This window comes from Suricata suricatta, chromosome 12 (assembly GCF_006229205.1).
Source record: "Suricata suricatta isolate VVHF042 chromosome 12, meerkat_22Aug2017_6uvM2_HiC, whole genome shotgun sequence".
Classification (NCBI taxonomy): Eukaryota; Metazoa; Chordata; class Mammalia; order Carnivora; family Herpestidae; genus Suricata; species Suricata suricatta.
In genome coordinates this window covers 75,633,952-75,696,995 of record NC_043711.1, presented here as the reverse complement: position 1 = coordinate 75,696,995, position 63,044 = coordinate 75,633,952, and the positions used below count along the sequence as shown (strand labels likewise).

The window sequence follows — 63,044 nt, the reverse complement described above, 5'->3', positions numbered from 1 at the left end:
GGAAGCCTGGGACAGGAAATCATCTCTCATCTCTGATTTTCTTACCCATCCTCTGTCTCTCTGTCTCTCTCTTTCTGTCTCTCTCTCTCATGTTCTTACTCCCACTCAACAGACTGGCTTTCTTTGCTTCTAACTTGTGATCCACTCTGTCCCCACAAAGCTCCCGAGTTCACATGTAAAAGCCCCAGCCTCCTGCACATACTCACCAATATCCTCTCAGTTCCAATATGAAAAATCCTGTAGAGAGAATCCAATTGGCACAGTCAGAAGCACACTCAGCTTGGGTCCAGCCTGCCGCAGCCAGGTACCAAGAATGAATTGTATGAGGATTGCTGCCAGGCTTCCCTTAGAAGCAGAGCAAAACATGAGGATATGCATGCAAGTAATTTTTTGGTGGGAGAGAAGATCCCAGGAAGCACCTGTAGGGGAGTAAGAAAGCAGCATGAGAAAGAAATGGGAAGCTAGCCCTCAATCCCACTGGGACTTCTGGAAGAGTAGGAAGAACACACCTCAGTTGTCCTGCCTGAGGAGTGAGAAAGCTCCCACCAACTCCCATCTGTCACTAGTTGAGGGCTGCTTTCAGAGGTGTTAATTCTGTTCCCTCCCTGGAGTTTGTCCAGGTGGAAATTCCAAGCACTTGCATCAAAAAGCACTTGGTGTGAATTATCAGATTACAATAGGATCAAGGCATGGATAGCATGTGCTGTAGATACCATTCAGGAATGGAGAAGGAGATTTAAAAGAGCATTTTTGAAAATTTGATTGGAGAGAATATAATTTTCAGTACCCCTGTGCTGAGGCTTCCCCATGAATTGACAATATCCATGAATTAAACCATTGGATGGCTTAATAGCCAGAGAGAGATCACAGATCACGTAGACAGAAACGAACACATGTGTGTTGTCATTGAAGTGCTTCCCACACACCAATGAAATTCACCAGCAGAGAATTTGTCCTGTACTATGAGTGATTTTAGGCGAGAAGAAGGAAATTAAATTGTGCTTTTAAACATACTGCTTTTGCTGGAAGGCATAAAAAAATGTGAAAACAGGTGGTAATGGAGCAATGAATGTTTTCTTTCCTTTATTTTGTTATAATGATGTTTGTGCATTGATTGGACTTGAGAGAAAAACAATCCTTCTAAACACATTTTCTCCCTGAAAAATGCTCCCCATCTCTTAGTGTTTTAAAGTCATATATTTTTCTTACAGCCTCAGGAGCTCAGTTAGTGCAGGTCTCTTCTGAAAACAATGGAAACTGTTCTCAGCCTCTTTAGTGCCTAGAGCAAGACAGCAAATGAGACTCATGAGAATTTGGGGCTCAGACAGTTCCAGATGACATATGCGGCATAAGTGCCCATAGATGCGGCCTGTGGGGAGAGAGTGTTGGAGCCCCGAATCCTTGGTTACCTATTTACAACACAAGGGGCTAACCAGAGGTGTTTGGGGATAGAGGGTCCTAATGGAGGCAAAGGCATTTTCCCAACAAATGGGGCTGCCTGTGCTCCTCTGGGCATCTTCCTCTCACCTTGAAATAAAAGAGGTAAATCTTACCAACCACTTTGAAATGTCCCCTTTACATTTCTCCAGTTCATAGTGCTTTCCTTGGCATGTAATGATTACCCTATAGTTTTGAGTGTCTTAAAATATTTACCAAGTATTAAAAGATAGTAACACCAGAAACTTTTTATTTAAAAAAATCAATCAGAACCTTTTTATTAAAAAAATACAAATCAAAACCACACTGAGATACCATCTCATGCCAGTCAGAGTGGCTAAAATGAACAAATCAAGAGATTATAGATGCTGGTGAGGATCTGGAGAGATGGGCACCCTCCTACACTGTTGGTGGCAATGTAAACTGGTACAGCCACTCTGGAAGACAGTGTGGAGATTTCTCAAAAAATTATCAAGAGAACTCCCATATGACCCAGCAATAGCTCTGCCAGAGATTTACCCAAGGGATACAGAAGTGCTGATGCATAGGGGCACAGGTACCCCGATGTTCATAGCAGCACTTTCAACAATAGCCAAATCATGGAAAGAGCCTAAATGTCCATCAACTGATGAGTGGATCAAGAAGATGTGGTTTATATATATAGTGGAATACTACATGGCAATGAGAAAGAATGAAATATGGCCATTCTAGCAATGTGGATGGACCTCGAGGGTGTCATGATAAGCGAAATAAGTCAGGGGGAGAAGGACAGATACCATATGTTTGCACTCATAGGTCTAACAAGAGAAACCTAATAGAGGACCATGGGGAGGGGAAGGGGGAAAAGGAGTTAGGGAGAAGGAGGGAGGCAAATCATGAGAGACTCTTGAATGCTAAAAACAAACAGTGGGCTGAAGGCGGAGGGAGAAAAGGGAAGGGGGGTGATGGTCATGGAGGAGGGCACTTGTGGGGATGAGCACTGGGTATCATATGGAAATCAACTTGACAATAAACTAAAAAAAAGCCCAGTTTTTCTTTTTAAAAAAAAGTTTATAATGTCTAAGTATTTTATATAAAAGGATTTAATTAAGAAAATTTAAAGTTTATTTATTTATTTTGAGAGCACACCGGTGCACATATGCACAGGGAGGGGCAGAGACAGAGAGAATCCCAAGCAGGTTCTTCCCATCAGCACAGAGCCCTATGTGGGGCTCAAACTCACGAACTGTGATATTATAACCTGAGCCAAAATCAAGAATCAGATGCTTAATGTATTGAGTCACCCAGGTACCTCTAAAATACTTAATTTAAAATATTAATAAGAAATACCAAAAACACTAACATTTTTTGGTTTGTATATGGAAGATAGGATTATATTTGACTTTTGCTTTTATTTTTTGTTTATCTATAGTGCAGTGAACATGTATTACTGTGTATTTCTCTTTCTTTTAAGAGCAGGGGGTGAGAAATACAACCTCAGAAATCAACAAGAAGACTGGTGAACTTGTATTTAAAAATATTAAATACTTCTTGAGTCAAAAGACACCAGAAATAAATGTAAAAGACAAGGGATACACTGGGAACGAAGACTGCAATATATATAGCAGAACAAGAGTTTCAATTATTTCTAATAATTAAATCAACAAGAAAGAGAAAAAAAACAATAAAAAATTGGACAAAAAAATCACAGTAATTCATGGGAAGTCAAAGTTAAATGTCCAATAAACATATAAAGAGATCTTAACCTCACTAAAAACCAAGGAAATAGAAGCTGAGACCACCAATGAAATATCATTTTTGCCTATAAGTTTAGGACATCTTGAAAATTGGTAATATCCAGAGCTAGTGAGGACATGAATTCTCTTAAAAATTTTTAAAGGCTAATAGTACCCAATGTTTATGAGGATAGTACTTTTAAAATTGTCAGAGTGCTTTATTCAAAAAATGGTGCTGGGAAACCTGGACAGCTTTATGCAAAAGAATGAAACTGGATATCTTTCTTTCTTCCTTCCTTCCTTCCTTCCTTCTCTTTCTTTCTCTCATCTCTTTCTTTTTTCTTTCTTTTCTTCCTTCCTTCCTTTCTTTTCTTTTCTTTTCTTTTCTTCTCTTTTCTTTTCTTTTCTTTTCTTTTCTTTTCTTTGAGAAAGGAATAGCAAGGGTATATACACCAGGAGAAGAGACAGAGTGGAAGAGAGAGGGAATCTTAAGTAAGCTCCACGCTCAGCATGGAGCCTGACTCAGGGCTCAATCCCAGGACTCTGTGATCATGATGTGAGCTGAAATCAAGAGTTAGACCCTCAACTGAGTGAGCCACCCAGGCACCCCTACACTGGACCACTTTCTTACACTATACACAAAAATAAACTCAAAATGGATTACAGACTTTAATGTGAGACCTAGAACCATAAAAATCCTAGAAGAGAGAACAGGCAGTAATTTCTCTAACATCTTCCATAGAAACGTTTTTCTAGATATGTCTCCTGAGGCAAGGGAAATAAAAGCAAAAATAAATCTTTGGGACTAGAGCAAAATAAAATCTTATGCACAGCAAAGGAAATAGTCAATAAAACTAAAAGACAACCTACTAAATGGGAGAAGATATTTACAAATGACATATCTAATAAAGTGTTAATATCCAAGATATATAAATGGCTTGTACAACTCAACACCCAAAAAACAAATCCATTTAGGGGCACCGGGGTGGCTCAGTCAGTTAAACATCTGACTTCAGCTCAGTTCATAATCTCACAGTTCATGAGTTTGAGTCCTGCACTGGACTTTGTGCTGACAGCTCAGAGGCTAGAGTCTACTTCTGGTTCTGTGTCTCCCTCTCTCTCTGCCCTTCCCCTGCTTGCACTCTGTCTCTCTCTCTTTTTATCAAAAATAAGTACAATAAACATTAAAAATTAAAAAAAAAACAAATCCAGTTAAAAAATGGACAGAGGATATGAACAGACATTTCTCCAAAGAAGACATATAGAAGGCCAAAAGACACATGAAAAGATGTTCAACATCACTCATCATCAGAGAAATGCAAATCAAAAACTACAGTGGGATACTACCTCCCACCTGTCAGACGGCTAAAATAAAAAACATGACAAACAATAAGTGTTGGTGAGGATGTGGAGAAAAAGGAATTTTTGTGCACAGTTGGTAGGAATGCAAACAGGTGCAGCCACTTTGGAAAAACAGTATAGAGTTTCCTTAGAAAGCGAAAAATAGAACTACCATATGATCCAGCAATGACACTATGGGGTATTTACCGAAAGAACACAAAAACACTAATTTGAAAGGACATATGCACCCGTGTGTTTATTGCAGCATTATTTACAAGAGACAGTCTATGGAAGCAGCCCAGTGTCCACTGGTAGACGGATAGATACAGATGTGCCATGTATATTATTATATATAATAGATCTATGAATACTATTCAGCCAAAAAAAGAATAGAGTCTTGCCAGTTGCAACAACATGGATGGAAGAAGAGAGTATAATGCTAAGCAAAATAAGTCAGTCAGAGAAAGACAAATACCATATGATTTCACTCATATGTGGAATTTAAGAAACAAAACAAACAAAGGGAAGAAAGAGAAAGAGAAACCAGGAAATAGACTCTTAACTAGAGAGAACTGATGTTCCCCAGAGGGGAGGTGGTGGCGGGTTGTGTGAAATGGGCGGTGGGGATTAAAGAGTGCTCTTATCGTGATAAAAACACACACACACATAAAAGAAAGAAGGAAAATTGGCAGAGCACTTCCTGAAGAGAATCGGTGGTATATGTCCAACATTCAGTGCGCATTCCCCGTACTCCAATTTTAGCCCAAAGAAATGATTACCCACGTACATACGAGAAGAGGCCTGAGTCACAAAACATTGGAAACAATGCAAACGTTCAGCACCAGAGAGTGGTTACATAAAGAATCGTTAATCCTTTCTATTGAAAACCACGCAGCACCCAAAAAGATTTAGGAAGACATATATGGGCAAACGTGACAAGATCTTAAACATGAAGGCAGTATAAAACAGAGGTACCCACTGAGGGCTTTAACACTGCCTGCCTGGACTCAAATCCTGGTGCTGTTTCCTGGTTGTCTGAGCTGAGGTAAGCCTTCTATGCTTCCATTTCCTTGTTTATAAAATGAGGGAAATGACAGTACGCTCCTCGGAGGTGTTTTCTTTTTTCTTTTCTTTTTTTTTTTTTTAATGAGAGTTAAGTAAGGGATTTGAATCATACCTGTCTCATGTATCAACAAGTGCTACTAGGTCTCATAGATTAAATGAGAAAATTACATTGTAACACACCAAGAATGGTATCAAAGCTTTAATATTAGAGATAGTATTTCTATATGCACATGCCTACACACACATGGAAAATGATCCAGGAGAAAACACACCACATTACTATTTATTTTATAAATAAAATTTATTTCTGAGGAAGGGAGAGGCTTGGGTGGGTCTGGAACAGCCCATCAACTTTTTACCTTGTGTTGTTTACTTTTTCACAGCAGTAAATGTAACTTGTGTAAGCACCATAGAAAGCAATACAAATATTTAAAAACCTTAAAACATACAACAAGCTGTATCTAAGGGAAGTCAGCACAGGTTTTGACTGTAAGCTCTAAGTTTTAGAGAGTTGCAAATGTTTCACTCAAGGAAGTTGAACAGTTGTGCAACTTTCAATACTGTTTTCTATCTGTTTTGGCTATACAAGCAACTTCCTTAGCAACGTGAGTTCAGGCCTTGGTTAACGATGCTTTGCAGAGAACAGATATCAATGATCCGTCTTGTGAACTGGCCGGTGATCACCAATGATGATGCCTTCCAGAGTTGAATAGGGGTCAAGTTTAACTTGTCTTCATCATGTGTGTTAGTTAAAAAAAATTTTTTTTTAATTCATTTTTGAGAGACAGAGCACGGGCAGGGGAGGGGCAGAGAGAGAGAGAGACACACACACAGAATCTGAAGCAGGCTCCAGGCTCTGAGCTGTCAGCACAGAGCCTGATGCAGGGCTCGAACCCACGAAACGTGAAATCATGACCTGAGCCGAAGTTGGATGCTTAATCGACCGAGCCACGTAGGTACCCTTGTGTCGTAGTTTTAATTGCACTTCTCCTCTATCTTACACCTCTAAGCAAAGAGGATGGGACGTCCAACTGTGCAGGATTTATACTGAGTTTTTTTTTAATGTTTTATTTATTTTTGATACAGAGAGAGACAGAGCATGAGAGGGGGAGGGGCAGAGAGAGAAGGAGACACAGAACCGGAAGCAGGCTCCAGGCTCTGAGCTGAGCTGAAGTCGGAGGCTTAGCCGACTGAGCCACCCAGGTGCCCTTATACTGAGTTTTTGGAAGAAATGCTGGTAAAGAGAGATCCCAGGGTGAAAGAGAAACTTCCCATTAGGTGCAGTGTGCCTTGGGCCTCCTGATACACTCTTGGGTCAATCTGGATAAAGAAGCATTTCACTTTCTAAAATTCATTATTAAAAGAAAAAACTATGTTTTTGTAAATTTTATTTTATTTATTTAAAAATTTTTTTTCTGTTTTTTATTTATTTTTGAGAGACAGAGAGAGACACCACAAGCAGGGGAGGATAAAGAAGCATTTCACTTTCTAAAATTCATTATTAAAAGAAAAAAACTATGTTTTTGTAAATTTTATTTTATTTATTTAAAAATTATTTTTTCTGTTTTTTATTTATTTTTGAGAGACAGAGAGAGACACCACAAGCAGGGGAGGGGCAGAGAGAGAGGGAGACACAGAATCTGAAACAGGCTCCAGGCTCTGAGCTGTCAGCACAGACCTCCACGTGGGGCCTGAACCCACGAATGGTGAGATCATGACTGGAGCCGAAGCTGGACGCTTAACCAACTGGCGCCCCATGTAAATTTTATTTTTTATTTCAGAAAGAGAGAGAACATGTGATTGAGGGGAAGGGGCAAAGGGAGAGAGAAAGAGAATCTTGAGCAGGCTCCATGTTGTCAGGGCCAGACTTGGGGCTCGATCCCACCAACCTGGGATCATGACCTGAGCTGAAATCAAGAGTTAGATGCGTGACTGACTGAGCCATGCAGGTGCCCCTAAAAGACGATATTTTTAGAAATATTTAAATAGAAATATCATACAAGACTCATGTGTAAGCCACCCAGATTTAACTGATTTAAGTACTTTCACATAAATTTTCATTTAAAAAATTTTGGTGAATACTGCACAGCTACAGTTCTCTCTGCTCCCCCCTCTTTAATTTCACTCCCTTTCACAGAGGTGCCAGTCTCCTGAACTGAGTGTCTAACAGGCATGCTTTTTTTTTTCTTTTATAGTTTATTGTCAAGTTGGTTTCCATATAACACCCAGTGCTCTTCCCCACAACTAGCCTCCTTCGTGCCCATCGCCCCCCTTCCCCTCTCCCCCATCAACCCTCAGTTTGTTCTCAATATTCAAGAGTCTCTCATGGTTTGCCTCCCTCCCTCTTCCTAACTCTCTTTCCCCCTTCCCTTCCCCCATGGTCCTCTGTTAAGTTTCTCCTGTTGTACTTATAAATGAAAACATATGGTATCTGTCCTTCTCTGCCTGACTTATTTCACTTAGCATGACACCCTCGAGGTCCATCCACTTTGCTAGAATGGCCAGATTTCATTCACTGTCATGTAGTATTCCATTGTACATATAAACCACATCTTCCCACAGAAATATGTGCTTCATTTGGGACTTTGGCAGGTACATGCGAGTGAGCTACCTGAGGTAGTTGACTAAGAGTTCCATTTGCAAATGTGTAGACGGTGATGAGGAAGCTCAGAAAGAGCTGGTGAATCACCCTGGAGAGTCATCATCACGTCTAGGCTTGGAGGGACATGTTGGAAGTACCTGCCTTAGACCGAGATAGACCTGCCGCCAGAGGGGCCGGCTGCCTGACTGCAGCTGTGGCACAAAGGCCGCTGACAAGGAGCCAGTGGGCGGGCAGCCTCCGTCTCCTCCTCCCTTTAGACTCCTTCTGGTGCCTCCAATTGGACAAACCCAACAAAAGCCACAGGAAGAAGCGCTCCCTCACAAAGTCCATAAAGCCTCCCAGGGCCAGAACATGGCGGAGAAGGCTAGCAGGGGGATCTGACAGCGGAAAATATGTATCCAAAACAAAACAAAGCACTGGTATGGTTGGCGGATGTACTTGAAGAGTATCTGATTTTTATATGCGCTTTTGCTACTTGATTTTTTTCATTTGCCATTAGGGTTTTGATATTTTATCTATGCTGAAGAAACATACCTCCAATTCATATATTCATTTTAACTGTTCTAGAGTTTCCCATCGTTTCGCCATGGCAAGCTGTGCTGTAACGAACAGGCTTATGTACAGATGGCCAACCCACATATGCAAAAACCTGGCTTGTAACATACACATGAGAGTGTGTTTGTTGAGTTTAGATTATGTACACATCAGCATTACTAAGTATTGCAAAACGGCCCGTATGTAATTATACCAGCTTTCACTCCCACAGGCCAACTATGAGAGCCCCCATATCTGATCCTCCACTCTTACCACAGTCAATTAGACTTGAAAACCTTGCCAACCTCAGGGCTCTGAAATCATAGCTCATTGTGATTTTACTTTGCATTTCCCCGTTCAAGATCGCAGTTTACTTTGTTATGCTTATAATCCCCAACAGTGACACGAAAGGCATGACTAAGCAATTATTACCATGAAGCACGTGTTAGTGCTACTGATGTTCCCCGTCAGTGGCCATTATAAAATATGCCTTCAGCTGATTCCTCACGTCTTGCATTCCTTGGGTTTTCTAACATGCAGCCCACGAATACTGGAGCACCTGTGGGTGCTTTTGTGAACGAACACTTGCTGACCTATTTACTCATAAGAAAACAACTCAGAACAGTCTTGGTTTTCCATGTTTTCTTGTCATTTCCCAAGGATAGTGTTAAAGTGCAAGTCACTTGGAAAATGAGTCCCAAGATTTTTTTTTCACATGAGAAAGAGTGGATATTTTTAAGAAGAAGGAAGAAAGAAAATATTTGGGAAAAAGGTGCTATGACACAACTGGTGTTGGACAGTGCGTTTGTTTAAAATTTTTAAAGCTATAATGTGCATATGTGCGCATGGAATATTTTAGGGACAATATTCTAGAAACAAGAAATGGTTGCCTCTGGGAAGGAGACTGAGAATTTCAGGCTTAAGATGAGAAATAAATTCAGTTTCCATTATGTAACTCTTGACATTTTTGGGGCGCCGGGCTGGCTAAGTGAGTGGAGTGTGCAACTCTTGATCTTGAGGTTATGGGTTTGAGCTCCATGTTGGGTGCAGAGATTACTTAAAATAATAAAGGGTTTTTTAAAACAATGTTTATTTATTTTTTCGGAGAGCACAAGCGGATGGAGGGGCAGAGAGAGGGGGACAGAGGATCTGAGGCAGGCTCTGTGCTGACTGGCTGACAGCAGCGAGGCCCAGTTTGGGGCTTGAACTCATGAACCATGACCTGAGCTGAAGTCAGATGCTCAACTGACTGAGCCACCCAGGTGCCCCCCCTGCCTTTTATAATGTTTATTTATTTTTGAGAGAAGGAGAGAGAGAGGAGGCAGAAACAGAGGGAGACACAGAATCTGAAGCAGTCTCTAGGCCCTGAGCTGTCAGACAGAGCCTGATGCAGGGCTCGAACTCACAAATGGTGAGATCATGACCTGAGCCAAAGTCAGACACTTACCTGACTGAGCCACCCAGGTGCCCCCAAAAATAAAATCTTAAAAAAAATTATAGAACTCTTGGCATTCTTGGCTTTTGTTTTACCACCTCCAAACCAACCAGAGAATATGATCTGACTAAAACACAGATTTGTGACTTTTTCATCCCAAATAATTTAGTTCTAACTTGCCATCAAATTAATTATTAAAAACAGAGCTATGTGAAAGGGAAATTAACTCCCTAAAATTATAAAACAGGAATGTCAACACTTTGACGTTATGTTTTTGCCTCCACAGATTTCCCTTTAACAAATAATCCGCGTTATGCTTCCAGTTTAAAAGTCAATAATGGACAGAGGCCAGTTTCACATCCTGGAAAAGAAGGGCAAACAGCTATCAACGTATTGCAAAACTATTTAGAAAACTTCAGGCCAGCTTCATGTTTTTATTTCAGGAAAGCGTGATCTTTACTTTTCCATCTATAAAACAGATAACAATGTGACTGCACTAGGTTGAAATTTACTTTTTTCTTGTTTTATTTAAGAAAAGATGTTGCTGTATATTCCTCTCTTATCTCTGACACACTTACCCAGGTAGACAGCAAGCTGATGGTCATCCTGTGTCTCCTCACATGTGACTACTTTATCTTCTGCTGACTCAAGGTAATGGCTTTGTGATGCTTTAGTTCTCTGCCCTGGTGGAGCCCTGACCCCCAGAGAAGGGACACGCACTTTCTGGATGAGTGACATCTTCCTCAGAGCAAGGCAACTATCCAGATCGACCAAGTCCCTTTTCCCATAGGCTCAAATAAAGAATTCCCACCTAGTGAATATTAAAAAAAATTTTTTTGGACCAATCAATACCTGAAAATGCTGTTTTGATTTGGGGGTTAGTTGTATGTTGACTGACTGGTTTTTTCGGGAAGTGATGTGAAAAGTGTTCTTATAATAGTCGTTATACTAGTTATGATTATTATTTTATACACTGATTATTATTTTATACACTGATGTCTACTTGTAGACATAATTATATAATCATTTACAGAGTGTTTAAAATTTGGAAGAAGTTTTATAAACTTTCTCCCCTTCTCCCTATATAACAAATTCTTTTAGACCTTTAAGGAAAATTTTAAAATCAAAATCCACGTAGAAAAATCCATTCAGGAGCGCCTGGCTGGCTCAGTCAGTCAATAGGGTATGTGACTCTTGATAAGTTTGAGCCCTATGTTGGGTGTAGAGATTACTTAAAAATAAAATCTTTGAAAAAAATTTTAATGCTTATTTATTTCGGAGAGAGAGGCAGAGAGAGATAGAGACATAGAATCTGAAGCAAGGTCCAGGCTCTGAGCTGTCAGCCCAGAGCCTGATATGGGGCTTGAACCCGCAAACCATGGGATCATGACCTGAGCTGAAGTTGGACGCCTAACTGACTGAGCTACCCAGGTGCCCCCAAAATAAAATCTTTAAAAAAAAGTCCATCCATTTATTCATTCTTTCATCTCTTCATTTACTCAACAAGTTTAAACTGAGTGTACACTATGTGCCAGGTACAGATGAGTATCTGAGAAAAAAAAAGAAAAGAAGAAAACCCACAGTACCTACAAAATGGGATATGATAGTACATTATAAGAGGTATGACATGTAGATGACTAAGCTCAATAAAGAACAATATGGGCTGTAATGTTGGCTGAATCCAACATTAGCTATTGTCAGTTAGCTATTGCTCTCACATCCTTATGTCATACAGCACTAATTATTTCTTTGCTCAGGAGTCTGGAAAGTTGTCTGGCTCAGCCCGGGTGACTTGACTCAGCTCCATGTATTTTTCATCTTTCTCCTGGGACCAGTGGAGAATAATGGGTTAGTGTGCACATGTTTGTTTCATTCTGATGGCAGAGGACAAGCAGAAACACATATGGCTTAAGGCCTAGACACTGAACTGACACACTGTCACGTCTTTCCATATACTATTATCCAAAGTAAGTCACATGGCCAAACCGAAAGTCAAAGAGTTAGGAAATGGTATGATACCATTCCTCTCAGTAACGTCTGTGGCCTTTTGTAATCACAGTAGTCAAAACCACTATCTCTACCACATGGTGATGAAGCTGGGGCCTTGTGACCACCAGTGCAGGCTTATGGTTTTGGTAGTTATGGATCCAGATGCACCTCCAAGTTCACAATTTGATATTCTTCATATTATACCTGTAGCGGCTGCTGTCACAGCCCACCCATGCTCCTTGTTGACATCGACCTTCAGTGTGTAGGCCCCGCATCCAGCTACCAGGGCCTCCCGCTCCAGAGCCGAATCTGCCCACCCACAAGACAGACCAGAGTGCCCAGGAATTGGCATTGGCCCTGATTGGCCCTGGATGACTGACTGATGGGCAGTGGCAGTGGGACACCCTAAGGTGCATTCTGCTCTGGCTCCCAGAGATCTTCGACAGATGCAGCTCAGGCTCTCCAAGTGGTCACTCCCTTGGTAATTCACCTTGATTGGGTGCTTTCCTATATTATCCCACTCATCCTCCCCTCCGGGCTTCCTGAAACTGCTTCCCACATAAACCAGTACTCTGAGTCTTTGCCTCAGAGTCAGCCTCTGGGGTTTCTGCATTAAGGATGATCAATGCCTTGGGTCATCTCAGGAATTAATGGCCCCAGTCAGCCACTAAATGACCAGATGGCCTCAGGTGAAACACTTTTGAAAGTGGTCAGTCTAAGGTAGGATTTTTGTTTTCAGATAAGGTACTAAACAGACTGGTTGGATAGTTAATTTTCTTTTCAAGAAATCTTGTTTTCCCTGGGGTACTTGGGTGGTTCAGTTGGTTAAGTAGTCAACTTTGGCTCAAGTCATAATCTCACAGTTCATGGGTTTGAGGCTGCAGTGAGCTCTGTGCTGACAGCTCAGAGCCTGGAGCCTGCTTCAGATTCTGTGCTCCCTCTCTCTCTCTACCCTACCCCCACTCATGCTCTGTCTCTCTCAAAAATAAATAAAAACATTTTTAAAAAATCTCCTTGTTTTTTCTCTGACTATAAAAATGAAACATGATCATTGTAAAATTTTGAGGTAATAAATAATAATTTAATTAATAATTATTATATATAATTAATTTAATTTGAAATAATAAATGAAAGTAAAGTGAAAATAATTTAATTATCACTTGGTGATTGTTTTTAATGTTTATTTATTTTTGACACTTAGAGAGACAGAGTGCGAACAAGGGAGGGGCAGAGAGAGAGGGAGACACAGAACCCGAAGCAGGCTTCAGGTTTTGAGCTGCCAGCACAGAGTCTGAAGTGGGACTCGAACCCATGAACCGTGAGATCATGACCTGAGCCAAAGTTGGCCACTTAACCGACTGAGCCACTCAGGCACCCTCACTTGGTGATTTTTAAATTATAGTAAGTTTTCAGGATTTTATTTATTTATTTATATTTTAAATTAAATTTAATTTTTTTTAGAGAGAGAAAGTGCGCGAGAGTGGGGGGAGTTGGTCAGGGGAAGAGAGGGAGAGAGAGAATCTCAAGATGGAGCCCAACACAGGATTCAATCTCACAACCCTGGGATCATGACCTGAGCTGAAATCAAGAGTTGGAGGCTCAACTGACGGAGCCACTCAAGCACCCCTATTTATTTATTTAAAGATTTTCATTACAGTATAGTTAACATAGAGTGTTATATTAGTTTCAGTTGTACAATATAGTGATTCAACACTTCCATATACCACCCGGTGCTCATCATGGCAAGTTCACTCCTTTATATGCATCACTTCTTTTCACCCATCTGCCCTTAAGGATTTTAAATTATGGCTCTTTCAATCCCAACAATCTGTGTTCTTTTGTTTGTTTATCTCCCCCTGGTTTTATAGAGATACGATTAACAGACAACACTGTATAAGTTTAAGGTGTACAACATAATAATTTGACTTACATATATTGTGAAGTAATTACCAAAAAACTTTAGCTAACATCTGTCAATTCATATAGATACAAAAAAATTATATTTTTTGCTCTTGATGAGAATTCTTAGGATTTAGTCTCTCACTGCCTTTATGTGTCATATAGCAGCAGTGTTAACTACTGTCACCATGTTGCACATTACATTCCCACTACTTCCTTATCTTTTAAATAAAAATTTGTGCCTCTTGTCCACCTTCCTCCTATTTCCCAACTCCACCATCCCTGCCTCTAGGGATCACAAATCTGGTCTCTTTTTCTATAAGTTTGGGTTTTACTTTGTTCTGCTTTTTGGACTCCACATAGACATGAGAACACTGCTTGGGCTCTGGCTGTCCTCAGGGACTGTGATCCTCCGATTTCTGCCCTTGTTCTGTTGTATACAGACACAGCCTGAGGTAAACTGCTGGCACAGCGTCAGGAAGAAATGGCTGCTGGGCCCTTATGTGACAGAAGAGGAAACTCTGACTGCAAACAGGATTTTCTTGGTCAAGGAACAGAAACTACCAACCAGTCTTTTCAAGCTCAGACCAGGAGTTTAGGGGAAACAAAGTAAGTTACAGAACGTAGTAGAGAAATTTAGGAAATGAAAGTCTATAGCCTCAGCAGGAAGTTCACTTGGGCGATTGGACTATTTTTCTCAAACTGCAAAGAATCAAAGGGCCGGAACAGGACAGCTAGAGTTAGAAAGACTGACTTTGATCATAAGAAGACCCGCGGTGTGGGCTATCAAGTAAGGTAGAAGTGGGCCTAGTTGTATTTTTAAAAATAGGAAACATTTTGCAAGATGACATACAGCTAGATTGAGACCAGGGAGAAGCACTGTGAGAAGACAACCCCAGGAAGTAACGAATAGTAAGGAAAGCATTAAATCTATGGTAGTCACAGCCCTAAGACAAAGACTTGAGTTCAAGCCATTTATGGGGCGGACATCACAGAAAGTCCAAGTGAGGAAGTGGAGAAGATGAGGTAGGGAGGGAGGAGAGGAAGGCTTTTCAGCATGGCTGCCTACTTTCGGAAACTGAGGCTCAGTCTCACTGGCACCACAGCAGAAGAAATACCCAGCTCAGCCTTCCCCAGCTATGGAATCATGAGCACATGAAATGGTTATTGGTTTAAACCACTGAATTTTCTTTACGAAGAAATAGGTAACTGAAAGAAGGGGGGGGGAGACTAGACTGATGGGTTAAGCAGAATGACCCCCAAAGATGTCCACTTCCTAATCCCTGGAACTTGTAAGTATGTTACATTACATGACAAAAGGGACTTTGCAGATGGCATTAAGGTTAAGGATCTTAAAATAGGAAGATTGTCTCGGATCATCTGGGCATAACCTAATCACAGAAAGCCTTGTAAGCAAAGAACTTTCTCCAGCTGGAATCAGAGAGACATGGTATAAGGAAAAGTAGAAGATGTTAAATCTATAAGGAAGATTTGACCTACTTTGCTGGGCTGGGGGTGGAGGCGAGGAGGGGAACGTGCAAAGCATAAGTAACACAGGAAGTCTCTCAAAGAAGCAGAGACTGGCTCTTGGCTGACAACCAGAAAGGAAACGGAGACCCCAGTTCTACAACCAAGGAAAACTGAACTTGGCCAACAACCTGAATGGGCTTGGATGCCAACTGATCCCCAGGCTCTCCAGCAGGGAACAAAGCCCCACCAGCACTGTGACTATAGCTTTGTGAAACTTTACGCAGGGAACCCAGCTGAACCACGCCTGGACTTCTGACCTGCAGAACTGTAAGATAAGAAATGGGTGTTGTTTTAAGCCTCTAGGTGGTAATTCATTACAGTAGCAATAGAATACCTATACCCGGGGTGTAAACTGACCACTGCAAGGCAATTTGAGCCACATGGACTTCAAGGAGTGTGCCCCAGGCCACAGGCAGAGGGAACAATAGCCGACTATGGAAGATGGCGGAGAAGGCTCTCTGAAGAAGGAGGAGTTTGTTTCAGCAGGACTTTGAAGGAACACTGTGTTAGGTCAGACTCCTCCCAGAAGCTTGCCCCGAAACAAGGATTTTAGGGCAAGTGGTTGTTTTAGGTGATAATCCCAGGACATACCAGCAGAGGAATGAGAAGGTGAGACAGAGAAAAGAAAGAAGTCAATAAAAATGAATTATCAAGCAAGTGAACAGTTGTAGGCAAAGCGCTCAGTTCTCAGTCAGAAGGTATAGGGAAGCCATATAGACTATATATGAGATGGGCCATATTTGAGGGACAATAGGACGGGATGATCAGCTCCTATGGTCATTGGCTGAAAGTTTCCTGGGGACACTGATGTGCTGGCACTTCTGGCCCCTCGTGTGTGTGCAGAGCAGCCACCAGCAGCAGCAGAAAGCGCTCAGGCAGAAAGTTGCAGGTGCTGGCAGTTGGCAGTCTGGGTGGTATGAACTGAACCGGTGGGGGTCCAGGGGTACGGGTGAAACACCAACAGTATCTGCTGCAAGGGGTGAGGGTTTACCAGGCACAGACCAGAGAAGGTGTTCCAGATGGAGGGAGATACGTATGCACACCGTGGCATGAAAAACACACAAAGGGGTGTTGTAAAGTGGTTAGTGGAGTTGGGTCTGGAGTCAGATGAGCAGGACTGAGTTCTTATTCCATCTCCTCACTCACTGTGCCTCCTTGGGCAAGTGACTTCACTGACCTTTGTGATATCTATACAATGGGAATTGTCTATGTACCTACCTTACTGGGTTGTCACAAGGACTAAATTAAATGTTTTAAAAGGGTATCATAGACTCTTACTTAATACCATATACAAAAATTAACTCAAAATGGATCGATGATCTGAATGTAAGAGCTAAAGCGATAAAAACCCTTCAAAGAAAACATAGGACAAAACCTTCATGACATTGGATTTGTCAATGAATTTTTGGATAGGACATCAAAGACACAGGCAGCAAAAACAAAATAGACAATTTGACTCCATAAAAATTAAAAGCTTTTGTGCATCAAAGGATATATCAAAAAAGTGAAAAGACAACCTATAGAAAGGGAGAAAATATTGCAAATCATCTATCTGATAGATTAATATCTGGAAAATATAAAGAGTTCCTATAATTCAAAAACAAAAAACTAAACAACCTAAATAAAAATTAACAAAGGGCTTGAACAGACATTTCTTGAAGAAACATGAATGGCCATAAGCACATAAAAAGGTGCTCATTGGGGTGCCTGGTTGGCTTGGTCAGTTAAGTGTCCAATTCTTGATTTTGGCTCAAGTCATCATCCCATGGTTTGTGGGTTTGAGCCCTGCATTGGGCTCTCCTCTGACAGTGTGGGTCCTGCTGGGGTTCTGTCTCTCCCTCTCTGCCTCTCCCTCACTTGCTCTTTTTCTCTCTCAAAAATAAATAAATAACCTTAAAAAAAAGATGCTCTTTATCGCTAATCATTAATGAAATGTATATCAAAACTAGAATGAGATCTTACCTCATACCCATTTATGATGGCTACTATAAAAAACAAAAACCACCATCACCACCAGAAACAACAAAAAACCCAGAAAATAGCAAGGTGTGGAAAGGGCATGACAGAATTGGAATCATTATGCACTGATGTTGGTAATGTAAAATAGTACAGCCACTGTGGAAAAAGTATATCAGTTCCTCAAAAAATTAGACACAGAATTTACCATATAATCCAGCAATTCCACTTCTAGGTATACACCCCAAAGAATCGAAAGCAGGATTTGAAAGAGATATTTGTATATCTATATTCATAACAGTATTATTCACAATAGCCAAAAGGTAGAAGCAATTCAAATGTCCATTGATAGATGAATGGATAAATAAATTGTGATATATACATACAATGGAATATTATTCAGCCTGAAAAAGGAAGGACATTCTGACACCTTCTACAATATGAATGAGTCTTGAGGACATTATGAAAAATGAAATAAGCAGGTCAATAAAGACAAATACGGGAGCTCCTGGGTGGGTCAGTTGGTGAAGTGTCTGACTCTTGATTTAGGATTAGGTCATGATCTCATGGTGGTGAGATTGAGCCCCATGTCGGGCTCCACGCTGATCATGGAGCTGGCTTGGGATTCTCTCTCTTCTCTCTCTGCCCTTTCCCCACTTGCATGTGTGTGCTCTCTCTCAAAATAAGTAAACATTAAAAAAAAAAAGGAAGACAAGCACTGTATGATTCCACTTATATGAGTTATCTAGAGTAGTCAAAGTCATAAAGAAAGTAGCAAAAAAAAAAAAAAAAAAAAAGGAAAGTAGCAGGGTGGTTGCCAGGATGAGGGAGGGGATAATGGGAAGTTATTGTATAATGGGTACATAGTTTCCATTTTGCAAGATGAAAAAAGGTGTGGGGATTCATGGTGGTGATGGCTGCGTAACAATATGAATATACTTAATACCCCTGAACGGTACATTTAAAAATAGCTAAGATGGTACCTTTTTGTTATGTATATTTTACTGCAATTTAAAAAATTGAAAGAAAAAATAATTTTTAGAAAAGGAGTTTGATGCCTGGTCAGCCCTCAATAATGATAAATGCTCGTTTTGTTGTGCTGAGTGAGGGTGAATGTTGATTAGCTGGCTGTGCTCATGGATAGAGGACCTGGGGATATGGAGGCCCTAGGAAAATAGAGGACGTGGGGAAAATGGGTCCAGTGTGGGCATCAGGCCAAAAAGGTGGGCACCAGGTATGAATAAGAGACCTCTGTAGTCTGTGTTTAAAAGAACCATAATCCAGGACTTCTGAATCTAGGGATCATGGTTCCTAAGGAGTCTATGAATGAGATTCAGAAGGTCCATAAACTTGGATAGGAAAAAGGTTATCTCTATTTTCATGACTTTTAAACTAAAATTTATCTTTTCATTCGATGATGAGTATGGGAAACAAATCACAGTGCTATTGGCAGGAATTATCACTTTATCCCTAGTAAAAGACACAGAGATTTTCAGATTGCAAACTCATCACTACTCCAAAACATTGGTTTCTAGATCTGCAGTTAGATTTTGATATTTTGTGCATTAATAAAGAAACATATATAACAAATGCTTGTTTATTTTTAAATTTTGGTAAGTGCATTTCAGCATAACTGGTTTCCTTTGTATCCTTATGTATTTTGTTTTACAAATTTCAAGACATTCTTCTTTTTTTTTTAAATTTATTTATTTTGAGAGAGAGTGAGCAGGGGAAGGGAAGAGAGAGAGAGAGAGAGAGAGAGAGAGAGAGGAAGGGAGAGAACATCCTAAACGGGGTCCAGGCTGTCAGAATGGCGCCGGATGCAGGGCTCAATATTACAAACGGTGAGATCATGACCCGAGCAAAAATCAAGACTTGGATGCTTAACTGACTGAGCCACCCAGGTGCCCCTCAAAACATTATTCTAAGAAGGAGGTCCCCACACTTCACGAGGCCTGCAATGGATCCATGCAAAAACAAAAAAGAGAGTGTAAAAATCATAATCTCACACGCATTTAGTTGCAGTTATAGCTGGCTTTATTGAACATAGCTGTGTTCAAAGGGTCATGACCTGACTTGTGGCATTATACAAAATTATCTGATCATAAATTCATACGAGTAAAAGTGCTGACCACGTTTGCATGCCCGAGTGATAAATGCACATCGCTGGTTCTCAGTCCCTCTTCCCCATCAACGGCTGTGGCTGACCCTGGCTCTGAGCTTCACTGAGTCAGAGCCAGGTTTCTTTGGGAACAGATACGCTATCTGTGGGGGAATGCATGTGTGGGTGGAAAATACGCCTTTTGGGTTTTCTGACAGCACTCTCTTACCCTCACCAGCTGCCCTTCTCTCCTCCTTGATAGCCCTGTAAGAACAAAAATACTGACACCCAGTACTCTAGGTCTAGGAGCTGAGAGAGGGCAGTCACCATGGGCTCTTTCGGGAAAAGTAGAATTTGAGCACACATATTCAAATAAGTAATTATGTTCATGCTGAATATAGGGATGAATATAATTTCAGTTAGCTTAGTAATGGAGGGATTTAGGGCAAGTTTATGAGGCAGAAATGCCTAGCTGTTCTTGAAATTCTTTTCTTCTTCTTCCTTGGTCCTACAGACCACTTTTCCCAGCCTCCTTTGCAGTGGGGCAGAGCCACAGGACTGTGCTCCAGTTAATGGAAGGTTAGTGGATGTGAGGAGCATTGCTTCTAGACCTAGGCTCTAGAAACCTTCCCACAGGCAGACATCCTCCAGGCTTTTACCCCTTTTGCCACTATTTTTATGGTCCGTGTATAATCACAGAAGTCTTTATTAGCGGAAGGACAAAGGAGGCCATAGCATATCCCAGTTAAGGATGTATCTTTCCCATTAGCACTGGGAGAGGCCTGGTCTTGCCTAGATCATGGGCTTGTCCTTGAGTGAATCACGGTGGCCCGGGAGATGGATGACTGGGTCATGATCCCATCCCTGGGGTGAGATATTGGCCCTGTCAGCCTCATCAAGGCAGATGGAGTGCACTGGCTTCTCATTGCTGCTGTAACAATTTATCACAAACTTAGTTCCTTGAAATAATATAAATTTACTGTCTCACAGTTCTGGAGGTCAGAAGTCTAAAATGGGAACCCGTAGGCTAACATCAGGGTGCTGGCCAGGCTGCCTTCTGTTCTGAGGCTTTCGAGGAGAACGCATTGCCTTTTCAACTTTATAGACACCTCCTGTGTGTCATGGCTTGTCCCTAATCTCTCCACTTTCAAAGCCAATAACATCCATGTGATGCAGTCATCTTTCTGGTTCAAGTTCTATCTCCCTCTTCCACTTATAAGGACCCTTGTGATTAAAAAAAAAAAAAAAAAGAGGGGTGCCTGGGTGGCTCAGTCAGTGACTCTTGATTTCAGCTCAGGTTCATGAGACTGACACCTGTGTTGGGCTCTGCGCTGACAGTGTGAACCCTGCTTGGAATTCTCTCTCTGCCCCTCCTCTGCTCTCTCTCTCTCTCTCAAAATAAATAAACAAACATAAAAAAGACCCTTGTTATTACATTGGGCTCACTGGATAATCTAGGGTAATCTTCCACATTAAAGTCAGCTGATCAGTGATCTTAATTCCTTCTACAACCTTAGTTTTCCCTTGCCACATAATCTAACATAAGTATGGGTTCCAGAGATTATGACCTGGATATCTCTGGGGTCCATTACTCTGCATACCACATAGAACAAACACAATCACAATGAGATGAAGAGAAAGGTGGCTCCCCAAAGGAGGAAATGCTGGGAAGACAAGAAGCACATGTTCTTTCCCATAATTTAAGAGTTAAAGGGGTATGGGCACCCATCTTGGTGCACTTCATTTGTACCTTTTTAAAATTATATATATATATATTTTTTTTTTCAGAGAGAGCGAGAAAGAGCAAGCAGGGGAGGGGCAGAGAGAGAGAAGGAGACAGAGAACCTGAAGCAGGCTCCAGTCTCTGAGCTGTCAGCACAGAGCTCAATGCAGGACTTGAACTCACAAACCATGAGATCATGACCTGAGCCCAAGTTGGTTGCTTAACTGACTGAGCCACCCAGGTGCCCCTTGTACCTTTATTGAGCATTTGTAGCAGATGTTTGTGATGTCCTATGTCACATCTCAACTCACCTGATGTTAGCACATCTTTGATAGTTTGCATTATTTGCCAGAGTCATTTATAAAGTTTCCATGGAAACAGCTCTCTGCTTTCTCTAAGACAGTGGAAGATGGCTTAGGCAAATTCAGGTAACTTGAAAGTGCAAGAGAATTAATACTCAGGGAGGAAGCAATGTTTATCTAATGGGAGATGAAATCAAGAGTTAAACACCACAGCCTCTGGAGGATAAAATCAAGAGTTAAACGCCAAGGCCTCCATCCTCTGGTGGAACATTTCTGATGTGCTTTGTTCAAGGTTCTTCAGAAGATTCCAGTGGTTTGGGGGGTCTGGGTAGCTCAGGTAGTTAAGCATCAAACTCAGTCTTGATTTTTGGCTCGTCATGATCTCATGGTCATGGGATCCAGTCCCACATTGGGCTCTGAGCTGAATGTGGAGCCTGCTTAAGATTCTCTTTTGTCCTCTCTCTCTCCTTCTCTCATCTCCCCTGCTCATGCTCTCTTCTCTCAAAATAGATAAATACACTTTTTAAAAAAAGGAGAAGAAGATCCCAGTCCAGTAGTATTGAGCCTCGGTTGCCCACAATGGTAACCAGCTCCTTAGTGCACTTGTGTTGGCTTTTCCCCCTTCTCTGTCTTGTTCTTCCCAACCCTCACTCCTGCTTCCTTGGATCATCTCCTAAACAGATTACCTGTACCCGCAGCCTTCTCTCAGACTGCGCTTTTTTGGAGGAACCCAGCTAAGACTGCACTTATCACCGATGTTTTACAGAGGAGAGTCAGCAATGCAGGGCTCCACAGGGTAGAACCTGCCCGCACAGTCCAGTGCGGCTTGTTCATAGGCACCTGTTCTGCCTGGCTGGCATCTGGTCGGTTGGCTGGTGCCCATGTCATACAGGCCATCTCCCACTTACGAGCTCTGTCAACACCACAACATAAATCACCGTCCCTGACATGTCCTTCTCGGCTGGTTATGAGGTTCTATTTCAAGACTTGTGAGTAGGGAATATAAATATCTTAAGACACAGTCCTATTGGGCCATGTGCTAAAAAGGTCTGTGTTCCAAAAACGAGGAGAAAAGGTTATCCGAGGTTATTTTTTTTTTTTTCTTTTAGTTCAGGCTGAGGTCAGGGTTGTTTATTTGAATTCTGGCAATAACCCTGGGAATTTACTTAGGTGCCAAGGGAAACACGAGGACCGTGGACTCCAGAAAGAGTGTGCTCCCAGGCACAAAAGATAGCAGGTGTGAACCCGGAGGAAGGCACCAGGGCCTTGCCCCAGACACAACAAATGCCTGGTGACTTTTGTGGGGGAGGGTGGGGAGTCACACATTCTTTGTTGGCTAATGCAGACATCATTTAACCTATGTACCAGAGGGAGGTGAGGTAGAAGGCAGAGACTCGGACTTCAAGAAGACTTTTCTCATCTCACCCCGTCTCCCTGAGAGGCAGTATGTAGCCGCCATTCTCTTATGAAAACTTGCCGCTCCCCCAGGTGTGGGCAGAGCTACAAGTAGGGTCCTGGCACACTAAGCACCCTTGGCAGCCTCCTTTCCAGTTTCGGGGGAAGCTGACTCTGAGATGAAGAGCTGCATGGAGGAAGTCCAGTGAGGAGTGCTTTTGGGAAACATAAGACCTTTGAGGGAGAGGGGCACCTGGGTGGTTCAGTTGGTTCAGCTCAGGTCATGATCTCACAGTTCATGGGTTCGAGCCCCGTGTCAGGCTCCGTACTGACAACTAGCTTGGAGCCCAGAGCCTGCTTCGGATTCTGTGTCTCTTTGTCTTTCTGCCTCTCTCCTGTTCATGCTGTCTCTCAAAACTAAATAAAATTAAAAAAAAAAAAAAGACCTTTGAGGGAGAAAGGGAGGAAGGTTTGGGCAGATTGGGAAGTTGGGCTGTGATGCTGTCACTATACAGGTCTCCAACAAACCCTCTCCGAGCTCTGGAGCCGGGTGAGCCTTCAGAGTTGTCTTGACTTGGGACAACCAGTCTTTGGACTCAGGCTACTCCCAGGAAGACCATGTAGACTTAGTCAACGCAGCCTCCTGGCAACTAAGGGGCTAAGTATCTTAGTCCTGAAGTGGGGATCTTGACAAGGCACCAGACCATCCATTACACTTACCTTGTGCTATTGCCCCCTGGCCTCACAAAGGCCCCCACCCCCACCCCCATCTTCGGGACCTTCAACCTTCCCTGGAAACAAGAAGAGCTGCTTTTAACTTGCAGATGCTAGGGGCTGGCTACACACAAAAAACCAGAAACAGATCTGCATTTCAGTAAATTATCCTGGCCCTCAAGTTGAGTATTTTAGAGTCTTCAAAGCACTTTCAGACTTGGTCTTCCTCAGATCTTCCGATTAATGTTGACATTAACAATTAACATTAAATAGGATGGGATGATTCCCATGTGAAAGGTGGAAAAGCCAAGGTTTGGAGATGGTAAATGACTAAATGGCAAGGAGAGGAACCAGCCTAGAGCCCAGGTACTGCTTCCATCCTGCGAGAGAATAAAATACCTGGAGCTGTCCCATATATACTTGGCAGGGAGACCCTCCCCTAACGGTCCTGGGCTTACTTCAGAGCTACTAGAAAGAATGGCAGATTAGAAAGCAGTTTCTTTTCATTTTATTTTTATTTTTTTAAATGTTTTATTTATTTGTGATACAGAGAGAGACAGAGCATGAAAGGGGGAGGGGCAGATAGAGAAGGAGACACAGAACCAGAAGTAGGCTCCAGGCTCTGAGCTAGCTGTCAGCACAGAGCCTGACGCGGGGCTCGAACCCACGAACGTGAGATCTGACCTGAGCCGAAGTGGGAGGCTTAACCGACTGAGCCACCCAGGCTCCCCAAGCAGTTTCTTTTTAAAGAAGAATGGCTTTTATGCCCTAGGAAAGGAGAAGGATGCCAGTTGTGCCTGGTACAAAACCCCTTTCCTCTGGGACACCAGAGAAGATCTGGGCAGCATGAAGCTGAAGAAAAACAGTCTGTGCTTCAACTTGCCTCCCAGTGAAGCAGGGCCTCTATTCATTGGGCCTTCTCCGCCTTCTGCATACTCTCTGCACCCTGAGTCTGGAGGGCATTGCCATCACAGAGGCTGCCCTTGCTTCGTGATCCGGGAGGGAGGGGATCCTGGGTTTTTTTTCTTCTTACATTTATTTATTTAGAGAGAGAGAAAGAGAAAGAGAGGGCATGAGCAGGGGAGGGGCAGAGATAGAGGGAAAGACAGAGAATCCCAAGTAGGTTCCATGCTGTCAGTGTGGAGTCCGACAAGGGACTCGAGTCCAGGAACTGTGAAATCATGACTTGAGCTGAAATCAAGAGTCAGACACTTCACTGACTGAGCCACCCAGGCACCTCCGGAGGTGGGGACTTGTGTGCAGGACTTGGGTCAAGACACCTGGCCTCTCTCTCTGGGCTTGCCTTTCCTTATGAGGGAGGCAGATGATGCTGGGTGTTGAGAAAATTGGGTGAATGGAAAGTTCTCTGAAGGGGTTAAGAGGGTGGGATTGGGGAGCCACTAGACGCTGTTCTCTGGGTGTTGTTGGCTGGGTCCTTTAAGGCAAAACCACTGACGTAGAAACCCTTAAGCAAGAAGTTCATATGTGGATATTCCAGATGATTCTGGCACGAGGTCTGGGAATTATGTCAGCCTATGTGTCCCTGTTGTCATAGGCTGCTCTGAAAAGCCATTTTTGGGATGCTTCTACTCCTGCTCCAGCAGCCACCTCTGTGCGCCTCCTGTGCCACAGCTTTGTCACCAGAGTCCCCAACCTCGCGCTGCTTTTCTCTTTTTTTCAAAGTGTATTTATATTTTTGAGAGAGAGAGAGCTCACAAGCATGAGTGCACATACACACGCATGCAGGTGTCCAGGTGGGGGAGGGGCAGGGAGAGAAGGAGAGAGCATCCCAAGCAGATCCGTGCTGACACAAACCCAATGCAGGGCTCGATCCCACTACCTGGGAGATTATGACTTGAGCCGAGATCACAAGTTGGATGCTTAACGGACTGAGCCACCCAGGTGCCCCTGGTGCTTCTTTTCACTGGGGAAGGCCACCCCTGGGGACTGGAAGAAGCCGGCTGTGGAGGAGCGAGCACTGGAAAGGCGCCCCCGCTGGTGGGAGGCCAACAGGGGGAACCAGGAGCAGGAGGCTGACGTTGGGCAGAGGAGCAAGACTGCTTGGCCTTGAGGAAGAGGATGGAGACGAAGCTGAGGAGACTGAGGCAGCTTGGGGCACACGGAATGACGATGTTGACACCCATGAGGATGGTCGGACAGCACAAAAGAAAAACGTAAAGGAGAGACTGACAGACAGACAGACAGACAAGCCGCTGCGACCTGTTCATCTATATGCACCTTCAACTTCCTGTCTCAGAGTCTCTGTGCGTTCACCTCGCAGTAGGGTCCACAGCACCGCGGTCAGCGCCACTGCAGGCGACACTGGCTGCCCACCTCCCAGCAGAAACCACAGCGTGACATGGGGACAGGGCAGCAAAAGGAAACCCGAGTTCCAAGAGCCTCCTTTTTTCCTTAAAAGTACTTTGAAGAGGAATTCTTTTGAGTATTTTTACATTACACTTTAAATATGCATTAAATTTTTTTTAAATTTATTTATTTTTGAGAGAGACAGAGTGCAAATGGGGGAGAGGCAGAGAGAGAGGGAGACACAGAATCTGAAGCAGGCTCCAGGCTCTGAACTGTCGGCACAGAGCCCGATGTGGGGCTCAAATTCACAAACCACGAGATCATGACCTGAGCCAAAATTGGACACTTAACCAACTGAGCCACCCAGGTGTCCCTACACTTTATATTTTTCAACAGTGAAAAAACATACATAATACTCATACCTCTTACCTTACTAACATTTTTTGGACATGCATATATTTAACATGGTGTTAGGGGTCAGTCATGCTTAATGATCTCCAGTAACCAAACAAGACTTCAGAGTATCCTCTGTCCTACTTCTGACTTTGCTTGCAATGTGATCATGTTTATTATAATCTCAAAGGAGAAAAAAAAGTGCCTTGTAAAAAGAAGCAAAAACAAGAACAAAAAGTCTTATTCCAAGCATTCCATTCACTTTTTTGTGTGTTTGTTGTGGATACCAATTTGAACCTTGGAATTAGCTTAAAGATTATTTTATGTTGAAGACATTTAAGATTCAACAGATGCAGGGGGGAAAAAAAGGATTCATGGTGCTTCCCTTGTCTGATGGAAAACTACAACTTCTAGGAAATGAGGCTACTATAAATCCCCTAAATTTCTGGAGACAGAAATCCTATTCACACCTGTACAGACAAATGTTTTCACAAGCTTTCTTATCTCCCATTTGTTCTAAAACCTCATTTGTCTTTTCCTAAAGAAACCTATTAGTTTTTCCTGTAGAAGCTTCTCTTCTTCCTATATTCTGCCCCCCCCTTCCCAGACCAAGTTAGGTGCATAAGCCTTTAACTTTAGTCATTTGATAAGCCAGCTACTTCCTCTGTTGGCTCCTGTATGCATAAGAGATAAACCTTTTTCTCCTTTGTCAGTTTAATTCACAGGCCTCAGGTAAGGAACATAGAAGGGTGGAAGAAACATTTTTTCTCCCCTACAATGTACTTAACTGTCCTGTAAATAGTTGGTTTGTGTAAAATGGTTTAGAGGGCCAAAGATAAAATTCTCCCTCCTGCCTTTTTGTCACCGAAGTTGCTGCTTATTTGTTTGACCTGTTTCGTGCATATGTGAAACAATGTTCAACAATTAGCTGGAATCCTATTTTGCTGAATTGTTTAACAACAGCAGCAGCAGCAGCAACAACATAAAATGATGAATAATACTTATAGGGCCTTATTCTAGGCCTTTATAGCTATTGATTCATTTATTCTTACAACTCCATGATGTACATAGATGCAAAAATGGAAGCCCAGAGAGGTCAAGTAAATTACCCAAGGTCGCCCAACCAGGTGGCATCTCTTTGGCCACTTGAGAAATCCTGATCTTATCTAGAAGCATCTCAGAACTAGCCCCAAGGATATCAGAGACTCTTGGATTCTAAAACCTAAGAAGCCTCTTCACTTTTCATTATGACCTTTCTAAACCACAGGTATACCATCCTTTCTGTAGTTCTGTATTTGAAAATGTTTTCTTACTCTGGGTTTAAGGAGAAAGTGTTTTTCCTTCCCCTTTGAATTCCAGGTTGATCCCTGGCGTGGTAGGATTTCCTGTCTCGCTTGTCCTCATTCCTTTGTTTTGCTCTCCTCCTTTTAACCAGACCTGTCTTTGTTTCTCTGTTCTGCCTGTATCTCTTGTGAGTGTTCTGGGAGTGGTTTGCCTGTGAAGGCACAAATGCCACGGAGGGGACGGGTATACAACTGCATTGTCATTTGAGTGTTGGAGTCGAGCAATTTCATACAGGCTGTGAACTGCGTAACGGCGTGGGTATCACTATACTTTTCTTTAGCGTCCCCACCAGAGCATGAAAAACACTTGCTGAATTGCATTGCCAGGACTAAGGATGTGGGGAATGAAGTCACCCAAGTAGGCTGGCTGTTGGGGAGTCCTGGAGAAAGGGGTGAGGAAGTCTCAGGGATCACAACAAGTGGTCCCTGAGCTCACTCAGACTCTGGGCTCGGTTTTCAACTACAACATGGAATAATTCAACAATGATAACATGTGAACTTTATTTACTAATGTGTGAATATATACAGTCACTCCATTCAGTAAACAACAAATGCCTCTATGTGTTTGGAACCACCTGGGTTTGGGAAAAATCAAAGGTAAGGGAGACTTACCCTGAGGAACTTGATGCTGAGAAAGGCAGATAACTAAGGAAACAGGTAGGAGAAACTTGCAATAATCCAGGTGAGAATTCACGATTTAAGAAGACTCAGAAAACCCAGGGAAGACTCCTAGTCAAACAAACCTTTCTCTCTTTAGTTTCCTAATCTGTACCTGAAAGCCTTGCTGTTAATCATTCTTCCTTTCTTAATGAAATGGTAGCCCAGTTGCCTTCCCCCCTTTATATGTAGCACTATTTAAAAATAAGAGGGAAACGAAGAGAGAGAGAGAGAGAGAGAGAGAGAGAGAGAGAGAGAGAAGGTCTAATATAATAGCATGCTGACCTGCAAGTTAGCAGAAGCTCTTTCTTAAGCTCCAGGATTTTTCCCATAATACAAAACCTTTCATTTTTATATGCATGGTGCTTTCATATGCACAGCAATACAGTCTTTGGCCTAAGTCTCTGGTGGATTTTCCTGCTGAGTGAGGAACTTTATGCTGCAACAACCCGAAGCCAAGTCTAGCTTTCCCTGGGGAGCCAAAAGAATGAACTCCAGGAATGCCACACCACTGCTGTTTCCATTGCTTCAATCTGGAAACTACATCACTGGAGATGAAGGAAGGAAGATTCTAGTCCAAGCTGCACCTTCTACCGTGAAAGTAGCACGGACCCTGCCTTTAATGATTAAATGGCTGTGTTGAGCCAGACCAAACTTCAAACAATAAAAAGCATCTGTTTGTAATCAGGGGGACTTAAAGGCACCGAGACCCATTTTTATTCCAGTGGAGCGGTGTCAGCCTCCACTGTCTGGTTGTCTGGGACAGGAAGCTTCTGCCTTCAGACGTTTTCCCAGAACAGAACTGGTTGAATGCAAAAAGAAACCCATAATGATAACATTAATTTAAAGCTTTTTATCATTAAGCTATAGAAAAGAAGAGGTATAAAAGGACATTCAACATGGCAAGATAAATTATAGGCCATGTAGCAAATATACTACAGTTGGTTTAAGAATGAAAGGAGTCAAGATACTTAGTGCCAGTTCATAGGAAATATTACTGTGTGTTAGCTGTTCTTTTTTCTTGTTTTAAATGTTTATTTGTTTTGGAGAGAGACAGAATACGGGTGAGGGAGGGGTAGAGAGAGGGAGACAGAGAATCCGAAACAGGCTCCAGACTGTCTGTAACACAGAGGCTCCTGCATTCTTCAGCTCCTGGCTCCACTTCTTCCAAAGTCACATTTCCTATTTTGATTCTGACTCTCCTGCCTCCCTCTTATAAGGAAGGAGGACATTGGAACCAGCTGGATAACTCAGGATGACCTTTCCATTTCAAGATCCTCATTCCATCACATCCGCCAAGTCCCTTTTGTTCCATGTGAGGCCGTATATTGACAGGTTCTGTGGATTATGACGTGGGCATCTTTGGAAAGGCAGTTATCCGGTTCATCACACTTCTTGCAACTACCCCACTTTAGGGGGCTCAAGGTCTGTTTCCAGGACCTCCAAACCAGGACACTGGAGAAATCTAAGTAACTTTCCCAATGTCTCATGGCTAGTAAGTGACAGGGGTTGGATTTGAACCCAGATCTGACTGCCAAATTCACGCTTCCAGTTATTTCTCTTAGCTGGCTTGTTGCTCATTGTATCTGAGAAAGATGGTTGACTCGGGTTGTAATCAAGCTAGAAGGTGCCTCCTTTCAGGCTCCTCATTTGGAAGAAGAGAGGATCCCCAGACGGTGGACAGAGGCTGCAATTCAGCCCTCTGAGACCCAGAAGGGTTGGGTGTTGTGAATCTCAGTCTGCTGCAACCTACCGAACACACGTGGGTACCACACACAGAATCGTAGGGCAGGTGGGAGTCATTTTATTATTATCTTATCATTATTTTGTTGATTTCAAATTCAACTGTAGGACATAGTGACAAGGAACTGGCTTACCAAAACATGAACGCGCACACTTTATCAGACTCACATGTGCTTAGAGTGGTAGACATGAGGATATGGACCATGACTCTAGCTGGAAGGGACAACTTTCTTCAATGTGGCTCTCCTAGGGGTACTGGGCTGGCTCAATTGGTAGAGCATCTGACTCTTGATCTCAGTGCCACGAGTTTGAGCCCCCATTGAGCATAGAGATGACTTAAAAAAACTGTGACTCTACTGGAATGTAGCTTTCCTACAATGTTGGTTTCAGACCATAAGCTGCCTGTACTGTTGAAGAACAAAATGAAATGGGTGGGCTTGCTCTCTCTTTCTTTCTTTAACCTTTAGGGCTGATTCTGACATAACTTTAAATATAATTTCACCAGGACAAACACTCATGTGGGAGGCCAAGACTGATTTAGCTGAAGTCTTTCTACTCCTGAGACCTGTGCCTTCCGAGAAAGCCCTTACCTGTGGGTTTTATGTGTTGCTGTTGTTGTTTTTTTTTTTCTGTATTCAAAACTGTCAGTCTATGGAGAAGAGCACACTGAAAAACGAAGGGTTACATTAACATTCAGAATATGTGAAAGGTCATATTCAAGAAAGAGATCCTGCCATTTGTGACAATGTGGATGGCGTTATGCTAAGTGAAGTGAGTCATAAAGAGAAAGACAAACACTGTAGGATTTCACTTCTACACAGACTCTAAAAAACAAAACAGGGCACCGGGGTGGCTCCTTTGGTTGAGCATCAGGCTTTGGCTCAGGTCATGATCTCATGGTTTGTGAGTTCGAGCCCCCTGTTGGGCTTACTGCTGTCAGCGCGGAGGCTGCTTTGGATCCTCTGTCTCCTCTCTCTCTGCCCCTTCCCCACCGGTGCTCTCTCAAAAAAAAAAAAAAAAACATTAAAAAAATTTGAAAAACCCAAGCGAATAAACAAACAAACACAAAGCAGAAACAGACCCATAAACACAGAGAACAAATGGGTGGTTGCAAGAAGGGAGGGGGGGAGGGGATGGGCAAAACTGGGAAAGTGTGGGAGGCATGGTCTCCAGCTATGGAATGGATAAATCACTAGGATGAAAGGTACAGCATAGGGAATATAGTCAATGATATTAACTTAGTGTTGTTTGGTGTCAGATGGTTAAAAAAAAAAGGGTCATATTCAGAATATGCAAGGCTGCGAATTCACAGGAGATGGGCGTGGCACACCCTGTCAGTGTCGCATGCCACTTGGTTCTATTCCTGGATTTGTTTCCGACTCGTGGTGTTAAACCGTAGGGGATCTACTTGACTTCTCTATCAGCTACCTGATCAGTGAAAAGAAGATGATATTACAGTTGTTGGCTGCATCCTTGCTGGAAAGCCTGCAGTTCATGCTGATACATTCTTGGTGGTTAAACCATGTCTCCAGCTGCCCTGTCTCAGGTAGCCTAAAAAATATAAAAGTTTAAGAAATTGACACATTATTGACTCTTTCTGTCCTTGACATCCTGTTATCTCTGAGTTCTGGTTTTCTCTTCTGTTATTGATTTATAACCCATGGGCTCGTGAATCTGCCATAACAACTTTATATTATATATCATGTCTTATAGCATATATATAGTATATATAATAATAAATGCTAGTTATATACCACGTGTGGATGCACAGCACTTATTGCAAAGTTGTAATACAGATTTTATACAGGGTATGGGTGAATCAATTTATTGTTAACAATTTGGCAATACCAGTACTATTTGGTGATAAGAGATATTAAGTCAATGTCACATTACCAGACCAAACTCTTCTTGACTTTTTTTTTTTAAGGTTTTACTTTTAAGTAATCTCTATACCCCATCTGTGGCTCAAACTCACAACCCTGATATCAAGAGTTGCATACTTCATTGATTGAGCCAACCAGGTGCTCTGGCTTCTTTTAATCCTAAAGTGATTTGTACAGTGTAATTAGCTTAATAAATTATTCTTAGAAAAGATGAATAAATCTAACTTTATCCTGAAGTCAATAAAAAATCTTAAACTATCATTCTAAAAATTTTGACTTCACCTTGACCAAAGAGTTTGGGACTAAATGTTTTTCCCACCAGAAAGATTTCGAAGGATTTCTGTGGGGTAAGAGAATCACACAGAAAATGTTGCCAAATAAATCACCTTCCCACCTCTTCTCAAGCTGTAGTTTCACATAGATCCCTAAACCTAACTGAGTGTTAGAACTTGGCCTAGGGTCACAGGGATGGCACAGTATATTAAAAGACTGTGGGCAAAGTGTGCATGAGTGGCTCAGTCGGTTAAGTGTTTGACTTTGGCTCAGGTCATGATCTCACAGTTCATGAGTTCAAGTCCCTGTGCTGACATCTCAGAGCCTGGAGCCTGCTTCACATTCACATTCTCTCTCTCTCTCTCTCTCTCTCTCTCTCTCTCTCTCTCTGCCCCTCCTCTCCTTGCATGCTCTCTCTCAAAAATAAATAAATACACATTAAAAACAAACAAACAACAAATAGAAGACCCAAACCAGAAGACCATGGGCAAGTGGGTTGCATCATGTGCACACAGCACTTAGAGCACAGTGGTGAAAGGCAAAGGGAGGAAAATGTTGTGAGGCCAACTGTCCTAAAGCTGTCAAGGAAAGTTCCAGAAAGCTTGGCAGTTAGAGAATTCTACCCCCTTACGTGGTAAGCTGCTAGAGTAGCTGACAACTTCTGACTGCAGTTACCCGTCATCAGGTGACATTTGTCTGAATCAACTCAGCTTGTTGAAAAAGGAAGTGTGCACATTATCAAAGCACTTGCAAATTTTGGGGGTGCAGATAATCTGTTGTACATGGGCTGAGACATAGCTGCCTTTCTTGATGTTTCTCACCATATGTTGTAGGTGTCCTTTTGATGATCCATTCCCCTGATGGGAGCAGATAAATCAGAATGTAAGTAAACCAATTATTCGATTCTGTCTTAGCAAAAGAACCCAAGTCATTCAAGGTTAGCCTAAAATAGAACACCCCTGTAATGTGATCAGCATGGAAAAAAGCATGCCGCAGAGAGGGGAGGACCGAATGAATAAGATACCCTTGGCTGGCAACACTGCCCAGACTTCCAGGAATAAGCAGGCAGCAGCCTCAGAAATGCCACCAGCATCTGGCAAGTCAACTGTCCCCCAAAGCCCCAGAGGTTCTGGGCTTCTCTATGGCCTTTTGTGTCACTAAAAACAGGTTTTCATAATAGCACAAGTTTCTGAAGAGAAATGGAATATAATCCCTTAATTAATATGGGGATGTGAATCTAGAGAAAGAGAAGTCAGTGAAGGACCGCCATCAAGGGGAAAAACAGGGCTCAAGGCCAGCCTGGGCTTTGTCTGTTAGGCTACTTTGGTGGTATTTTATTCTTTTGTTGGTCATTGGTGATTGTGAGTGGTCTATCGTGTATTCTGAAGTTCTGGTTTTGTTTGTTTGTTAGTGTCTTATTTGTCTTCCCCCCTGCCCCATACTCCTAATAATGGATGTTAAAGTTGACAAGACTGTACATAACAAGTCTGTGTCAAAGCAGGGCCCTCACTTTTGAAAGAATGTTTAATCAAACCAAACTGGATTTGCTCACTGATTTTTATGTATATATCCTTACAGCTATAACAACACTTTTACTTTACAAAAACAAACTAGGGCTCCTGGCTGGCTCCCTCGGTAGAGAATGGAACTCTTGATCTCAGGGTCATGAGTTTGAGCTCTTTGCTGGGTGTAGAGATTGCTTAAAAAAAAAAAAAAGATAAAATAAGAATAAGAAAATAAAAAGATCTCTAAAAAAATAAATAAAACCAAAGTTGAATTTAAAATAGCCTAACTTTGTTATTGCAAATCTGAAATTCTTGAACACCTTAATCTCCGCCATCTCATTAAAGCCATTGTTTTTCTTTATATTTTAATTCTATATTTTTAAGACCTTCCAAGACATTATTATTTTTGTTTTGTATGTTGAATGTTTATTTTTACTTACATTGCTCTTCCTTCCTTAGGCAGCCTTTGAGCTTTGACATTTGTTTTTCTCACCCTTTGACACTGTCAAAATCACATCTCAGTCCTCTAGCTGTTACTTTCAAATCAACAAATGGTCTAGAGGCAAAAATAGTTCTGAGCACCATGCTTATTACCTTTTTAGATTATTGCCTTACCTTAGACTTTGGCTCAGTAATTCTTTACTGTTGTTAACTCATCGATGATTTAAATATATATTTCTATATCAACGTGCTTTTATTTTTTTTAATGTTTATTTATTTTTGAGAGAGAGAGTGTGAGTGGGGAAGGGGCAGAAAGAGAGGGAGACACAGAATCCAAGGAAGGCTGTCAGCACAGATCCCAAAGCAGGGCCCGATCTCACGAACCGCGAGATCATGACCTGAGCCAAGGTCGGAGGCTCAACCGACTGAGCCACACAGGCGCCCCTCAACCTGCTTTTAAATTGTACACACTACAAGAGTTAGCTTAAATTATCTGGCCACACCTGCCAGAAGCAAAGTCACATAATTTTTTAGCATAGAACTTTTGTGAGGGAATTCTCACTGTACAGATCTATCCATATCCTGGTCTATAGGTCCCATTTCTCCCAAATTTTCCTACTGCTAAATTCCCTGCAACCTGTGTTATGAGCTGTCAAGCACTCCACATGGCCATCTCATTTCCGATTTGTTTATTGGACGAGTGGAGGTGACAACAAATAATGTTTTTCAACCACTTAAGTGTTATGGTCCTTCCATCTTCTAGAAGAATAGAGTGTCTTTGATGAAGCCTGGCAAAATAACTGTGGATCCAGTGCAGAGACAAAAATACAGAAACACGGTCCCAGCACACATGGCTTATCTCGGTCTCTGGTCTCATCTCTTCTGGCAGCGGGCTGGAGTAACTCAGGCCGGCTCACAGACCCCGCTAGGAGTAGTCTGTACTACCGCTCCTCAACCCCACCCTCACTGTCTCCGGGCCTTTAATCTGCACCAAGGCCTTTGATGCTTTGAAATGACTTCTGGTGACTGTTGCTGTTGCCATTGTTACCACAACTACCTCTAAGATCAAGCGATACCTGCCCCTGAGTATGCTTAAGGAGCTTTCCTTCCTGCCCCAACCCGGCAAAGACGCAACAATCTTTGAGGTTGCTGACGGGTCCACGCCCCTGCTGCAGAAATGATATCTGAGCTAAGGTTGCCAATAAAGCAGGAAAATTTATTTCCCCCACCTTTGTCTCACACTCTGTTACACTGAATCAAAAGAATTTTACAAATGAAAATCACAATGAGATACTGTGTTCTACCTACTAGCCTGGTAAGATCAAAATGTCTGATAAAACGTGTCAGAAAGCTACAGACACAGACATTGCAGGTGGAGTATAAATTGATATGATCTTTGGGGAGAATAATTTGGTCATATCAGTCATAATTTAGAATGCTCCTGCAATTTGATTGTACAAGTTTATCCCTAGTTTATTCTTTGACACTTGAAAAATGGCATATGTACAAGAATGGTCAATGCAGCAGCGTTTCTAAGTCACAGATTGGAAACAATGGTAAAACAGAGACTGTGTGACCTTTCCATATTCTCTTGGCTAACCTGAGTTCACTGGCAGCCAGGATGGAAAGTTCTGTACACTCTAACAAAACTTCCCACCTCAAGCCACCTCAGTGCCCTACAGAGCAGCCCTCAATCATGAAGAATGAAAGATAATGCCTGTCTCAGTCTGCACTGGGCTGTCATAACAAAATACCACTGAGTATGTGGCTTAAAAAACAGAAATTTAGAGACAGGAAAGTCTATTTAAAAACAAACAGGGGAGAGGGAAGGGAGGTGATGGTGATGGAGGAGGGCACTTGTGGGGAAGAGCACTGGGTGTTATATGGAAACCAATGTGACAATAAACTATTTAAAAAAAATTTTAAATTAAAAAAAATAGAGCTTTTAGAAGATACAAATCAACCAGCTCCAAAATGAGAAGGTCAAATAAATAGAAAAGCTCTGGAATCAGAAAAAAAAATTTTTTTTTTCAAAAAAATTTTTCTCACAGTTTCAAAGACTGGAAGTTCAAGGTCAAGGTTCTGGCCAGTTTAATTTCTGGTAAGAGCTCTCCTTCTGATTTGCTGATGGCTGCCTTCTTCCTATGCCCTCACATGGCCCTTCCTCAGCAAGTGTACATCCGGGGAGAAAGAGAGAGACAGAGCAGGTAAGCAGGCTCTGGTGTCTCCTCTTAAAAGGACACTAAGCCTATCAGACCAGGGCCACACCTTTACGTCTTCATTTAACCTTAATTACTTCCATGCAGTCCCAAATCCAAATATAGCCACACTCGGGACTAGGGCCTCAAGATGTAAATGGGGGGGGATATGGACGTTTAGTCCGTAACAGTGCAGAAACCCCCCAGCTCCCTCAGAGTGCTGTTTTTAAGGCATGTTCTACCCAGTTCCTTAGGAGGTTCCCAGTCAAACTGAACCCAGTGTGCCCTAAGGTATGACATGCTTATTAATTTACTCTTTCATGGCTTTTCTCTCTCTCCTTTCACTGAGCTTCCTGGAGTTAACGACCTGCACCCAAGCCCTTGTTTTGTTACCAGGCAGAGAACCGGTTCCAGACTGAGGTTCAGCTGCTTGCTGCTCAAGATCAGTACTTGAGAGACAAGGGACAGTGGGAAAGGGAAAGTCGCTTTATTCATGAACCGGGGAAGGTGGTGGACTAACGGCTGGAAGATCACCTTTCTGTCCAGTGGGAGCTGGACAGTTTTCCTGGGGAGGCACAGGGAAGGGGGGGGGATTATGTGCAGGAGAAGCAGGTGCCTGGGCAGTTAGTCAGTTGTATGTCGATATGACCCTGAACAGACCTGCTGTCGTCCATGGCAGCTGTTTTTGAATGTAGTCAGGCTTTATCTTCTGGTAACGTTTGGTCCTTCACTCCTCAAGGCCAATGGTCAGTAAATGTCAAAGTAAGGGAATTACAGACCAAGGGACTTAGGTCTGCAAGCAAGGAGTCCACAAACTTGAAGCAAGTTAACCCTTAAGACAGGTTGCAGGGCTGTTAGTCTCAGGGTCTGCTTTGGGGAGAATGCAGATTGAGACGATGTTTCAGATAACCAGTGATTTGAACCTAGGGTTACCCCGTAGGTATTCGGGGCTGCAGATGGTCCTGGCTTCCCAGTTCTGGGATAGCCAGGCGGCTGTTATTTCAGTTTCTGGCTCTGCCAGTTCACACTGCAGACTGGAGTGGAGACACCCTGGAAAATAAGTCTGTCCTGGAGAGGAAGTGAGGCAGGGATGAGGAGGACAGATGGAACTGCAAGAACCAGTAAGAGGTTCTGGAAGAGGAAATACCATATGCATGCAGTACAGCACAGACAATAGGCAGTTGCATTCTCTCTGGACCTGGAGTGTTCCCATAAAGAAGTTGAACCTATTTTTAAGAAGCCTCTGAAGCCAGGCGGAGTTTGAAATTTCAAAATAGGCTCTTCCTGGCAAATTGTTGTTGGAAAGCTAGTGCTAGAGAATTGCAACCAAAAGAGTGCTGATTTTTATCATCATTGATTAATTGTGCCTATTCTAAATTTTTTTTATAAAAAATTTTTTTGTTTATTTTTGAAAGAGACACACACCAGAGTGCTAGTGGGGGAGGGTCAGAGAGAGAGGGAGACACAGAATCCAAAGCAGGTTCCAGTCTGAGCGATCAGCACAGAGCTCGACGCAGAGCTCCAACCCACAAACTGTGAGATCATGACCTGAGCTGAAGTCAGACGCTTAACCGACTCAGCCACCAGGCGCCCCTATTCTAAAATTTTACATAAATGAAATAAGTCGGTGTGTCACCATTTTGTGTCTGGTTTCTTTTGCTCACTATGATGCTTGTAAGATTCCTCCATGTTGTTGCATGAATACCAACCATGTATTAAGTGCCTACTGAAAGCCGAGTTGATTGCAAAGGCAAACCTCAAAAATTTTGTTCTTTTCATCTCTCATAACAAGAAAAATTTAAGTAATCCAAATAGGACATGCCATAGAAACAATTTTATGATTTTCCACATGTTTTAACATTATCAGAAATTCAGATATCTATGGGAAATTTCTGCAATCACAGCTCCTCAAATCCTTTACCATTTGATCTGATCTCTTGCTCAGGGGGAGAGAGAATTCCTTACCAGTCACTTCACAAAAATTTTTAAAACATTTGTTTCTAGGGGCATCTGGGTGGCTCTGTCAGTTAAGTGTCCAAATCTTGATGTGAGGCTCATCAGGTGATGATCTGTCTCATGGTTCGTGAGATCAAGCCCCACCCTGGGTTCTGCGCTGACAGCGCAGAGCCTGCTTGGGATTCTTTCTCTCTCACTCTGACCCCCCAGCTCGCACTCTTACTCTCTTTCTCTATCTCTTAAAGTAAATAAAAAACATTAAAAATGTTAGAAAAATTTTTGTTTCTTTTGTTACCTTTAAGTTTCAATTTCTCTGATTTTTCTCACTTCTTAAAAGCATAAATGGGGGCACCTGGGTGGCTCAGTAGGTTGAGCATCTGACTTCAGCTCAAGTCATGATCTCATGATTAGTGGGTTCGAGCCCCGCATCAGGCTCTGTGCTGACAGCTAGCTCAGAGCCTGAAGCCTGCTTTAGATTCTGTGTCTCCATCTCTCTCTGACCCTCCCCTGCTCGTGCTGTATCTCTCTGTCTCTCAAAAAAAAAAGCATGAATGATTGTCTATATATTTATACTATCACCTTTGAAAAGGTGTGTGTGTGTGTCTGGACCCCTGGGATGAGAAGCAGTTCAGTATTCCTTGGTTAAATCTGCTATCAGCTTCTACTCTGTCAATCAACCTTGCCATTTAGATATTTCTGCCCCCTGGTCATAAAGAAGCTTCATGGAAATTAAAAACCTTCTGTACACAAAACAAACCATCAACAAAAGATGGGGCGCCTGGGTGGCTCAGTTGGTTGAGCATCTGACTCTTGACCTCAGCTCAAGTCTTGATCTCAGGATTATGAATTCAAACCCCACACTGGGCTCCACACTGGGTGTGAAGCCTACTTAAACACTCACAGACAAACGGACACACACACACACACACACACACACACACACACAACCTACTGAATGGGAGAAAATACTTGCAAATCATATATCTGATAAAGGGTTATAGATGAAGAACTCAGTAACAAAAAACCAAACAATGTGATTGATGAATGGGCAGAGGATCTGAAGAGACATTTTTCCAAAGAAAACATACAAATTGCCAGTAGGTACATGAAAAGGAAGCCAGTGGAAACATAGAAATCTAGATCTTTAATATTACATTTAAGTCGGGGAAAGGCCTAAACATGATTTCAGTATTATAAAAGTGCTTCTGCTTTGCAGGGACATCCTAATTTTTTTAATGTTTATTTATTTTTGAGAGAGAGAGAGAGAGAGAGAGAGAGAGACAGAGTGCAATCAGGGGAGGGTCAGAGAGAGAGGGAGACACAGAATTGGAAGCAGGCTCCAGAGTCTGAGCTGTTGAACTCTCAAACCGTAAGATCATGACCTAAGCCAGAGTCAGACACTCAACTGACTGAGCCAGCCAGGCACCCCCAGGAGACATCCTAATTTAAACACACATTCAGACATTATGTATATATATATATATATATATATATATATACACACACACACACAATCGTGGTATATATTTTAAGGTAGCTTTTAGAATTCAATGATCAGACTCGATTCCTATCTGCCACTTTCTCTTTGGGCAAGTTCCTCACCCTTTCTGCCTCTGTTTTCTCATCTGTAAAATGGGAGAACCGCCACTTGTCTTATAGAGTTGTTGGATTAAAATAAACAATTACTTTTAAGGTTCTTTGGGCAGATGACATTTTCCAAAGCTGAGTGAACAGTCCCCAGTGTGACCCCAGCACCCTCTCAGCAAGAGGTGCTGTGCAGTTACCTTCCCTGTGAACAGGGTGCTGGTGGTGGTTTATGGCAGCTTCAACCCATGGCACACAACAGAAGAGATGCTGTTTGACTTCTCCCCCCACCCAGTTTATTTATTTATTTTGAGAGAGAGAGCACGTGCAAAGAGGGGTGGGGCAGAGAGAAGGAGAGAGAGAGAATCCTAAGCAAGCTCTGTGCCATCAGCACACAGCCCAACAGGGGGCTTGAACCTGGTGATCATGACCTGAGCTAAAACCAAGAGTTGGACACTTAACTGACTGAGCCACCCAGGCTCCTTTGCTGTTTGATTTCTGAGTCTGGTTCATAAGAGGCTATGCAGTTTCTGCCTTGTTCGTTGGAAAAACCACTCTTGGAGGCTTGGGCTACCATGTGAGAATTCTGACAATGCCAACGCTGCCCTGGGTAGCACATAGCGAGGCCACATGTGAGCCCTCTGGTTGGCAATCCCAGTCTTTGAGTCAGCCTGGCCCAGAAATCAGACAGGTGAGTGAATGGAACACCAGATCATTCCAGACCCAGCTGTCCAGTCACACTCCCTGCCGAGACTCCAGACATCAGAGAGAACAGACAAATCGCCCCCATTCTACCTGGAATCCTGACCCATGGTACCTGCAAACAGAATACCATCATTGTTTTAAGCTGCTAAAATTGGAGATGCTTTTCTGAATGCAACAACAGTAATTGCTGAAGAAAGATAAGACACACAGCTATAGAAATTCGTTCTTTCCTTCTTTCCTTTCTCAGCTAAACTTGAATAACTTTGTGAAATACCAGAGAAAGCATCTGATAATGTTGGGAATCTATAAGGTCAATAAATTGGAAAGTAACTATGACAGATGTTACATCATATATATGCTGCAGAGAGAGGCAGAGGCCCAGGGGCTAGATAGACAGTCATTCCTGGCAAAGCTGCACCACATTTCATGCCAGCAGGCAGATGCCCAGAGTTCAGGGCTGGCAAGCTGACCCAGGAAAGCATGGGCCATTCAGGGTCAATGTGCCACAATTCAGTAGGGAGCTGATCCCTGGTGCTTGCCAGCCCCAGTACCATGACGCACTTGGGTAAAGGGGAAAACTTCATTTTGGTTGATCCTGGGACATAAAGTGTTGAGATGCAATGGTGGGTGGTAAGGAAAGGGAGGAGGATGGACTGTGGGATTCAACTCGTGCTGAAGTAACACGATGGATGGTTCATTATCCAAAGGAGCATGCTTAGGGTGGCTGTTGGTGTCCCAGAGGATCGAAACCAAGGGGTGAGACCAGGGACATGTCTTTATAGATAGATAGTGTAAGGACGCAGGTCTGAACCAAACTGACTCTAATCATTAGACAATAGAAGGGCACACACTGCCCAAGGCAGGAGGGACCACCCTTGTAACACGCAATCAGGAAAGGCCAGCTAACACTCTTAACATTTCTAAGGCTAGTTACACCCTACGTGAGGGTCCTGGGTCCTGGGTCCACTCTGTGATTGGTTAACACTCTAAATGTTGTGATTGGGTCCCGCCAAAAGTAACAAACACTCTGGACAATATGAATGGTTAAACCTGCTGTCAATAATATTGTATAATAATGATTGGACCCCTATACCTGTGTCACAACTTCCTGTAACTCCCCCTTCCCAAGCCCATAAAGGCCCTACCCTGTCTTTGTTTGGGGCTCTCAGCTTGGATCCCCTGCGCCAGTGAAGTCTGTGAGCCCGAGTGTAGGCCCGGCCAGCCTAAACCCATAATAAAGCCCTTTGCTTTTGCATGCATGACTCGGTCTCCCTGGCGGTTTCTGGTTTTGGGGGATGACAATGAAAACTTGGGCATAACAATAGCAAGTCTTCCTTGAAGATACACATGTGGCTATCTTGCAACTCCCAGTGTATTCCCCAGAAAGAAACTGATGTCACATGTAAATTGGGTAATTGAGAGTTTCATAGACTATTTACCAAGATGTGGACTGGTTAAGGGAAACCAAAATGGATGGTGCAGTGCAGTGAGACGAGGAAGAGTGAGAGGCCATTCACACCTGCAGGCCCAAAGGATCAACAGGCAGTTGTGGGTATAGTAAAAGTGAGTGGCAGCCTCCTGGGAGAAGATCTGGTTCCCAGCAGAAGAATGCAGCCAGCACAGAAGAATCCAGGACAGGAAGTTCTCCAGCCTCTCCCTCTGCCATCACCTTGCTTAGCTATTTGAAGGGAAACTGAAAGGAAGAGGCCCATTGAAGCAGCTTACTAGGTTGTCTAGCAACTTTTTAGGGCACAGGACATAAAGGAGAAAGGTAGAGAGTGGACTCAGAGGGTCAAACGTAAGATAGTATATCATGTGGTCAACATATCCAATTCCGGATAACACTCCTAGGCTGGAACAGAAGGGGGACAGTGAGGACCCCTGGAGGAGGTGGCTGGTAAGAGCTATGCAAGAGTTTCCAGTCCTGACTATGATCCCACTCTGCCCCTTCCCCTCTCTTCCTGCCTAATCCCATGGAACCATGTTATCAGATGGAAAACAAGGATAATCAACTGGAATCATGCAGAAAAGATTGGGACATCTATGGCCCCGTAGACTCCCAGTAGACTGGCTATGACAACACAATTAGTTTCATCTCCTAGCCATTCATTCAGGGTCTCTTAAAGCTTGCATTCTAGGATAATTAGCAGGGCTCCTGGCCAAGTTACCGGTCCAGTTGTCATAACCAAAAATGTCTCCAGGCCTTTCCAATCATTCCCTAGGGGCAAAATCACCTTTGGGGTAGGAGTGTCTGCATTCATCCATCCAAGAAACATTTCAGGAGCATTTACCATGTGGCAGACATTATGCTTCGCTGCCTAGAGCAGAGGACACACAGTGTGCCAGTGGGATGTGGTTCTTGTTTCCTCAAACCTCATAGCCTAGTGAGGGAGGACACCATTAAACGTGCAGTTACACAAATAACTCACTTTTGGGGGAAAGTTATATTTAATAGAAAATCTGGATGACCTTTTTAGGCAAGTACCAGTTTTAGAATAAAATCCATAGACATGGAAATACCAGGCTGTAGGGAGAATTATTTTTATTGACCTTTAACTTTTTTTAAAGTTTAGTTTTTCTTATACCTTGAATCTCCAAATGTCACACACCTTGAAGCTAAAATTTAAATAGCATCTGTTAAAATACCAGAGTTATTGGGGTAGGCTAAAATGGCTGCAGTTTCTTTAAAATTCTTTTTTTTTTATGATTTTATTTTTAAGCAGTTTCTACACCCAACATGGGGCTTGAACTTACAAACCTGAGATCAAGAGTTGTGTGTTCTACTGACTGCGCCTACCAGGCACCCCTCTTTCCCACTCTTATTACCAAGAAATAAGAGTCAATTTCCTCTCCTGGAAACTGGAATGACATTTTGCCTGGCCTGGAACAGATAAGCCAATAGAATGCAGTGGCAGTGAGGCAATGTGACTTCCAAGCCTAAGTCACAGGAAATTTAATTGCTGAGAACATGCTCAGGGAGCCCTGGGCCACCATGTAAGTAGTCCAACTATCCTGCTGAAAAGAGAGAAACTGTGGCCAAGCTGCAGAAGGTGTGGAGATAAAGGCCAGGTAGAAATACCTGAGGTGAATGCAGAAGTCCTGATGCATAGGGGCACATGTACCCCAATGTTCATAGTGGCACTTTCAACAATTGCCAAATCATGGAAAAAGCCTCTATGTCAATCAACTGATGAATAGATCAAGAAGATGTGGCTTATATATATAATGGAATACTACATGGCAATGAGAAAGAATGAAATCTGGCCATTTGTAGTGGCTGGAACTTGATTGAGGGTGCCGTGCTAAGTGAAATAAGTAAGGCAGAGAAGGACAGATACCATATATTTTCACTCATAGTGAGAAACTTAACAGAGGACCAGGGGGGAGGGGGAAAATAGTTTGGGAGAGGGAGGGAGGCAAACCATGGGAGACTCTTGAATACTGAGAACAAACTGAAGAGTGATGGGGCAGGAGGTGAGGGGAAAATGGGTTTTGGGCATGGAGGAGGGCACTTGTGGGGATGAGCACTGGGTGTTTATGGAAAGCAACTTGACAATAAACTATTAAAGAAAAAAAGAAAGAAATACTTGAGATGCCACTTGTGTCAGTTAGGAGCCATTTTGGATGTTCTAACTAATGGAAACTTTAATCTTCAGATGACTCTGCCCCAATCATCAACTGACTAGCCAATTTCACTATTCCCCAAATGAAGCCAACAGAAGAAGCATCCAGTTGATCCCAGTCAACCAACAGATCCATGAGAAATGACAAAATCATTGTTTTCAGCTACTAACTTAGATGTGGTTTGTTAATACAGCCATAGATAGTCAAGACAATCCTTAAAGTGCTACCCAACATATGGATGGAAATAATCATCAAGGGATTCTTGGCTGGCTCCATTGTTAGAGCATGCAACTCGTGATCTAAGAGTTGTGAATTCAAGCCCCACGTTGGGCATAAAGCTTATTTAAAAAAAAAAAACATCGATCTATTTATTGCATAAATAATAGTTGTATGTGCAAATGTATAGAATATATCAATTAGGATTCTTTTGGGAGTTAGTAATAGAAATCCAACTTGAACTGCTTAGAGAGAAGGTGGAAAGCTTTGGCTCATGAAACTCAGGGAAGACCTAACTCATACAACTGCGGGAGTATTAAGAATGCTTAAGTACTTAAATGCCACCCAGGAATTTCCTCTCCGTCTCTCATTTCTACTTCTTCTTTATGCTGCTTTTTTCCTATCCACTGCAGACTATAATTTTCTACCTAGTAGGAAACGCAGCTATGAACAAATCCCCAATTTCACATCTTACCAATTCTACTATCAGAGAGAGACTGCTTTTTTCATATGTGCTGTTTGAAAAATCCCAGGAATGAAATCTGATTGGCCATACTTGGGTCAGTCACCATTTTTGAGCCAATCAACTGTGGCTGAGTGAAGAAAGGGAAGGAAGAAAGGAGAGCCATCTGAGAAAAAAGCAGGTTCCCATTTAACCACATGGGTAAGTAAGGATAAGTGTCAGTTAACTTGTGTTATATCATAAACCACCTTCAAACAGCAATCATTTTAGTTGCTCACAATTAGGCTGATCAAATTGGCATTTTGTTTACCTGGGCCTGCTAAGCTAGGGCTGGATGTGTATAGGATGGCCTCACTCAATTGTCTGGTGATTGGTGAGTCTGTTTGTTTGGGAGTGGAGGAGTTGGGAGAGGCAGTTCACTCACATGTCTGGCACTTAGTTTGAGATCAGCTGGGGTGAGAGGATGAACTAGTCAAATGTCATTCATCATTTAGCAGTCTACCCAAGGCTTGTTCACATGACGGCATAAGAGGCCCCAGAAACAAGTTAAACCCCAGTGCAATTTATTTTTCAAGCCTCTATTTGTATCCCATTTGCTTACATCTTTTTTAAATTTTAAATAAATGTTTATTTATTTTGAGGGAGAGAAGAGTGTGGGGAAGGGGGAGAAGGAGAGAGGGATAGAAGATTTAAAGTGGCCCCATGTTGACAGCAGTGAGTCTGATGTGGGGCTCGAACTTATGAACTGTGAGATCATGAACTGATAGAGATCATGACCTGGGCTGAAGTCCAACACTTAACTGACTGAGCCACCCAGGCACCCCTCATTTGCTAGCGTCTTAATGGACACAGCAAGTTACATAGCCAACCCCAGATTCAAGTCTCCCAAAAATTCGAGGAAAACTTAACTCCTTCTGTCTGCTTCTTTTTTTAAGATTTTAGTTTTAAGTAATCTTTACGCCCAATGTGGGGCTTAAACTTATGACCCTGAGATCAAGAGTCACATGTTCGATTGAGCCAGCCAGAGGTATCCCCCAAACCTTCCATCTCTTGATGGAAGAAATGGCAATATATGGTGACTTTTTCTTCCCCAAATCTATGACACTGTGTTTTGTGTGTGTGTGTGTGTGTGTGTGTGTGTGTGTGTGTGAGAGAGAGAGAGAGAGAGAGAGAAGGTAGAGATTTTCAAAGAAAGTGTTATAGACCAGGCAATTCATGTTGACAATATAAATGAACTGAATTTACCTTATAATTACTTTGAACCTCCCACCTGACTTTAGCAATAAATGCACAACCACAAAGTCAGTGATACGTGAACTTATAAATCGAGATATGATGGAATGACTTAAGTGTAGCCTCAAAGAAGCCCTCTTAGTTTGCCTTGGATGTTTGTGAGAAGTTAGCCACTTCCTGCCCTCTGCATATTTCTGGTATGAACATTGTCCCAGTTTTTGTTTCAGAAACCTTGGCAGCAACTGAAAACAGACTGTGTCACTGGGAAATGTTGTGCAAACCAGATCCTGCTGCCTGCTAGTCATAAACATGTCCTTTCCAAGAACGGACTCTCCAAAACAATATGTCCTCATGCTCTTCAGGTCAAAATTAACTACAAAAGTTTAGAATTGCTCCTCTGACTATTGATTAGTGGATAGGTGAGTCTAGAACCAAGACCAACACATCAGCAATTTGGCTTCTTAAAATTTTTGTTGTGGGGTTTTGGTTTTTTCTTTTTAAATAAAGAGGGATACAAACTTTCACTAGTATCATTGTGTAATGGCTAAGAACATGGACTCTGGAACCAGAATTCAGAGTTCAAATCCTGACTTTCTCACTCACTATGACCTCAGGCAAGTTACTCAGTCTATATGTGCCTCAGTTCCCTTTTCTTTAAAATGGGGTATAATCCTAATAATTGTTACAAGGACAAAATGGGTGAATTCATTCCCTGCTTGGAATAGAACCAATGCAACACAACCTGAAGCATTCTTAGAGATGTCAGTATGTTATGAAGATGATTATTCATGTCCCCAGTCATCATCAAAAAGGCCATCACCACCTTTTTTTCTCGTGGAATAACAGCAGCAGTAACTCAGGGAGAGAAGGGCAGTCAAATAGTACTTAGACAATTTACAAATTGCATTGCAGTATAAGGCTCAGGGAAGGAGGTGGTCAGTGTCAATACTGAGGTTTAGAGGATGTTAGAGGACTTCAATCATCCATGCTTTCTTAGCCTCCTCATTCCATAAGTAGTGTTTTTAAGTGAAGTCAAATGTTAACAAACTGTTATGAAAATCACAGTCTATATCCATCAATCCACACATGCAAGCTAGCCTTGGCATTCTTGAACTATCCATCAAAAAGCAGCGACTTTCAAAAGAACAGCTGATGTTAAAAGAATAAGTGCCTGATGCAATTATTCAAGAGGCATTAAATAGACCAATTCTTTTTTCCTATTTTTAAAAAGAGTTTCAAATAACACAAGAGAAGTTTAAATGACTATATAGAGTAAAAAGCGAATTCCTTGAAGTCAACCTTGGAGCACTTAAGTCATATGGCTTTATTTTTAGGTTGATTAAAACAGGTGTCTGCCCCACCTCAAATGCCCATTTCAACCATCCACTCATCTTATCATCCCTCCTGTTCACAGAGCCAACACAAATATTTGCTCAGTGAAATAATGAATAGCTTCCTCCATATAGCTGATCTCACAAAACACTATTCGGAAACAATTACTCTCTTAACTCTGAGTCTACAGCTATTTTTAAAGGGGGGACAGATATTTGAGGGGGATTTAACCTAGCAACATAGATCCAAAGAAGGCCCCATTTGAACAGATTTAGGATTACTAGTATTCTAAGAATGCGGAACCACAAAGAACTGAAAAATAGGATTTTTCTTTCTGATTGGGGATCATTTACAACCTCACTCTCAACCTTTGTCATCTGGTTCTTTCCTTCTTCCCTTAATCCCATGCCACTGCTGCCCCTTAAGGAAATGGGTTTCCTTTCTGCTTTGTTGCCTTATTGACTACATTTTACAAAAATTAATTTTAAGAAAAAGATTCAGTTTATCCTCTTCAATGAGATTTGTTTCCAGCTTCTATGAAGTTTCATAAAATCTCTAGAGCACTCATCTCTGACCACATGAATAGTTTGGAAAAGATGAATTGCATTGGAGGGAGAAGGGAAAGGCCAGTTCTGGATTAGATTAATGGAGTTGAGACATTTCTTATTCTTAAGAAACAAGCTGAACAATAAACTATTAAAAAACAAAAAAGAAACAAGCTGAAGGAAAAAAATGGTAAGGTTCAGGAATTTTCTTAAGGTTATGGTGTTTGCTGGCAAGAATGCCTGTGTCCTTTGACATTTATATCTACCCAAATATTCCAATTACTCTCTCTGTGACATAGGCTGCGTTAAGCTTAGCGTAAAACAACTATCATTTTACTATGGTTCTGAATCTCATGGGTCAGGAATTCAGAGAGAGCACAGTGAAGGACATCTTGTCTCTGCTCCTTGACATCTGGGACCTCATTTGGGAAAACCCAAACAGCAGGGAGTGACTTGAGAGCCAGAGGCTGACATCATCTGTAGGTCTGTTCACTTGTAAGTCTGGCAGTCCTTACTGGCAGTTGGCTGGGAGCTGAGCTGAGCTGTCGGCTGGAGCACCGGCACATGGCCTCTCCATGTCACTGCTTGAGCTTCCTCACCGCAAGGTGGCTGGTTTCTAGGAGAGAGCATCCCAAGATGATGTGGGTGAAGCTGTCCTATCTTTTATGACCAAGACTTGGAAGTCACACATAGCCTCAATTCCACCATAGTCTCAAACCCACCCAGATTAAAAGGGAGGGAATGTAGGCTACATTTTCCGATGTCAGTTACACTGAGTGCCAGTTAAGAAGAGAGAAGGGAGATATTGCGGCCATTTTTGGAGAATACAAGATGCCACATCAGGCATAAAATATATTTTAATTTTTCTCATATGGTAGTGTGGAAAACGAAGTTCTCTATGGCCCTTGAATTCAGTTTGAACAAAATTAATCACATATTTTTTTTCTGTAGACTGGTGAGGGCAGAAAATAACACAAACCAAGATAAAGAAAATGGGAATAATTGATAATCACAAGTCCTCCTTCAAACCCAAGAATATACTAAAACTAAACAAAGAGGGTTAGGGTGAGTGGGAGAAGATCAACAGCAGCCTTGGGGAGAAGCTGGGGAAAAAAACCCCAACAACTTGGCCAAGCCAAGAATCAGTGAAGCAAGAAGTCTCTCTGGAGAATGAGTCCCAAACTAACAAATGAATCCTTGGGTTTAATGTGGTGCTTAGGCCTAACTTCTTTTTTCCCCTCCCAGAACCAAATTTGGTGTTTGGAAGGCTCAATGTAACCACTCTTTGCAGCTAACCCAAAGAGGTTTCTCTGCCCCCATTTCTCCTTCATCTCTTTCTTCTGCTTTCTCTGGCATCCAACAGTATCCCAAGTTCAATTTCAAGCCCAAAAAGGCACGTACTTCTGGTGAATTGCTGGGAGAAAGTACTCTTCCACTCCACTGCATTTCTGTATTATGAATTTCTGCTGGTGGTGTCTAGGTGGCTCATTGGATTAAGAGACCCTTGATTTCAGCTCAGATCATGATCTCCCAGTTCTCCCGAGACCAAGCCTGCATCAGCTCTGTGCTGACAGTGAGGAGCATGTTTGGGATTTTTTCTCTCTCTGTCCCTCTCCTCCGCTCTCTCTCTCAAAATAAATTTTAAAAAATTGTTTTAAAGTTTTTGCTGGTAGACTTGAGATACTGCCTTAAACCCTAGGAGATTTCTAACATCACCTGAAAATGTGTAGAGTGATAGAAGTCTTCCTCCTTAATTAGTTTGGGACATTTATAGATTGTGGTATGAAGGGAATGACCCTAATAGCAATGCGGTAGGTAGGCAGAATTATGGCCCCTCAAAGATATCTATGTCTTTATCCCTGAGACGTCTGAGTATATTACCTTACATGGCAAAAGTGACTTTGCAGAGGTGATTAAGTGAAAGATCTAGAGATGGAGAGATTATCCTGGATTATCTGGTTAGGATGCATGTAATCACAAGTGTCCTTATAAGGGTGGGGCAGGAGGGTCAGAATCCCAGAAGGAGATATATAATGAATGAAGAGGTGAGAGAGAGAGAGAGAGAGAGAGAGAGAGAGAGAGAGAGAGAGAGAACGGCCCAGAGAATCAGAGAAGAAACATGGCTTCTTGATCCAGGCCCTTCCTAAAACCCTCCTACACCTGGCTCGGTGAATTATGCCGATAGAGGTACAATATAGGTATAAATTCTCCATTGTCTCTCAAGGTAGCTCAAGTAACTTCTATAATATACCATCAAAGAATCAATTAACCCAGAAAATCATCATAAAATTACACTCACACTCTCAGTGAGTCAGAAAGTTTTGCTCCACTACACTCCCTATGAGAATTTCCTTCTTGAAGGCTTGAAACCACAATGATTGTTAATCTCTCCACAGGTGAATGAACAAGGCTTCCACCACCCTCCGGCATTTACAAAATCTGCCCTAAAGACCTGACTGGCACATAGAGCCAGGTATTTGTGGTTCAAGACAACCCAGAATGGAACAATTTATTCCCTAATTACTCTACTGGAGCAGGGCAAGCTCACCAGGCAGCCCTGACTTAGAGATAGGTGGCAGGAGGAGGAAGTTGGAGAAAGTCAGATACGCTCAAACAGGACAAAGTGTGACACCAGTTCTGCAGGGTCTCCAGCTCCTGCTTACTGCCTGCCAGGGTTCTGAATCCACAGCCCCCTTGTCTTTACTGCCGGGCCACCCAAATGTGTGGGTGTCATAGTCTGCTCTCCATATGATGCTGGTATTGGGGGACCAACAGTACCTTGATCAAAAGTATCCCCTTGCTGCCAGCCTGCCACACTTCATAAATTCTCATTAATGGGTTGTTCTTAAGGTTAAGATATTATTTCCAGAATGTCACTGATGAGGCACAGATGTCCTATAAAAGTACAGAAGAAAGACTGGAAACATTGTCCTTACCTTGCTGTTCAGGGTAGGGTGGCAGCAGAAAGATTTTTTTTTTTTTAATGCTTTTTGGTGATCAGAGGGAGATGCCAAAAAGGGATTAGAGAAGGAAGTATTAAAGGACCTTAAATCCTATTGGAATTAGAATCATTTGTGGAACAAATATCTGTTGAGTGGCTGTCCTAGGCACTGGGAAGACAAAAAACAAAACAAACAAACAAACAAAAAACAACCCAGACTCCAGCTTTTATGAAACATAGAGATTAAAGAAGAAGATGGATAGAGATCAAAGAGTTAGTCCAAGATAGTGGTTCTCAACTAGGGGCCATCTGAGAATTTCTGGAGACGATTTTGTCACAACTGGAGGTGGAGTTGTTCCTGGCCATCTGTTAAACAGACACCAGGGACGCTGCTAAGCATGCTATGATACACAGAACAACTCCTCCACAGTAAAGAATTATCTGGCTCAAGACGTTAATAATGCCCTGGTTGATACACCCTGTACTAAGGCGGTCATTCCCAAAGTATGGTCCCCGACAGGCACATTCAACATCATCTGGGAAGTTATTAGAGATGCAAGTTATTAGGCTCTACCCTAAACCTGCTGAATCAGAAACCCAGTGTGCTGTGTTTTAACAAACCCTCCAGGGGACTCTGATGCCTGCTAATGTTTGAGAACAACTAAATTAATGAAGGAATCTATCATTACAAGTGAAGGCACATGCTCTGAAGGAAAAGAACTCTGTACCAATGCTACTCAAAAAGTGGTTTACCCACCATTGGTAGAATCACCATTGGAGAGCTTGTTAGGAATACAAATTCCTGGGTCCCACCCTAGGCTTGGTAAATCATGGAGAGATGTGTAGGGGCTAGATCGAGAAAACCACTAGCCATTGGGCCATTCTAAGTAACTAAGACTTTACATGATGGGAAATTGGAAATCTCTTGACTCTGGATATATCAAGTTCTGGCAACAAGCAGGATTAGGTTGGAAAAAAACTTAGAGGGAAACCAGATGGAAGGTTGTTGAGGTAGCTTCATGGGGGTATGAACTAAGGCAGAAGTAGCAGAGATTGAATAGGGAAGTACATGACGGAAAACCTCAGGAGGGAGCGTGTATAGGATGTGATTACTGATTGGATTAGGGATTAAGGCGTGCCAGGAATTCTTTTGACTGGAAGTAACAAAAAAATCCCGATTTAGAGTGGCTTTAAAAAAGGGGAATTAATTTTTCCCCATAGCTGGAAATCTAGACAGAGGCAAATGCTGCCTTTGTTTTGTGATTCAACAATATCAAGGCTGCCATCTCTCTACTTCTCTCGGCTTTTTTTTTTTTTTTTTGATGGTTCAGAAATGCATTTATTCATCTTTTTCACAAGTTTTGGGTTTTTAAGCCTACCACATTGCTTTCCATTTATATCTGTGTATACAACAGGAGTAACTAAGTCATCCTTGCCCATGAGAGTGGAGGGTTCCTGAAAATTTTGATTCTTTTCAGTATCTGATGAACTCAGTCTTCCAATGCATTTCTTCTTTTTCTTGCTAATTTGATGATCCAATCCAACATAAGCAAAAGAAAATGATCCATCTGCTCGAAATTTTAATAGATCATCAGTTGTTAGGCTAATGAAGTCTATGTCATTAACAGTCTTTCTTCTACAGGATAAGGACAAGGAGCTTTTTTCCTGATCAACATTGTCAAAAGCATGTCTGCTGTAAACACTTCTGCTCCTATCGCCAAATGGAAATCCTTCATTCCCCGGGATGAAGGGGTACAGGGGTGGCAAGAAATTTCAACTACCTACGAAGTCTCCAAAAGAGACAAAACGCACACTTTCCCAACTCTCCACCGAAAGCCTGTGCCTGTTACCTGATGGGAGACGCTACAAAGCAGACCCGACCCGAACGCGGCCCACCTCAGGCTCCGCTAGTTTTAGTTCGAAAGAGCTCGACGCCTGCGCTTGCTTTCAAACTGATCCAACATGGCGCTGGCTTCCTCTTGGCCTTTTCTTAATAGTTGTCACAAGACAGCTGCTGTAGTTCCAGATGTCTTGCTTGCATTCAGGGATAGAAGGAGCAATAAGAAAGACAGGGTCTGATCCTATTAATAAAAAAGCAAAGGGGCGCCTGGGCAACTAGGTTAAGTGTCCAACTGGCTCAGGTCATGATCTTGTGGTTTTTGAGTTCGAGCCTTGGGTTGGGCTCTGTGTTTGCAAAATCATTCATAGACTTCTACTTACTGGCCACAACAACACCACATGACCACCTATAGCTACAAAGTAGTGTGAAAAAGTGTTTATCATTATCATCTCCATGGCAGAGAAAGAGGTTTGGAGGTTGGTATTAAGTCCTCCAATCTACAGCATATGTAGAGAGGAAGGAGTAAACTGGACTGACTCTGGCTTCAGCTAATATGGGAACTCTGGCAGTATTCTGTCGGATAGGCACATGATGGGAAGAAACAAGTTTGGAACGGGAAGAATGTTATAATAGATTGTCTACTGCAATAATTCCATCCACTGTTGTATGTATAACTCTTTGCTGTGAGACTGCTACTTTTTTTTATGTTTTTATTTATTTTTGAGAGAGAGAGAGAGAGAGAGAGAAAGAGAGACAGAGCACGAGCAGGGGAGAGGCTGAGAGAGGGAGACACAGAATCTGAAGCAGGCTCCAGGCTCTGAGCTGTCAGCGTAGAGCCCAATGTGGGATTGATACTCACAAGCTGTGAGATCATGACTTGAGCCATGTTCTGGCCAGAAAGTAGAAGTCTATGAATGATTTTGCAAACACAGAGCCCAACGCAAAGCTCGAACTCAAAAACCACAAGATCATGACCTGAGCCAAAGTTGGACACTTAACCTAGTTGCCCAGGCGCCCCTTTGCTTTTTTATTAATAGGATCAGACCCTGTCTTTTTTTTTTTTTTTCGGGGTCCCGGATGCCGCGCCCTCCCCGCGGGGTACGCTTGAGGGGCCGCTGCCCACCCGGCGGCCCCGCCCCACTCGTGAACAGGAGGCGAAGGCCATCCCGGGCAAGTGGCTACCCCCGGGCCCCTGGGACCAGCTGCGCCTGCCGCCCTGGCTCATGCCGCTGCACTACGAGCTGGAGCTGTGGCCCCGGCTGCGTCCGGACGAGTTCTCGTCTCAGACGCTGAGCTTCACCGGCCGCGTGAACATCACCGTGCCCTGCGCCGTGGCCACAGAGCGGCTCCTGCTGCACAGCCTCTTCCTGGACTGTGAGAACGCCGAGGTGCGGGGTCCTCTGTCCGCCGGCCCCCCGGACGGCACGGAGGACTGCGTGCCCGTGGACGATGTGTGGTCCGCTTTCGACATGCAGTATATGGTGCTGGAGCTCGGCGGGACCCTGCAGCCCGGGAGCCGGTATGAGCTCAGTCAGTTAAGTGACCCAAAGTCACTTAACTGACTGAGCTACCCAGGCACCCTGAGACTGCTACTTCTGCCATCAAGAATTGGGGATTGGCTGTGTGACTTGCTTTGATGAATGGGGCATTAGCTAGGATATCATAAATAGAGCCCTGAAAAGTCCTTGTACATGGAAACCTGCTCTCTTTCGGCCAGAGTAGTAACACTGAGACCACGATGCGAATAAGTTTGATGAGCTTTGCAGAGGAGAACTGAAGTGCCCCAGCCAGGAGTCAGTACCCCACCAGATACATGAGTCCATTTTAGGCCACTGAAGCCAGGATGAACCTAAAGAGGACTATAGCTATGTAAGCAAACTCCGGTGAGATTAGCAGAATTGCCCAGCTGAATCCAGCCCAAAATGCTATTCAAAGAAATGTAAGCAAATCTATACACTGGTGAAAACATCCCAGGAACTACCTGAACTTAAAAAAATTTTTTTTTAACTTTAATTTTTTTTTTTAAATTTTAGAGAGAGCAAGCAGGGGAAAGGGGCAGAAGGAGAGAGAGAAACAGACAGAGAGAATCCCAAGCAGGCTGTCCCATGCACTGTTAGCATGGAGCCAGAGTTGGGGCTTAACCCCACAACCCTGGGATCATGACTTGAGCTGAAACAAGAATCAGACACCCAACCAACCGAGCCACCCAGGTGCCCTGTACCTGAACTTTTTGGATCTGAAGCTGGAGATTAGGATTCAGGAGTTATCAGCACAGAGGGAGTACATACTTGAAGTTGTGGCAAGGGATGGGATCACCTTGGGGCATCTCAGGAGCACCAGTGAGAGGTGGAAAAGAAAGGGGCATAGAGCTCATAAGAGATCATAAGATGAATTTCCAGAAGGAAAGTATCAACAGTGCCATTTGACAAGGAAATGTTAGGAAAGATGAAATCTGAAAAGAGAATGTTGGATTTGGCAATTCGTAGGTCATCAGAGATCTTGACCAGAGCAGTTTCAGGAGACAGGAGGGCCCAGAGGTCAGGTTGCAATAGGATTACAGTGGGTTGAAGAGTAAGCAGCAGGTGGGAAGTAGACTGTTTTTCCTAGGAGTCTGGGCTGTGTAAGCAAATAGAGGGAGAGCACAGTACCTTGATGAAAACACTCAAGCAAGGGAGGCCTGAAACTTTGTTTTGTCTTTCAAGATAGGGGAGGCTAGAAAGTGCTGGGATAGAAAGGATGTTAAGAAAAGCCCTAATATCCACTGGGGCTTGTTTCTTGAGAGGCAGGGTTTATTTTAATCAGGGGAAAGGGTGCCATAAAGCACAGAATGAAAGAAAACAAACACAAAACTGGAGGGTAGGCATCGTGTTTGCCTCTCACTCACTGGGGGTGAATGAAACAGACAACGTTGTAGATATGGGGGTGGGAAACTGAAGTGCCCATACTTGACGGCATCCATTTCCTCTGGGTTGTCAGAGATCAAAGAGGCAGGAAGACAGTGGCTTTGAAAGAGTAGCAAAGATTTGGAACAGCCTCTATGGGAGTGAAGGAGGGAGCTGACCAGGCACCCCTGTGGGATTCACTAAGATGCTGAGATCCAGCTGAGGCTTGATGATCAGTCCTCTGGCCACTACCTGTGCCAGCTGGTAGCACTTGGCAATCTGTGTGTATGAACTAGCAATGTGAATACTGGCTTACTCCATGGATTTCCTCCTAACTTCATTCCCTGCAACACAAACTCTTCTTTTAATTCTGATTATTAAGCTTTACTGGGCACTTGGCTTTCTTGATCAAAGATTGCATTCACAAGCTTCCCTTGCAGCTAGGTGTGCCATGTGACTAAATACTGACCAATGGGATATGAGTGCCAGTAAGCATCCCTAAAGGACTGGGCATGACCATCTTTCTCTCTTCCTGTTTCTCCCTGGCGGGAATGCAGATACAATGGCTTGAACCCAAGTAGCTACTTTTGGTTATGAGGGAGAAGCCACATATTTAAATGGCAAAGCAATAAGGTAGAAAGAATTTTGGTCCCAAATGATCATGGAACCAATCAGTGCTAGACCAGCTATTGCCAAAAGTCATTTACATGAAGAAAAATGTTCTATCACATTTAAGTACATTTTCTGTTTTACATTTTCTTTTTTTTCTTTTTTTTTTAATTTTTTTAATGTTTTACTTATTTTTGATACAGAGAGAGACAGAGCATGGAGGGGGAGGGGCAGAGAGAGAAGGAGACACAGAACTGGAAGCAGGCTCCAGGCTCTGAGCTAGCTGTCAGCACAGAGCCTGACGCGGGGCTCGAACCCACGAATGTGAGATCTGACCTGAGCCGAAGCCGGAGGCTTAACCGACTGAGCCACCCAGGTGCCCCTGTTTTACATTTTCTGGAAGCTAATTCTAGATTTCCATACTCTCTTGGAGAGCCTCACCTACACTGATATTCTGTGAACTACAGATGCCTATATATTCTCAACTCCCTATTTAAGCTTCTTTTAAGGTCTTTTTGAATACCTACCACGTGGTTTGACCTGACATCAGCTTATTCAAATCTCTGACCAAACGCTTACCATATTTGGGGCACTTCTGTTTATATTTTACTTCTGATTAAACTAGAGCAGAAATACTCTAAATTCTTCCTCAACTATTTTTAGTATTGCTTTATTTCCACTGTACTATTAAAAATCATGCATTACACATTTATTAATTCACTTATTCAACATTGACTGAATGCTTTCTTTGTGCTTTGAAGTGATGGACATCGGGGCGCCTGGGTGGCTCAGTCAGTTAAGCACCTGACTTTGGCTCAGGTCATGATCTCACAGTTCACGGGTTCGAGCCCTGCATCAGGCTCTGTGCTGACAGCTAGCTCAGAGCCTGGAGCCTGCTTCAGATTCTGTGTCTCCCTCTCTCTCGGACCCTCCCCTGTTCATGCTGTCTCTCTCTCTCTCTCTCTCTAAAACAAATAAAAACAGTAAAAAAAAAAGTGATGGATATCGTGGAGACACAAAATCAGTGGGGTATCCCATCAAGAATTTGACAATCCAACAGAAGAGAAGAATATGAAAGCAACTAAAATAATGAAAATAGAAGTGAGGCACCCATATTTTGCATGTTTTGGAGAAGTATGCAATATTTAAATATTTTCCTACATTTACCACTATGGTTTGTAAGACTAAAATTAGAACTAATATTTCCTGATTCTCAATATTCTGGCCATTATATCAGACTAAGCCATCATCCTATGTTTCATAAAAACATCTTGAAAATGATTTTTTATTTATTTAAAGGTTTAAAAAGAGAAAACAAGGGCTGTGAAAGAAGTAGGCGTTGATTTAAGTTTATTCATTGGTTTACCATTGTCAGGCCCCAAGGTATATGTTGGGATAAAATTGAAACAAATGACTGATGTGGTCTTGTCCTCATTGATATTAAAAATAAATCTCCCATGTAAATATCAAGTGCTAACTGTGATGAGAACATTTGCAAAGAAAGGTACATGGTACCCAGAGAGGATATGATGGAGTGTTGGTCCTAGACAGGAAACGCAAGGCAGAGGCTGGCCTGGGGAGTGGAGGTGAAGGTAGCCTAGCACAGACATGAAGAAAGGCCCGTTAACAGGAAAGAATAACGGAGACACTGAAAATTGGCTCATTCAGTGGAGCTCAGAGAGCAAGGGGAAGGGAACATGGTGGAAGAGGAGATGGGAGAGGTAAGTAGGCGCCAGACTGCAAAGGCTCCTTTAGACCACATTACAACTTTGGCTTATTTTAAGAGCAACAGGAGGCAAGTGAAGTGGTTTGATTTTAAATAAATCCCTCAAGTTGCCAAGTGAAGAGAGAAATACAGGGATGAAGACAGAGTAGGAAGCAGAGGAGACCAGTTTGGCGGCCATGGTGGGAATGCAGCTTTGAGGTGAGAGCAGCCAGGATGAGGGTGTGTTGTGGGGGAGAAAGAGACTGATAAGGAGAAGTCTTCAGGAGGACTCAGCAATAGTTTGGAGCTGGGATGTGAGGAAAGAGATGTCAAGGAGGACACTGGGTATTTGGGTTTCTTCACCTGATGGACGATGCTATTATTCAGAGAAGAACACAAGCCAGATTTGGGGATGAGGGCAAAATGAAACGGGTCTTTCTTGAGTCCAGTTTTGGACATGCCCTTGAAATACCCAAGTGAAAATGTCATAAAGGCGGTCAAAAAATGGGTCTAGACCCAAAAATATATGGCAAATTAATATTTGACAAAGCAGGAAAGAGTATCCAGTGGAAAAAAGACAGCCTCTTTAACATGTGGTGCTGGGAGAACTGGACAGCAACATGCAGAAGAATGAAACGACCACTTTCTTAAACCACACACAAAAGTAAACTCAAAATGGATGAAGGATCTGAATGTGAGACAGGAAACCATCAAAACCCTAGAGGAGAAAGCAAGAAACAACCTCCTTGATCTCAGCCACAGCAATTTCTTACTCGACACATCTCCAAAGGCAAGGGAATCAAAAGCAAAAATGAACTATTGGGACCTCATCAAGATAAAAAGCTTTTGCACTGCAAAGGAAACAATAAATAAAACTAATAGGCAACCGACAGAATGGGAAAAGATAGTTGCAAATGATATATTAGATAAAGGGCTAGTATCCAAAATCTATAAGGACCTCACCAAACTCCACACCCAAAAAACAAATAATCTAGTGAAGAACTGGGCAGAAGACATGAACAGACATTTCTCCAAAGAAGACATCTGGATGGTCAACAGACACATGAAACGATCCTCAGCATCACTCATCATCAGGGAAATACAAATGAAAACCACATTGAGATACCACCTCACACCAGTCAGAATGGCTAAGATGAACAAATCAGGAGACTATAGATGCTGGAGAGGATATGGAGAAACGGGCACCCTCCTACACTGTTGGTGGGAATGTAAACTGGTGCAGCCGCTCTGGAAAACAGGGTGGAGGGAGGTTCCTCAAAAAATTAACAGTAGAGCTCCCCTATGACCCAGCAATAGCACTGCTAGGAATTTACCCAAGAAATACAGGAGTGCTGATACATAGGGGCATATGTACCCCAATGTTCATAATAGCACTTTCAACAATAGCCAAATCATGGAAAGAGCCTAAAAGCCCATCAACTGATGAATGGATTGAGAAGATGTGGTTTAGATATACAATGGAATACTACATGGCAAGGAGAAAGAATGACATCTGGCCATTTGTAGCAACGTGGATGGAACTTAAGGGTGTTATGCTAAGTGAAATAAGAGAAGGACAGATACCATATGTTTTCACTTGTATGTGAAACAGGAGAAACTTAACAGAGGACCATGGGAGAGGGGAAGGGGAAAAATAGTTGAGAAGGAGGGGAGCAAACCATAAGAGATTCTTAAATACTGAAAACAAAATGAGGGTTGATGGGGGTGGGGGAGAGGGGAAAATGGGTGCTGGGCATGGAGAAGGGCACTTGTTGAGATGAGCACTGGGTGTTATATGGAAACCAACTTGACAATAAAGTATAAAAAAATAATTTTTCAGACAAAAAAAATGGGTCTAGATTCACTTAGGAGTGGGACCTGGGTGGGAGAGAGGGATGATGAGTTACCTGTGGGTTGGTTCAGACTGAAGCTACAGGCAGGGAAGAGACTACCCAGGCAACATGTGGGCATTAAGGGGCGAGGGGGCGGGGAAGTGAGCTGGAGAATCACCAGGGCTGGGTGGCCAGGTAGGGCAGCAGGACCCCATGTAGGAAATGGGGCCAGATTTGCTAAGTAAAAGGAGGAAAAGCAGGATATGGTAGAGACTTGCAGGCAATCAGGAGAGCATTTCTTTCTTTTTATTTAAGTTTATTTATTTATTTTAAGAGAGATACAGAGAGAGAGAATCCCAAACAGACTTTGCACTGTCAGCACGGAGCCCAGTGTAGGGTTTGAACTCAGAAACTGTGAGATCATGACCTGAGCCAAAATCAAGAGTCAGATGCTTAACTGACTGAGCCACCCAGGTGCCCCAGAGAGAACATTTCAAGGAGTGTTCAACAATGTCAAAAGATGCTGAGAGAATGAATAAGATGAGGCCCAAAATCTGCCTGCAGAATCCAGTGTAAAGATGATAATTGTTGGAATAACAAGAGTGAAAGCCAGATGGAAGGGAATTGAGGAGTGAATGGAGGTAAGGAAATGAAGGCAGAGTATAGGCAGCTATTTTGAAAAGTTTGACTGCAAAATGGAGGAGAGAATAGGGCAAAATCTAGAGGAGGATGTGGGCTTGAGGGATTTTTTTTTCTCTTTATGGTAGATTCATAAATAGAAAATCCATAAATTGACTCAAACACACACAGACATTTAGAACATAATAAAAGTGGCATCTCAAATCTCGGGGGCTAAGACTTTTTACTAAATGGTGTTGGGATACCTAAACAGCCATTTGGAAATTCTAAAATTGGATCCACACCTCATATCATATACAAGAGTAAACTCCAAATGGATTGAATCTGTAAATGTAAAAATGAAACCATACAATTCTAGAAGAAAGTATGTGTGAATTCCTTGATATCTTGAGGGTGGGGAAAGGCCTTTGTTTGTTTATTTATTTGTTAGTTTGCTTATTTTTAGTAATCTCTATATCCAATATGGGGCTCAAACTCAAAACCCCAAGATGAAGAGTCACAGCCTTTTCTGACTGAGCCAGCAAGGCACCCCTTTTATGTATGTATGTATGCATGTATGTATGTATTTAGTAAGGGAAAGATATTTTTAACTCAAATCCAGATGCAATAAAAGTTTGATAAATGTTATTATTTAGAAAGAAACCTTTGCATGCCAAAAAAACCACAAAACACAACAAGGAGGCAAACAAACAAACAAAAATCATAAACAAAATTAAAAGGCAAATGACAAACTTTTATCTTCTTGGGGTAAATATTTGTAGCATGCATTATATATATTACATGTATTATAGGTAAAGGAATGGATATATAGATATAGATTTAAAGAACCAGTGGAGAGAGAGTAATTGGCTAGAGAAGGGAAGGGAAAGGAAGAGAGGAAAGTGGTGGGGAGGGAAGTGAAGGGAAGAGGAGAGGAAGATCAATAGTGTGAGTGTCCTGTGAACAGTCCAGGACAGAGGCTAAGGCATAGAATGACAAAAAGGAACTGCCAGCAACTTCTGTGTTAAGTCGACAGGAAGATGATCTACATGTGACTGGATGTTTAATAACATTAGGAAGCAAGGGAGAAGCTGAGAGGGAGAGGAGAGAAATTTAAAATAATCATGGTGGACGGCAGGAACCTGCACTGACCAGAGAAATGCCCAGAAAGACCAGAGGCTGTTGAGTGAGTGCAGTTGGTGAGGGTGAACTTACAAAGGAGCCATTGTGCCCCTGGCAGTCCTCGAGAGCTGAGTTATTTGACTTTCTGTTGTCTTCTTGGAGAAAGGAGTTCCTCCTGATTCCACTCCATCATCCTGAGAATTTTTCCCCCTACAGATCCAGGAGGAGGGAGGAAATGAAGGGAGGCTCAGCAAGAAGCAGTTTAACTTATAAGAAAAATATTTTGACCAACTCATTAAGTTTGTCAAGTAAAACAGTGAGCAATGTGAGACATGGAGAGAGGCGGAGAAATGCAGAAGACTTTTAGAGAAATGTTAAGGACAACTGTTAGGAGAAGGCTAGTGGTAAGTAATTCAGAGCATGGTCTCACTGCATTTTGTTATGTGGTTGAGTGAGGAAACCCTAGCTCAGAGCTCAAAGTCCTAACACTTCCTCATGTTAATCTCTGAGATGGTTCTCTGAAGGGGGTGGTACGTGGGGTGTGTCTGTCTGCGATTTGCTAATTCCTTCCTCCTTGCTTGCCCCTCCTCCTTCCCCCCAGTTCCCTTGCAGATTTAATATACATTAATAATTTTCTATTATGACAACCTTTTCACAGTCAGGGTTGCTGGGAATGGCCCTTAGTTTAGTGCTGCTGGCACTCAGGGGATGGTAGGTTATATGCTAAGAGAAAGAATGTAAGTGGAGTGAATTCCTTTTGCAGAGGGGGAAAAGGCATTCCTGTTTAGGATCTTGAGATCCTTAATCAGAGCAGAATACAGACTCATTTTCCATGGAAAGGATTAGAAAATCCATGATGACAATATAATTTAAAAGCAAAAACAAAAAAGCCAATCTTCTGGGGTTCAGGAGTCCAGCTTGGAAAGATCATATCTGCATCTAGGCACTGCCCAGAGCCCAGCTCTTTGTGTCTCCAGAGCCTAAAAGCAGAAGAGAGAAATAATGCCAGTGAGTCACCAAGTCTAGCTATTTGCTGGGAAGGTGACTTCACAGGGAACCCAGCCAAAGCTGAAGGTACTTGTGTAGTTGGAAAGTAGATTACCAGCCTCACCATGTTTATGTGAGACAGGCTGACCCAGGAAGGACTAGACCTCCTAGAGTTTTAGTGGGGGGGGGGGGTCCAAAGCTGGGAGTAGTAACTCTGATTTCTTTTAGAATAATCACATTCTTTGCAGTTTGTTTAACATCTTTTTGTGTCTCTCTCCTGGGCAGGCCCCTCCTACCTCCTGACTTGAGGCCTGATTGACCTTCTAGGCATTACTCCCAATGACCCAACTTTGAACTAACTGCCCATGT

General features: G+C 42.6%; 1 long non-coding RNA gene across 2 annotated transcripts; it reads left to right on the top strand.

The window, feature by feature from the left end:
- Positions 1–15,602: 15,602 nt before the first annotated feature.
- Positions 15,603–53,224, top strand: LOC115275227. Of its 2 annotated transcripts, none has more exons than XR_003901435.1 (4): positions 15,603–15,814; positions 33,171–33,219; positions 50,536–50,612; positions 52,723–53,224. It is a non-coding gene; the product is annotated as an uncharacterized LOC115275227 (long non-coding RNA). The 2 variants fall into 2 exon arrangements; XR_003901434.1 differs by having other exon boundaries at positions 15,603–16,156.
- Positions 53,225–63,044: the final 9,820 nt, after the last annotated feature.